We start from the raw sequence: 69,971 nt of genomic DNA on the forward strand, positions 1-69,971 counted from the left end.
CTGGCCAGGGGGCAGGGCACTGAGGGGAAGAGGAGGAGCAGGGGGCAGGGCCACAATTCCCGCACCTGTGGCCTCCCCACACTTCTACACAGGTTCCAGTGCTCCTGCGGGGGCCCTCAAATTGGCCGGGCCCTTGGGCACAGGCCCTATGGGTTGACGCGTCAATCCCCCCACTGCATACGGCACATCTATTAGAACCTGCTCAAATGTAACAACAGCTGTTTTCCAGCCCCTACAGCTCCCTCCACCCCGCAGCTGGCTAAAGGGAGAACCCGGGAGCAGAAACACATGCTGATACTGTACCTCCTGATGGCCATTTGCTTTCTCATGTGGATTGTTCTCCTCTCACTCACAGTTGTGAACGGTGAGTCTGCCCCCAGCAAGCCCTGGGCACCAAGCGGGTGGGAGATCACTTGTGAAAGATTCAGAGAAGACACCAGATTCTATGACCATTCGAGGTCTGGAACACCTGTCTGAGAGTGAGACACCTTCTGTTTAGCTTATCAGAGAGAAAGTTAAGAGGTCACTAGGGATCTATGGGGAGGAGCTTCCACAGCACAGCCAGCTGTAAAGGAGCTACCACAAATTCAATGAGTCAACAATGTGATGCTGTTGTGAAAAAGGCAAATGTCATTCTGGAGTGTTGTATGTGAGACACACAGCAGCTAATTGTTCTGCTGCACCCGGCTCTGGGGAAACCTCAGCTGGAGTCCTGTGTCCAATTGTATGTGCTGCACCTTAAGAAAGATGTAAACAAATTGGAGCGTCCAGAAGAAAGCAACATAATTGATCAGGGATTAGAAAACTTGCCTCTGAGGAGAGGTTGGAAGAATTGCGCATGTTTAGCCTAGAGAAGAGAAGGCTGGTGGGGCTGGAGGGCGGGTGACACACCTGATGACAGTTTATGGATCTGTAGCAGGTTATTGCAATGAGGACAGGAATCAGTTGTTCTCCATGTTTCAGCCTTCAAGGAACTGGTGCAGTTTGCAGCAAGGGAGATTTAGGCTGGATATTAGTTAAGCTCTGGAACAGATGACTTAGAGAGTTGTGGAATCCATGTCATTGGAGGTTTTTAAGAACAGGGTGGACAAACACTTATTGGGATGCTAGGTATATATGCTCCTGTGAATCAGAGAGTGAAATCTGTGAATCAGAGTGTAAAAATCAGGAGGAAAGTACGAGACCCCTTGGGACAGGATTCTGGAGCTACAGAGATGAGATGCAGGTGGCAGTTTTAACACAGATGGTTAGGGTGAGAGGAAAGCCCCTTCCTCCCATATATAGCTCAAAGACCCCTCTCTGCTGAGGCCCTGATCCATGGGATTCTGTCCATTGATATCGTTGGGCTCTGGATTAGGACTGAAGTCTGCCTGCATGTGATCCCAGCAGTTCAACAGAATGTGAGAGTCTTCCGAGATAGAAACATACAGACTATGGGGTTTCCAAAGACCCCAGGTGAGATCAGGGTCCTCTTGTGCCAGGCCCTGCCCCAAAGAGCTTATGATCTAAATAGGCAAAGGATGGGAAACTGAGGCACAGAAAGGGGAAGTGACTTGCCCAAGGTCACCCAGCAAGTCAGTGGCAGAGCCAGGAATAGATCCCAGGTCTCCCGAAGCCAGTGCTCTACCCCCTCAATAGTGCCGCTTCCCCGGCTTTATTGAGGAATAGCCTGTTAAACTATCTGTTCTCCATATTTCTGAAGACATCACAATTCAAAGTACTTTCCAAAATAATGGCTAAAGATATTAATTGATAATACCAGAATCAGACATTCAAACAAACAATCCACAGATCAGTTATGGCTCTTGTATTAAAATGAAACACGTGTCTCTCTGCACTGGATATGACTGGTGTGTTTGTGTTTCTTATGTGGGTTGTGCTAGATAGATTGTGTCCTTGCTTGGAGGTGCTTGGGTTTTGTGAACCGAATGAGAGGTCAGTACATTAATGTCACTTAGTGACCCTTACATGGTATTTTACAGAATTGTTTTCTGTTTTGGAATAGATGAGTACATGCACTGTGATGGCTAAATATATGTTCTAATACCGATGGATAGAAGGAGTTGTGTATGTATGTCGATGGGCGGATAGACAGAAGGATGAGTATTTATGCTGATGAGTGAACAGATACAGGAGAATGTATTCCAATGGATGGAGGATGGATGGATGCATATGAACGCCGATGGATGGATGGATGTGTATGGATGCTGATGGATGGACGTGAATGTATGTTGATAGGTGGATAGATGGAAGGCTGAGTATGTACACGGATGGATGGATGGATAGAGAAGCATATAAACTGATGGACGGAAAGATCATAGAATCATAACAGATTAGGGTTGGAAGAGACCTCAAGAGGTCATCTAGTCTAACCCTCTGCTCAAAGCAGGACCAACCCCACCTAAATCATCCCAGCTAGGGATGTGTATGCAAATGGAAGGATGGAAGTTGGGTGGATGTGTATGTATGCTGAAGGATGGAAGATGTGTTGATGGACGTGTCTTTATGCTGATGGATGAAAGTGTATATATGCCAATGGACGGACGAATAGATGTATGTGGATGCCGATGCATATGTATGCATGCATAGAGAGCCTTCTTACCAGACAATCATCAACTCTCCCCACTCCTCTGTGGCAAATGTCCACACTGATCAAGGAAATTGTAAAGCTGAAATCAAAATGACACCTGTTTAACATTTTGTTGTTGTTGCTTTAAGACCAGAAGATAACTGGGGAATTAAAGAGGATAAACACATCCCTTTCCCACAGGATAAACCAAGGTATGTTTGGTTCCTGTCTTGACTGCAGAACCAGTATTTCTAGGTCAATAGACAGCACAAGAGGCTGGAGCATCATCCCTCTCACACAGCCTCTAAGGAGCAGTTATGGAGTCCAGGGGCTTGCGCATTGACAATAAAGCATCTCAGCGATGGAGTGGGCCCGGGGCACAGCTAATGGGCATTCTCCATAACCTCCAGTGGGGAGAAGGGAGGTTCTGTGAGCACAAGGCCAGGTAGCCCCAGCATGTGGTGTAGTGGGTAGGGCCAGGGGCAAGTTTTCCATCAACACTTTTTTCTAACAGAAAATTGGGCTTTTGACTAAAGTCATTTTTGCAGAATGTGTCTGCCTCCTGCAAAGATTTCTGATTTTTCATTAAAAAAAAAAAAAGCAAAACACTTTTTTGGCCAAAACTGAAGTTTGTTGTACATTTTTGGGTAGTTTTCAGCTGCAACATTTCAGCTGCTGAAAACCAAAAAGTTGTAGATTTTCTGAAAAATTGTGAAAATTTTAGCAGATATGATTTTCCCCTCTCATCATTTTCATTGAAATTTTCCATGGAATGCCCTGCCCCCATTCTGTGGCCAGCGTTCATAGCTGGGGACTGTGGGGCTAGGAATCCTTGCTATTTGAATGACAGTAGTGCCTAGAAGCTCCAGCCATGGACCATGACCTCGCTGTGCTGGGCGCTGTACATTATTAGGTGCATTACGGTAGTGACTCAGACCCCAGGGTTGGCCCAGGACCCCATTACAATGGTTGCTGTACATTATGTATTAAAGTAATGTCTGGGAGTCCCACTCATGACCCAGGACCCTGCTGTGCTAGGCACTGTACAAACCGAATACCAAGAGGGTCCCTGACCCAAAGAGCTGACACTCTAAGTAGATGGAAGTGATTGGGGGCGGGGCTCATACAGAAATCTCCTTGCTGTGCTGGGATCAGATGCCTCTTCCTTGTGTCTTCAGTGTCTAAGGAGGTGAAAGAAGCCCAGGTACAGCTAGGAAAGGCATTGGCAAAACAGAAGGCAGCGGAGGCAGGTAAGAACAGCTAAGGAGGTGTTTCCTGGCTCTCGCCCCTCTCGGCCATTGGGATGCACCTTGGTAGGGGGATCGAATCGGGGGCAGGTGGGTGCTTCCAGGATGGGGGTTGAGGGCCTTTAGGGCCAGGAGTCTTATCCCCTATCCCATCACCCTACAGCTGCAGAACCTGCCCCATCATAACACATCCTCCCCGTGCAAACTGCCTCTTAGGTGCCATTTCCCAGCCACCCAGACTGGACAAGAGTCTGCTCCCCAGCTGGACGTTGAGGGTGGGCGCAGAGCATGGGCAGGGCTAGCAGAGGGTGGTGTAGCCCAGGCAGGCAGCAGGAGATGGGGGGGATGTTTCCAGGGGCTCCTAAGGGCTCCACAAACCTGATGCGGGGCTTGGGCAGATGGCAACAATACCAGAGTTTAGTTCAGCCCCAAAAGACTAATCCTTAGCAAGCAGGGAAACTGAGGCACAGAGCAATTGAATTGATCCTCCCAGGATCAATGGCAGAGGTGGGAATAGGCCCCAGGCATCCTGCCCCACAGCTCCTTCTCCAGTCACTGCCCGGCTGTGCAGGAACATAGCACAATAGTCCCCTGTGAGGAATGGGTGAGATTCGCCATGCTCAGCACTGCTGGCCAAGGTAACTTCGCTTCTCACAGATCCTAAGCACCCGCCTCTGTACAGGGGTGGAGCCCTTCATCTGCCCCCATCCCTGCTCACCAGCTGCTCAGAACCCCTGTCACAGGCCAGGCCCCTCTTGTGGATGAATTCACTGCGATGGGCCCTTCCCAATCCCCCACACGGATGGATCTGGGCCGGTCTAAAGGACAGAAGCACTAGGTGGCGAGAGGAGGGGCGATAAGAGGGCTCAGGTGGAGGGGAGCTTGGTTGCCATGGGAGGGGATGGAGAACTGGCCCCCACTCACTGGGCCTGGCTGAGCAGGGATGTTTTTGTCTCATTTCCAGCCTCGACGACCAAGGCTCCAAGCTCCTGAGGAGCTCTAAGGGGGAGCAGCCTGCCTGAGCGCTGGACTGGGGACCGTGTGCTGTGGGTCCCCCCCTGCTCCATAGCTCACTCAGCCCTTGGCCTCTCTGCCAGATGGTGTTTGTGTGGCTTGCAGGGAGCTAAGCCGAGACCCTCCTGTGCATTCCCACCTAGCAGCCACCGGGTGGGTAACAACCCTTGGCTGTAACAAGCCCACATTAGCTTTGAAGTGGTCACCTGCTGTAGAAACGAAAGGCTCCAGTCCTCTCTCTTGGCATCACTGTCCAATAGAGACACAAAGAGCCACCCACGTTCCGATCTGAGGTGTGAATCTAGCGTGGCTTCACTCGGGATCTACCCTGGGCGGGTTGAGTAGGCGTGCAGCTATCACCAGCGTGCGCGTGGAACAAATTGATGCTCTCAGACAGGTTGGACAGACGGAGCGAGTAGAATTGGCCCCCTGTATATTTTTCTAATACTCGAGGGTGGGATTTTCAAGTGCCTACAGGTAACATTTTCAAAAGCACTTAAGTGACTTAAGAGTAGAGCTGTTGAATAGTGGGTTTCTCAGTTCGCTGCCAATCCCAAAAACCAGGGGAGGGGGGCATAGTTTCAGGTTGAACCCAAAATGGAATTTTCCAGTTTCGTAGGTAATGCAAAAAGTTTTTATAAAATTGTGTTGGGCTCAATTGAAAAATACTTTTTTTGAAAATTTCAGTGAATTGAAAAGTAAAAAAAAAAACCTTATTTCATTTGATTTGTTTTTATTTCAAGCATGTTTTAATATTTTTGATTTTTTTTCACATTAAATTAGAGAGACTTTCAAAGCAAAAACTAGTTTGGAACCAAAATGTCAAATTCTTTCCATTTCTTTTGGAGGCTTTTTTTTCCCAACTGAAACAATTCAGAGAAATCAACATGAATTTGAGGAATGTTTCTGTAGTGCCAAATCCACATTTTTCTCTGAAAAACGATTTTGAATGAAAAATTTCCTCCAGCTCTTCTTAGGAACCCAAGTCTCTGAAAATCAGCAAGCCCCCCTGACTTTCCAAGAGGCTTGGACTCCTAAGGGCCAGATTCTCAGAGGCTCCTAACTCCCAGGGATTCCAACGGGAGTGAGGTACCTAATTCCCTTTGAGGATCTGGGCCCGTAGCTCATGCTCGCGTTCCCATGCCAGCGCTCAGTCAACAAAAGCTCCCTGCTAGCCCAGCTGCTTCCAGGCCTCACCGTGCATTTCACCCCCCAACCGGGACTCATCTATTGCACATCTGCTTTGCTGCATCTCTGCGGAGGTAATGGGAATCCTCAGCAGTGTGGCTGATGAGATCTGCTCCCTTTATAACCTGTCTTCACCAACCCCTCATTTAACTGCTGGCCAACCAGTCATTGGGGAAAAAATCCTCATTAAAGAGAAAAGACTTTCCTTGGGAAATGTGGCTCATTTCATTCCTTGGTGGCTCATACATTTACTTAGATTGGATGATGTCTCGGGAAGGGTCCCTAGACTAGAGTGAAGGCATGGAGCACCTGAACTACAATTCCCAGGAGACATCGTGGTACCTAGTGCAGAGTCTACTCCCCAAATTCCCAGTCTGTGTCTCCACTCCATTCCCCACATCCTGTCCTGGGGCAGCAGTGGAAGGTCGAACCACTCCCCTAGCTCTGCGCAGTTTGTCTCTTGGATCTGGGCTTCATTAGTTGGGCCCATCTCTGGTGGGAACTTTATCAACATTTCCTGGAGTCTCCCTGTTCCTGGTAGCCCCTCCAGACCCCCAACACAACTCCACCTTCCTAACAACCCATTGCAAATCAGTTATCAACGGCCATGACTTCAGCCAGGCTAGATGCAATGGCAATAAAAAAGCCACGTATTTCCTAGCAAAAGTCTTGCCTCCTTAACAGAATCACCAGCCCCAAAACTTGAAAAATTACGAGTCCAGCCCCTGCAAAATCAGGAGATTGGCTGAAAAGTCATAACAAAAAAAAATCATGTGCATTGGATTCTGTTTCTTTACTTTCTGGATTCTGAGCCTTGCCGGGTCACATTTTCCAGCTTTTCTGTGCGAGGGCAGAAACAAGCTTTTTTAAAAAAAGAAGAAAGCCAAGATTGTCCTGTAATCCCATGATTCCTGGAGCTGGTACTTTAATATCAAACAGCACGAGACTTGTGACAAAATTGTAACACTGGGAGTGCTTTGGATCCAGAATTGTGGCTTGGGCTCAACTCCAGTGGAAACAAGTCCTGAGGGTATTCCTTGGCTATTTCCTAGAGACTCCTCTGCTGCTGGACACCCTCCTGAATCCCCACCCTGCCACCTCTCTGACGCTATGCACCATACTCTTCTGAACAGTCAGCTCCAGGACCTGGGCCAATCCAGTCCCATTAGCATTTAGTATTATTTCTTAGGTGTATTACAAAGATGGGCACTACATTAGCCTTTTTCCAGTCATCCGGGACCTGCCTCGATCGCCGTGAATTTTCAAAGATAATGGCCAATGGCTCTGCTATCACATCTGCCAACTGAAGCAACAGGGCAGGAAAGAAAACCACTGCAGATGCGTGGGTGTGGGTAGGGAGTTTCTCTTCAACCCAGGTAGAGAAATGACCCAAGCAAAGGGTGGGAATTTCAAAACATCAGCTGAGGGAAAAGATGGGGTGAGATGGGAAATCGGATCCTCCGGGGCTGTTCGGGTCAGAATCTGTATCTCCATGGCAAACTGGCCCAGTGTGGTCTTGATCGTTTATTAGGTGTATCATGGTAGGACCCCACTGGCAGCTCATTCCAACCCCCTGTTGATGGATGAACCTTGTCTCCTTTCATCCTCCAATGGGGAGGAGCTGGAGAAACTGCCACTGCACCCCCAGGTGCTGGCACAGGCTAGAGGGTGCCAGAGGGGAGGCCTGGCCTGGCTGGTGGGACGAGCCTACAGCAGCTGCTCACACAATGCAGGTGCCAGCGCAGGACCAGGGCCCCAAATGCTGAGGGCCAGTAGCAGCCAGGGTGGTGGGACCCTGGCGCAGCTGTAGGCACAGGAGGATGGAGGAGGTGGGGGTTGGGGCTAAGGCCAGACCTTATAGGGGGAGCAAGGAGGCAGGTGTTCTGTCCCAGATCTAAGTGGGGAGTAGGGTGACTAGATAGCATGTGTAAAAAATTGGGACACTTTGTTTTTTTTGGGGGGGCCGAGGCAGGGAAATAATTGTCTATATAAGACAAAGCCTCTAATATTGGGACCCTTGGTCACCCTGAGCCCAGGGCTCCTTAACACAGCTCAGCTGACTCAAGTCCCACCAACTCTGCACTTAAACAGCAGAGCAGACTCACCCCAAGCGGCCACTGACTCTCCCGGTTGGCTTTATAACCATCCCCACCCCTGCTGCGGGAGATAGTTGGGGGGCACACAGGAAACTGACCCACATCGAGGCACCACAAGCCTCTGCTCTCTGCCGCGGACCCCTCGGTGCCCTCCCCACCTCCAGCCGCTGCAGGCTGCAATCCCCAGCCAAACACCCTCGCTGGCTCACGGCTGCTGGTGGGCAGCAGCCCAGGCGGGCTGGCCATGTGGGGGTGGCATGGCGGGGGCCGGGTTGCTATTTACCCCGCTGGCATGCGCAGCACCCAGTCCTGAACGGAGCCCGTGCACCGCAGGGAGCCATTCGTATGGTGAGTGGGGAGCGGAGCTATGCGGTCTGCGGTGCGGGGCAGTGCTGGGCCCCTCTCCAGCCACCTGGAGCCAGGAGGTGGCGACTCCAACAGTGGTGCTGCACCACCCCTTTGGGGCAGGCTTCTCCCCCAGCTCGCAGCCGCGCCGGCTCACTGTGTTTTCCCAGGATGGCGGGAGCCCGGGACGGCGCTCTCTGGCTTTCTGCATTGTGCATGGGGCCCCGACTGTAAGAGCCAGAGGGACCTGCCAGGGGGCAAGGTGGGGAGTCCCAGAGGTGCTTACCTGGGGCGGTTCCCGGGAAGCATCTTGCAGGTCCCTCTGGCTCCTAGAGTCAGGTCGGGTCCAGTCGGGTGGGGTGGGGGGAGCAGAGGGCTCTCTGCCTGCTGCCAGCACTTGCAAGCCCCACCCCCACAGCTCTGATTGGGCAGGAGGGAACCGGTGCAGCATGCAGAGACCCCCTCTGCCTCTGTGCCTAGGGGCCGCCAGCAGGCCAGGCTCCTGCTGGCAGGCGGGCGCGCCACCGTGAGCTGCCCCAGGAAGCACCCCCACGCCAGCCCCGGTACTTGGCAGTGACTCATGGTGAGCGGTCCCCGATATTGGGACAAAGGGTGTCCCGAGCAATGTGCGGTCAGGACACGGGACAAATGTGTTAAAACTGGGACTGTTCCGATAATATCGGGACATCTGGTCACCCTAGTGGGGAGCAGGGGCTAGTGGTTAGAGCAGGGGATGGGAGTCAGTGGGCTTGGTGGGTACAGTTCCCTGTGGGAGTGAGGTTAGACTCCAGCCTGAGGGCTGGGCCCTGGTGCTCACTCAGTGCCTGCCCCAACCCCACACTTGATGGGGACCCTATAGCTGGCTTGGGGGGACTCCTGGGGCTCCCTCTGGCACACGGACCAGTGAGGCAGAACGAGGGAGTAGGGGCAGTGGGACACGGGGAACTGTGTAGATTCTGGGGCATGGCTGGGTGACCCAGCACTGCACCAGGAGGAGGCAGCCGCAGGCCAGAGCAGAGCTGCCCCCAGGCCCTGTTTCCAACAGTGAAAGGAGCAGCCACTAACCGACCCTCCTTGGGGGGAGGCCAGCGCTGGCTAGGTGACTCAGAGCCAGGATGCCTGGAACCTGCAGCAGGATCTGAGCAGGAAGCTGAGAAGATCCCAGGGCCCCCCAGGCCCTCAGCCATACACTCTGCCCTGTCCCCTCCCTTCCCTCACCTGAGACCTCGGCCAGCCTTTGGCATCACACTTTATTGGCCCAGGCACATGCCCAGCAGGCCAGTAGCCTGGGGGAAGGGCCAGCAGGGAAAATACCCACCCCCTCATACCCTTCTTTACCGCCCTGGGAGATCACTCCTGGTAAATGAGGTCACCACTTTTACCTGGGGTCACTCCTGCCAGCGCTTGCCCCAGCACAGCCCTGCTGGCGGGCAAGAGGAAGGGGACCTCTAGGGCCCGTGGGATGCAGGGGGTGAGGCTTGGCTCAGGGCTTGATCAGAGCCAAGGGGGATGGAGTTGGGTGTCCCAGATGGAGCTGGGGCTCCAGGTGCTCAGGGGGTGGCTTTGATACCCAAGGAAAGGCACGGGGGAGGTGTCTGCCGTTGGGCAGGGGCATTTGATCCAAGCCCAACAGAGCAGCGAGCCCAGACTGCATCTTGCGGGGCTGTAGGTGCAGCCCGGCTCTGCCCCACTGCTGACCAGCACCCTGGATGCGCCTCCTATGCAGTCCTGACACCACCCCCACTTACTGAGGTGTCCACGGTAGCCCCTCTCCAGGTGATGGCCCCAGCTGGCTGCAACTCCTACTATGGCCGCTCCCACCTTCTGGAGACCAGGTCCCCAAGGGGGATGGGGCTGAGAGGCCAGGGTGCCAGGCTGTGGTGGGAGGGTTGCAGGGAGCCAGGGCTGGGTGAAGGGGGATGATATGGGGGCAGAAGGGGGGGTTCTCTTTAACCCTTTGCAGACTGGACAGACATAGCCTGGGGCTCAGCAGCTGGATTACATTCCCCCCAAAGCCAGATGCTGGTAGCAGCCTCTGTGCGCCCCCCCACTGCTCACAGCAGGAGTCCCAGGCAGGGTAGGTAGGAATGGCTGAGGCTGGTAGATAACAGAGCCTGACTCTCTCCCCCTCCCCTGCCCCGAGGGCAGGGTGGCCACAGGGCACAGAGGGTGGCAGCCCTAGGACCCTGTGCCACAGGGAGGGAGCCTGGCCTGCCCCTTGGTCTAACAGCCAAGCAGCCTAGGGGTCCCTTTCCCTCCACCCCCTCAAGAACCAACACTACTGCCAGGAGTACGGAAGGAAGGTGCCTTGTTGAGAAGAGCAGGTGGAGCTGGAGGCAGCGAGCTGTGGGGGGCAGAGTCTCTGGCGGGAGGGGGCTGCTTCTAGGCCTCCACAGGGGCTGCCTGGTCGAGGGCTTGGACGTCATCCAGGAAGCCCTTGGGGGTCAGGATGTGACCGGAACCTGTGGAGGAGAGACCTGTTGGCAGCGGTGGGCACAGTTGGGTGGGCATGAGGCTGGCATCACTATGACCCCCATCCTTGCAGCTGGACCCTGCTCTAGTGTGCGGGGAGAGGGGCTGTCTCCTGCCACCCAACCCCCATGTCCTGGCACCGCATCCCTTGTGCTGCTGTACTCTGCACATCCAGGCAAGAATCCATGCACTGACAGCGTTCCTCACCCTTGGATCTCAGAGAGGTGTGTGCAGGGGGTGAGCCATATCCCTATGGGTGTTATTGGGGGTTTCTGACTGGAAGCCCCCCACACATGGTCCCTGGGCAAGGAGGGGCCTCGGGAGCCAGGGGCCAGGAGATCAGGTGGCTAGATACAGGCCATATGGGGCAAGCACATCTGTTCCCAGGCCCCCGGGTGCGGGAGGACAGGGTGGCATGGGTGCCCTGTGGGTGCTGCGCCCTCCCAGGGGGTCCTGATTGTCCCTGACCTGGGCATTCCAGCTGCCTCTCTCCCCAGGACTCGCCCCACTCACCGATCACCACCTCCCACTTGCCCTCGGTGGCCTGGGTCACTTCGTAGGCGCAGCGCATCTCAGACATGGACACCCCACCCAGCACGTAGATGATGAGGCGCGGGCCTGTCCGGTACTCAGCTGCTGGCTTGTTCTTGTGCCAATGCCCGAAGCGGGCGCTGTGGGGAGAGAAGGGCTATGTGGATACCAGGGGCTCGCTAAGGGACTGCCAGGCAGAGGGGTGGGCACTGCCCAGAGTGGGGGCTGGGGGGAGATACAGGCACTGTTAATACCAGGGGCTCACTGAGGGAATGCCAAGCGGAGGGGTGGGCACTGCCCAAAGTGGGTGCTGGGGGGAGAGAGGGGTAGTGTGGATACCAGGGGCTCGCTGAGGGAATGCCAGGCGGAAGGGTGGGCACTGCCTGAAGCAGGCACTAGGGGAGAGAGGGGCAGTGTGGATCCCAAGGGCTTGTTGAGGGAATGCCAGATGGAAAAGCAGGGCCTGGAGGAGGCTGGGGGGCAGGCCCTGCCCAAGGCAGTGGGACAGGAGCCCCAAAGCAGGCAAGAGGGAGTAGGGGAGGGTGGCACCTGCCTTGGGCTGGGGGTGCTGTCTACAGCCCGGCCAGTCCCTTCCCTCCATCCTGGGCCCTGGTGTGTTGAGGGACTGCTGGGGGGCGGGAGACATGGTGAGAGGGGTCCAGGGCTCCAGGGTCTTAGGCACCCCCTCCCCTGTAGAGGACAGGGCCCTGGTCATGCATTCCCAGGCATAGATGCTCCTACACCCTAGGTGGGGGGGGGGGGTGTCAGGGCTCTGCCCCCCACAGCCCAGCCAGGCTCAGCCTTACCTGACAACAGCCTGGGAGCTGGTGGCAGGGACCGGGTCCGACACGAAGGGCCATAGCTTCTTGTCCAATTTGTCCTCAATGGTGTCCTGGAGGTGGTGGGGAACAGGTCAGCAGGGGCTAAGCAGCAGACACTTCAGACCTGAGGGCCAGGCTGGGCCCCACTGGACAGCTCCTCACTGAATGATTGACAGTCCCTGGGGGGAGCAGCCTGGGGCCCCCTTTCAAGAGGGGGAGCCAGCAAAGAGCACGCTGACCCCTCCCGTGATACCCCCCCATCTCCACCCATCCCCATCAGCTGCTCAGTGGCCTGCTGTGAACTCCCCACTTATCCACTGTTTTGAGGGCAGAGACCTCCTGCAGCTGGATCCAGGGCCCCGCACTTGGGGGGGGAGGGGAGGCAGGGAACTGCCCTCAGTGCCCCCTCCCTGCTGTGGGCAGATCCAGGCCCTGCCTCTTGCCCCATGAGGTGTGTTCCAGCCACGCAGGGGGCCCAGGCTATGATACATCCGAATGCCACATAATAGGGGCTTTTACGTTAATCCGGTGCGTTGACTTGTACAGGGAAGCTTAAGGCCTGCCGAGCTGTGGCTGGCGTAGAAGGGGGGTCCTGATTGGATTAGGCAGGGGATTGAGGCTACCGCAACTGCCTGCCCCAAAATCCCACCGTAGGAACCATCACAGTGCTGGAGCCCCTTGCCTGTGATCTGCCGGGAGGGGGACGTGGGGGCAGGGTGTGTGTCATCCTGGAGGAGCCCCAAGCCAGTAGGTTGAAGGCAACCAAGTTTTCCTTCTTCTTCCCTCCCTCCCGCCACCTCGAGAAGCGCCCCACAGGTTAGGACGATGAGGGGCTCAGGCCCCAGCAAGGTTAGGGGGGAAGAAGTGACCATGTCACCTCTCACAGGCTAAGCAGGTTTGGGCCCATGCAGTGCTTGGATGGGAGACCTCTAAGGAAAAGCCACTGAGCGGGGAGGTGCTAGTGAGTCAGTAGAGGGTGCTCTATGACCCCGGTGTGGCGCTAGGGGGCGCTATACTGCAGGGAGTGGGCAGAGGTGCTCAGCAGGGGGCGCTCTCCTCTGGCAGTCAGTGCTGGCCCCAGTGCAGCGCTAGGGGGCGCTGTACAGCAGAGAGCGGGGAGGCTCTGCAAGGAGCTGTCTCCCTGGTCAGTCAGTGACCAGTACGGTGCAGCAGGAGTTGGTGCAGCAGTTCGTCCTTCAGATGAATGTCACACAGCTGCTCCTCACTGGAGGTTAGGCCAAGGACCTTGTTGGCCATTGGTGACGACCCTGGTGCTCCAGTCAAATTGATACCAGCGATGACAGTGTGCTGCCTAGATCCCCTGCACTTCGAGCCCCACACACTGATCACCACCTGCCCTAGACTCCCGGGCAGTGCTGCTGTGTGGCTGTTAACAGCTGCCTGCCACTTCTCAGGAAGAATTCAGCCCCGGTGAGGGACCCCTGTATAAACTGTCCGTGCCCCACCCCAGAGGTGGCAGCATCTCAGCATTGAGCAAGACAACTCCTCTGCACTCGTGCCTATGATTTAAGACCCCAAAGGATAGCAGCAGGAGAGAACTCTGATAAGTCCCTCTCACGGCTAGAGCCCTCTAAGGATACGAGGATGTGTGATTCGCTAGCCGTCTTTTACCTGTATCCACATCCTCACCCTCAGGTAGGGTGACCAGATGCCCTGATTGTATAAGGACAGTCCCAATTTTTGGGTCTCTCTCTTATATAGGCTCCTATCACCCCCCATCCCCATCTCAATTTTTCACATTTGCTGTCTGGTCACCCTACCCTCAGCAGCAAGCCTTCACAAGGGCTAGCAAGGGTGGGGGGGAAGGGGACTTGCAGGGAAGAGGCAGTGCGACGATGGGGACTGTGGGTAAGGGGCAGCATGAGAGCAGGGTCTCGAGGGGAAGGGGCAGCATGGTGGGGGTTGGGGGAAGGGGTGTCTGATCACGTGCTGCTCCTGGGGGTCATGAGCAGCAACGACACACGGCAGCAGCTGAGCGTGTTGCATCACAGTGGGGTGGAGGGTGGGGCGCTGGGGCCCCGCCCACCCCAATCCCAAATCCTGCTGCCCAGGAGCTGGTGGGGACGCTAGTGCTGCTCAAGCTGCTGGACAGGAAGCAGCGTGGTGAGGCGAGTGGGTGCCGGACAGCCCCGACTCCGACCTGTTGCCCAGCCACTGGCCCTGAGCGTGCTGTGTCCCCCGGGCTGCCTCAGCTGGATGCCACAGGCCAGGCGCTGCTGGGGACTAGAGCCCTGCACGGTTGTATCCACAGCCAATCCACTATCTGCAGAAACAGATTTGCGGGGATCTACACATGGCTGACCCCAAACCAACCCCTACCCCATGGGCCCGGCCTGCCAGGTGTGACCCCCACCCCCAAGGTCAGGAAGCAGACGGCCAGGTACCTCCATGACGTCCTTGAGCCTGGGAGTCCAGCGGGAAAGCTGGTAGGTGGACTCCAGCCGCACCTTCCTCTCGGGTCGCAGCTGCCCGCTCTGGAGGAGGAAGGGAGAGGGGGTGAGAAGCAGCAGGCAGGGAGTGCGGGGTGGAATCGAGGGCAGACAGGGAGAGCGCGGCCTACCTGAGTCGCTCCAGCCGGGCTGGCAGGGGAGAGGCAGAGAAAAGAACAGAATGGATCACTGAGCAAGAAAGAGAGAGAGGAGAAGGGAGAGAGACTGACAGGAGAACAGAGCCACCTCCCTCCCTTCATCACAGACACTCAGGCTGGCCTGGGCCACCCCGTGCAGTGGTCACCAGCTCCAGCCCCCTGGTGATCTGAGGAGCAGAAGAGGTCACCCCAGATGAGGAGTATCTGGGGGGTCACCCCCATATGAGGAGGGTGTCACCACTGTACAGGGGCAGAGGCCACCTCTGTGCTGGGAGTAGGTCACTGCCATAGGGGGCACCCCCAGGATGGCCTGGGCTCCCCTGTGCAGCACAGATCTGCCCCCTGGCATGGGTACAGCTGCTGGCCTCTGGCCCCAGTCCCTTACACCAGGCGTGAGGGAGGTGCCCAGGAGCTGCATGTTGTGGATGATGTTGCTCTGCTGCTGGATGTTGGCGTGTTGGATCAGCTTGGTGAGGTTCTCCTCGCCCACACCTGCATGGGGAGAGACAGGTCAGTGCTAGCACCTCTGGGATGCACCCACAGCCCAGGCACATTCAGTGTGTGGCCCCAGGAGTCCTAGTTCCTCAATCAAATCCTGAGATCCTGCTCTTCCCACCCCTCTCAGAGCTGGGGGTAGAACCCAGGAGTCCTGGCTCCCAGAACCATCCGCTCTAGCCCACTGGATCCCACGTAGTTAATGATCAAATTTAGGTCCTTGCGGCTCCTCCCTCCACAGGTTCTCTCGGGCGCTGGGAGCAGGGGTCTCTCTAGCTCCCCCCGGCAGTGCAGTGGCAGCCCTCCTCCCCCTGGTCTGGGCTCCCCCTCCTGCGGCCAGTCCGGTGCAGTGTCAGAGCCGAGGCCTGACTCTTTAAGGCTGCGAGGACTTGAGCTGGAGGGAGGGCAAACCTGGAAACCATTTACTGCTGCTCAGTGCAGAGGGGGAGGCCTGGCAACTCCACACGCTCCCTGGCCAGGAAACTGGGCAGCCAGAGGAGCCACATGAGGGCACCTGGCCTGGACAATGGGCACAGGGGCAGTACCTGAGCAGGGTTACAGGAAGGGCCCCGGAGTAGGGCCCCACCCCACCAAGCCAGCATGGGGCAGGAACTGATGGGGGAAGAGGGACTGTGCCAAGTGTCAGGGTCAGGGAGGTTCCCCAGGCCCTGGTGAGCTGGGGGAAGGGGCTGGATGCAGCAAGAAGCAGGGAGCTGGTCCAGGGATGGCACAAGGGGTGGGCAGGGAACTGGTCACAGGGGGCTCAGAGGCAGAACACGGTATCTGAACAGCCTGCAGGAAGGGAAGGATGTTCCCTCTCCCTGCAGAGAACGGGCTGGGGGGCTGCTCCGGGTGTGTGTTTCCACCCCCCCCTCCCTGCAGAGAACAGGCCGGGGCACTGCTCGGGGCTTGTGTCTTCTTCCCCCTTCCCTGCAGAGAATGGGCTGCGGGGAGCATGGAGGGCGGACACTGCTGGAAAGGCAACAGCGGGGAGCAAAGGCTGCCAGGTCCGACCCCAGGGGGCAGTGCAGAGTGTGGGCGCGGCACACTGGCTGGCTCACAGGCACCGAGAGGTGGGCAGAGGAGAGACAGGGCTGTAGAGCCTGGCTGGACACAGGCCCCAGGAAGCGGTTGGCTGGGAGGCGCCCTGCATGGCTGGGGGGCTTGTCTGAGCAGTGCTATCCCCCCCCAGCCCCACAGGCCTGGGACCTGCCTCCAGGGGCGCCTCCTGCAGGAGCAGGCCTCTCAGTGCTGCCCCCTGCAGGCCTGTGGCATTACCGTTCTTCAGGAAGATGTAGAGCAGGATGATGCGGATCTTGTCGTAGGCCTGCACGCTGGGGTCCAGCAGGACGGGCACGATGATCTTCATGGGGTCCTTGATCTTCTCCCCGTCCACGTCCGTCCCCATGGCCAGGTCCTGGGGGGTAAGGGGGGCACACACACAAGGCCCAGGTCAGGCCACTCCGCTTCCTCCCGCTCTCGCAGCAGGATGGGAGACGCGATGGCTCCACAACCCACAGCTCGCCTACCCTCTGTGCCAGGGCCCCCTCCTCCCTGGAGTCGGCTCCCCCTAGGGTAAGCAATGGGCCCCCAGGGAGTAACACAAGCCCCATGTCTCCTTTCTGCACCCCCTGTGCTGCATGTGGGGGCGGACCCTGGCTCCAGCGAGCCTGCAGGAGCCAGGCTCTGAGCCTGAGACCACTCTCTCTGGGCTGAGTCCATGAGCCAGACTCTGCCCCCTAGCCAGGCTCTGCCCACAGACCCACCTGCTCCACGCTGCACAGCTTCTCCACCGTCCCTTTGAAGTGCCGCATGCAGTGCTCAGCCAGGTTCAGGTGTGTGGAGTACTGCGGGGAGAGACCAGGGCATGGGGGAGTTTACTGCATCACCAGCTGGTCCAGAGCACCTGCACCCCCAAGGAGGGCACCTCGGCCACAGAGGCAGCCCCAACCGGCTATATAAGGAGAGTATATAGGGATTGCTTTGCCCAGCACTGATGTGCAGCCACCTCTGGGGTGGAGCAGGGCAGCTGGAGGGGAGGATCAAGAGGAGGGAGCAGCTTCCAAACCAGCCCACAGTTTCTCTGTTAGTCACCATGAGGTTGGGGGCTTGGAGATCAGCCAGTGTCGGGATACCTGTGCCAGTGGCCAGGAGCTTTCCGTTGGCACATGGCCCAGTGGCATCAGGAGTGGCTCCAACGGGCTGGTTTGGAAGCCTACCAAGGCCCTCTCCCGAGAGCTGCAGCAGCAAGGTGCGGGCGTTACCCAAGTGCTGCCATTGCTGGGGCTAACGGGGCAGCTCTGGGCACTGATGGGCAGGCTGCTGCCCATGGTGCCACACAGCACCTGGGGGGAAATGGCTCTGCCTGACGGGACAGGTCAGCAGCTCTCATCAGGCAGTAAGGCAGTCCCATCACTGGGGCAGGGCTCCTGCCTAGCCCTGGACAAAGCTCCCCAGTGTGCCCTGCCCCACAGAGAGTCCCTACTGTCCCTCACCAGCCCCAAAGAGCACCCTGCCCCATCAGCCCCACTGAATGCCCTGCCTCCCACCCACTAATAGCCCCAGCCCCGTTACCTTGTTCAGCTCTTTCTGGTACTGGGGCATCTTCTTCAGGATCTGGGAGAGGTCCTTGATGTTGGCCTGAAGGGAGGCAGTGGTGAGATCCTGGCCCCCCGCGAGTGCATGGAGCCCCCTGCAGGGCAGAAGCCTCACCCAGGGACAGGAGCAGCAGCCCAGCCACGTGTGCCAGAGCCAGGGTGGGTCACTCAGGCCATGTGTGGCTGCAGCTTGCATTTGACCTGCTCTTCCCAGGCCAGCTGGAACTAGCTGGCAGCCCCCCAACCCGAGTGCCCCCCAGGGTATAAAGCAGCTGCAGGCCAGGGAGATGCCAGCGTTGGCTCCCTGCGCAGCCCCGATCCTGCTGTCTGATCCCACCCCATGGGCCTCTGCCCTCCCCCACCAATGGGAGCTCCAGAGCTCTGGCTGGGGGGCAGAGGGCTCCACATACACCTCCTAGCCCTTCACAGGCAAATCCTGGGAGCAATGGGACAGCCCCAACCCCCCGCCAACCCCTCCCAGAGTAGCAGGGCAGCCTCCTCTCCCCATCAGTGGCTGTGGGATGGGCCCCCCCACCCCTCTGGGCTGGATTCCCCAATCGCTCCCCCACAGCCCCCGCCGCACCTTGTCCGTGGTCAGCCTCTTGCTCTCACAGAAAGTACGCAGCAGCTCCGTCACCTTCCTGCACGGGGAGAGGGGTCAGGCTGGAGCCAGGCACTGCCTTGGAGGTAGGGGGTGCCCTGTCCTATGTGACGGGACAGAGCCCCTGCCCCACAGGCACCAGGGTTCTCTGCCTTGAGAGCCTCAGACAGGGAGGGTGGGGGTTTCTTCCCAAGTTACCCCAAGGCAGAGAGTTCAGTGCACCCCTGAGGGCTCCTGGCGTCCTGCTGGGGGGGGGGGTCAGGGGCAGCAGCATGCCCAGCAGGAGGTCAATGAGGGACTCACTCAAGGGGGCTGTGAGGTGCATGGGGAGATCCTGGGATCAGGGGAAGCCAGTGTCCAGGGGGATCCCTGAGAGGAGATGCAGACAGTGGTTCTGGAAGGGAGCTCTCAGGGGTCCTTTATGGAGAGGGGCTGGGTTCAGGGGGTCTTAGCACTGACAGAGGAGCATGTCTGAGGGACCGGCCCCAGCACTGGGTGGGAGGGGGATTCCTGGCAGTGAGCAGGAGAGGGGTGTGTTGCGGGGGGGTGTCCCTGCACTGGGTGGGAGAGGAGTCCATCTAAGGGGGCGTGGGGTTCCAGCACTGGGTGGGAAGGGAAGGGAAGGGAAGGGGTGTGTCTGAGGGGGCCCCAGGGTGGGGAGGGGTGTGTGTGAAGGGGAGGACGGGGGAAGTCCTGGCACTGGAAAAGAGGGGGATGGGTGTGTCAACGGAGTGGAGGGTCCTGGCACTGGGTGGGAGAGGTGCGTCCAAGGGGGAAGGGGGGTAGCGGGTCCCGGCACTAGACAGGGCACAGAGTGGTGTGTTGGCGGGGGGAAGGAGGTGGGTTCTAGCCCTGGGTGGGGAATGGAGGGGTGTGTACAGGGGAGTGGGCAGGGCACAGAGGGGCACATTAGGGGGCGGAGCTGAGAGCGCTCACTTGGAGACATCAGCAATGTGCATGTGGCGCAGCTGCACCCAGAGTTCGTCATCTTCATCCAGCAGTGCCACTTTCTCCCGCGAGTCGCTGATGCCCGTCGTCTCGTACCTGCGAGGGTGGGGAGATGGGGTCAGTCTGCGGCACCCCTCCCCCGAGCGTGGGGGCTGCAGAGCAGTGCAGGTGCCTCGGTCCCACCTCCCCTAGCCCGCCTGAGGAGGAGTGCGGGGCGCCCCCTGCTGGCAGCCAGGCCCTACTTGTAGGTGTCGTTCTCGATGCTGAGCAGGTCGTAGGCCATGGCCTGGAAGGTGAGCTCGTGCAGCAGTGGGGACACCAGGTCGAAGCTCCGGTCCACAATCAGCAGCTGAGACCGGGCTTTGTCGGGGCCCTGTGGCAAAGGAGAGAGAGACCCGTCACCCCCTGCTCCGGCGGAGGGGTCCTGGCCTGGCTCACACGGCACAATCCAATGGGCCTTGGTGGCCTGAAACTTCACCACCTGGCCTCTCTGAGCCCAGCCTCCAACCCCAGGGGGAAGCCAAGAGACACTCCTCAAGCTCGCTGGGTTGTGCCCTGGGGTCTCGCCCTAACCGGCAGGGAGAGCTCCCCACCCAGCTGCGCTGCAACGCCCCCTTCAGGGACGGGCCACATACCCCTCGTGCAAACAGCAATGCGCTTCTCCCCCAAGCATGCTCTCTGCTCATGCCTCTTCACCAACTGGAGCATGCCCCTTGCAAGGCAGCCCCCCAACTGCCCCCTGCCCCATATGCTGCGGAGGTGGAGGGAGAAGGGTGTGATACACACTACACCAGAAGACCCTGGCTAGTCTATCGTTAACTAACACCAAAGACTCTTTGATACAAAGTCCCAGAGCGAGACAATGGGACGTTATCCCGATGCCCTACCTTGCATCTGAGCTGCGACCCCATGTGAGGCTCTAGCTCCCCACTCCCAGCCTGGGTGGCCTTCCAGCATCCAGTTGGACAGAGACCACTCAAACGGTCAGCATCTCAGACCCACACCATTGGGGGGTGGGGGGACAACCCTGGCCCAGCGCCCACTCCCTGCCCTCTTTGGGCAGCAGGTGGCGCTATGAGACCAGCCCTGCACTCCCATGGCAGACGGCTCTGAAACCAGCTCCAGCAGCCCCAGTGGAACCCAAGCCCACCCAGGAGCACCTCGGCAAGGGGCTGCGCCTGCGTCTGCTCTTCACTGGGTAGCACAGACAGTTAGGGGAGAGGGGGCGGGGACGTACAGCCCCTGACGCTTCCCTAACTGTCCCACCTCAGTACCTGGCCCGATTTTCAGCCAGAGCAGAAAGTTGGACCAGCCACCACCCACTCGCCTGGCAGGTCTCCACAGCCTCTGGGTAAATGGGCTGAGGCTGACAAGGGAGCACCTCTCCTGGGGGAGTATTTGGCCCCCATAACTGTAGCATCAGGGCACCTCACTATCACTGCTGCATCCTGCCCCCGCCCCCCCACGCATGTAGGGCTGGGCAGCGCTGTCACCCCATTGCAGAGGGGGATGGAGGCCCAGAGAGGCTGAGTGACACCCAAGGCCACACAGGGAGTTTGTGGCAGAGCAGGGACATGAACCCAGGGCTCACAACTCCCAGGCTGGCACCCAACCCCTTGGGCCATCCTTCCTTTCCAGCTCTACCAGCCTGGGTGGGTTGCTATGCCCAGCCCCGCCTCCTCCCCCCCCACAGACTCTGCTCACACCTTTGCCAGAGGACTTTGCTGGAGGGATCCCCAAGTGCATACGGGGGCTGGTGTAACCACCGGGGCACTCCACCTTGCCCAGAGCAGAGGGGTGGTTAGTGCACTGGTGGGTGCCACAGCACTGCTTGGTCCAGCTACCCCTCAGGTCTGGCAGCTGGGAAACATCAAGGCAAGAGGGACTAGTGCAGACAAGGCCCCAGGGCGCTGTCACCAGGGGCTGGGTGGCTTTGGAGACCTGACTGCTAGAGGCCACGCTACAAGAGACTCTGGGGTTCTGCGCCAGCTGGCAAGGCAGGGGCACACTGGACTGGCCTGCCGGGATTGTGCTGCATGGAGCAGGGCCTTGAGTCAGTGCTCCCGGCCTTGTGGTGGGCGTGCTGTCTGGATGCTACTGAAGGCAGCTGGGCAGTCAGGACTCCTGGCTCCTATTCCTGCCTCTGCCACCTACTTCTGGCACGCTGCTCCATGCCTCAGTTTCCCCCAGGTAACATGGGGATAGTGCTTAAACCTGAGACAGGGAGGCTTGGCAAGAGCCTCAGGAATATCCCTGGGGGGGACTCACAGGAGTAACAGCAGCAGGGTGGGCACAGAGCAGGACTTTGCCCTCCCCAGTGCCACTCTCAGCTCCTGAGAATAGCACAGATCAGACGGGGGCTGCAGGCTGGAACCAGCTCTGCTGCAGCAAGTAGCTCCGGTGGTTAACAAGCATGCTGTCACTCCCTTCCCTGTGTAGATGGCTTGGGCAGCCAGGTGTGTGACAGGCTCCCCTCTGGAAGCAGGTCGGTGCTGCCAGCTGTGAGTTACAGAGCATCTGTGCCATGGCAGCCAGCTATCCCAGATGGGGCCCCCTTGCTCGAGACCAGTATCATTATCCCCATTTTACAGATGGGGAAACCGAGGCACAAAAAGTGTAGATAAATCTCTGTATAAATCTTCACATAACTTTCATATGATTTTGTATTATGCCTCTTCGTATAACCCTGTATTAAGCTATTTTCATACAACTTTGTATCAGGTCTTTTGATATAGGAACTTTGTATCAGATCCCTATGTAGAAAAACTTATAGAAAACTTTGTTAAGCCTTGGTATAATGTTATAGCCCCTAAGGATAGTTAAAGCAGAAGAAAAATTTCTTTTTGCTAGTAAAATAAGATCTTCTCTTCTACTCCCTTAATCAATTGCTCTGTTGAATGAACGAGGGGTGAATGAGCAAGGTGTGGAGGGCAGCACCTCCATAGGGCTGCAACCCTTGGAGAGGGGATGGAAGCCAGACCCAAGGACAATAAAACCTGTCAAGTGGGCTCCTTAAAGAAGAGCAGACATATTGATGGCCTTGGGGGTTAGAAGCCAGCACCTTCTTTTGGAAACACCCTCTTTGCAGCATTGAGACAACACCCAGAAGAAAGCAGGACAAAGGACCAAGGGACACAGACATAGGGTATGGCTACACTTGAAATTTCAAAGTGCTGCTGTGGGAGCGCTGCCGCGGCAACGCTTTGAAGTGTGAGTGTGGTCGGAGCGCCAGCGCTGGGAGAGAGCTCTCCCAGTGCTGCACATAAACCACATCCTCTACGGGTGTAACATGCAGCCCTGGGAGCCGCGCTCCCAGCGCTGCGGCACTGATTACACTGAGGCTTTACAGCGCTGTACCTTGTAGAGCTCAGGGGGGTGTTTCTTCACACCCCTGAGCGCAAAAGTTGCAGCGCTGTAAAGTGCCAGTGTAGCCAAGGCCACAGATTTTGAATCTCGTACAGATTTGCATAAGAGGGAAGCTGCTATAAAGGTGAGGTGTCTTGCAGAGGACCCTGGGTCTCCTCTTGCCAACATGGGAGCATCAATCCGGACTGGCAGAAGCCTGGTTCCACCCCCTCCCCCATCTAACTCACCTGGCCAGTGCAGTTAGGGGGAGCAACTAATTGGTAACAACAAGACAGAGTATGTGTGTGTAAGTGTAACAGACAAACAGAGAGCATATGCATATGATCAGTGTTAATTAATACATGTATTGCTAATAAACGTGGCGTTTTACCTTATTCCCCCTGAAAAGATCCTGTACAGTACTTTAAGTACAACAAAAGGGGAGGTGACATGCCCAAGATCACCTGGCTGGGAATAGAACCCAAGTCTCCCGTCGCAGTCCAGGGCTCTATCCACCAGGACACACTGCCTCGGTGGATGGGAAAGGCGTTCACGATCCACAGGGTTGGTGCCAGGCCCCTAGCTGGGGAAGTCTCTGGGAGGAAGCCCTTTGCTGTGCCAGACCCCAACAGGTCTCTCTCTTCCTCCAGGACAGGCCGCATGGCCTCCCCATCTCCTGAGACTGAACTGCTGGGCTTCACCCTATGAGCCCTGCCCAGCGAGTCCAGTTGAGACAGACCCTGGTACAGACCCATCCACTCTGCAGGGACCAATGCCCCTCGGCCCGGGTGACAGGGCCACTCACCCAGTGTTGTCAGAACAGTTGAGTTCCTTAGGCACCTGGACCCCAGCCCCGGCAGCCCAGCCCACTGAAGGTTAAAGCAAGAGGCTGTTCTGGTCAGCCCAGAGCACGGCCGAGCTGCAGCTAAACCTGTTTTCAGACTCCGGCTCTCTCTCACAGGGCCTGTCTACATGTAAACCACTGCAGCTGCGCCGCTTCAGTGATACCGCCTTTCTCACGCCCCCGAGCGACGCAGTTACACCGACCTAATTGCCTCGTGTAGACCAGGCCTCAGTCTGACCTAGGTCAGTTCCCAGGCGAGAGCTCCCAGCTTCCCCTACTTATCCCCCAGCTCGAACCTTCCCAACTCTGTGTTCTTGAGCTGGGGGCCCTGCTCCGATTCCCTGCTGGGAGCATCCAGTCAGGAGCCGTTGGAGCCGGCACAGTCTTTCTGACCCCCAGGCTGATCTGGGTCTGATTCTCTTCATTTCACCAAGACAGGGAGGTGACACTCCTCCCCCTCCCCCACCATGATTACCACCTTCCCTGAGAGTCCTTCCATCCCAGCCCCCTGCCTGAGAAGCCATGAAGCATATAGGGGAAACTGAGGCATGCATCAGCTTCATAAAAGATATCACAAACATTCCCAGTTGGTCACAGGTGCACAGTCTCCCAGCAGCTCGGCAAAGGTTGGAAGCAAGAGCAGAAGGGAGAGATCTGGGAAGGCCTTGGATTTTACATCACTTTGCTTCTCCTAGAGGGACAGGAGCCACTGGGTTTCCTGGGCAAGAATACAGGGCAGGGTGGGTTTGCAGCTCCCCTCTGCTGGGGGTGGGACGGGGACGGCAAAAGCTGGGGGAAGCCCACAGGCCAGGGCTGACTTGTGGCTAAGGCTCGGGAGAGGTGGGTTCTATTACTGCTCTGACAGACTCCCTGCATGTCTTAGGTTCCCCATCTGTAACACAGGCCACCCTGCCTCCCCTGGGAGGCTGAATTCACTAGTGAGGTTCCGATACCATGGGGATGGATGTAGGAGCGCACACAGACAGGAGTGTCCAGGTGTGGAAGAGGCTCTGTGTGCGACGCTTAGTTTTGTGACCCAACTGCGCTGTTTAGAAACCGAGAGAAATTGTGCTGGGCACACACTTCCCTAGTCGGTGCCTCAGTTTCCCCTTCTGTATAGAGGGGAAAAGGACATTGGCTTTTGTAGGGCACTTTGAGATCTGCCCATGGCCAGCGTTAGAGAAGGGCTGAGGCTATTAGTCCCCACACAGGGAATGCTATTGTTCTGCCAACCCCTCAGGATCTCCAAGGAGGTTCTAGATCGCCACCCTGTCTCCCTCGCTAGGAACTCCAAGGGGGTCTAGACCCCATCCCTTCCCCCACCAGGTTCGAAATCACTCCTTCTTCCTTCTACTTCTCATGTGGTCCCCCCTCCCCACCCCAGCTCTGTCCCATGGCGAGGGCGTGGCCGGCACAGCTCACTCACCTCTCCCATGCTCGGGTTGTCTGCCTTGAATGCGTTGAGTTTGGCCAGCACAGCATGCGCCAGGTGGAAGTTATCTTCATGATCCCTGCAGCAAAGATAATCCTGTTGGTCAGAAACAGCTCCTCCCGCAGGGGTACATGCACTTCCTGTAGGTGATGACCAGGTACCCTTCTCTCTTTGGGCACAACACTTCCTGTAGAGGATGGCCAGGTACTTCCCCATGGCACACTCACTTCCTATAGGGGTGGCTGGGTACCCCTGCCCTCGGGCACATTCACTTCCTATAGGGGTGGCTGGGTACCCCTGCCCTCGGGCACACTCACTTCCTATAGGGTTGGCTGGGTACCCCTGCCCTCGGGCACACTCGCTTCCTATAGGGTTGGCTGGGTACCCCTGCCCTCGGGCACACTCGCTTCCTATAGGGGTGGCTGGGTACCCCTGCCCTCAGGCACACTCGCTTCCTATAGGGTTGGCTGGGTACCCCTGCCCTCAGGCACATTCACTTCCTATAGGGTTGGCTGGGTACCCCTGCCCTCGGGCACACTCACTTCCTATAGGGTTGGCTGGGTACCCCTGCCCTCGGGCACACTCACTTCCTATAGGGTTGGCTGGGTACCCCTGCCCTCGGACACACTCACTTCCTATAGGGTTGGCTGGGTACCACTGCCCTCGGGCACACTCACTTCCAGTAGCGGATGGCTGGATACTCCTTCAGGGTTTCACACAATGTGGCAATCTGCTCTGCCAGCATCTCCAGCTGCTTGTTCTTGTCCAAGGAGCGGTAGTGGCTGAAGCAGTTGTGGAAGCTCTGTGGCCTGTCCAGGGAATATACCTGGGGGATGGGGGGGCAGAGATCAGACCCTGGTGCCTCGCGTTCCCCGCATACTCAAGCTAACTTCCCCCTGTAACCTCCAGCCCCTGGGCTGCAAGGGAGGGACCATGGGCAGCGGAAAGCAGTCTTCACTCTTGATATGCTCCTCCTGGCCTGACTGCCCCCGAATGATGGCACAGCTCTGACCCTGCTCCCCATGGTGTTAGCCCTGCCAGGCATGCCATCTCCCATCAGAATTCCCTCTCACTTGCTTAGTGGCCAAGACTGGGTTGGTGCCAACTGCTGGCAACCAGGCCAGCTGTGCTCCATATTGCGCTCCTAAGATGTGCTGTTGGACCAGGCCAGCCAGGCAGAGCTGTAGCAAGCCCCTAGTGAGGGAGAGATCCCTTTGCCAGAGCCACTCCTGTTGTGGTAGAGAGACAGCAGCCCAGAGATTCATGCACCAGCCTGGGACAAAGACTCCCCAGGTTCAGGTCCTTACTTGGCTACAGACTCCCGGGTGCCCTCACGGGTGTGTCTCTGCCCTGGAGAAGTCAATGTTGGGGGAGGGGGCTTGGCCATGCTTCTAGTCTGGTGAAAGCCCCAGTGTAGCCACGGGCAAACTCGGCATCAACACACGCCTGCCGCTGTCGCTTATTTCACTGGCCGAACAGAACGAGCCATTGGGGCAAACGTGCTTGGACACCAATAAAACAATATCGGCGCATGAAGGGTTTGCTGGCGCATCAGGACAGGTGAACCAGCAAAGCCTCCTGAGGGACACTCAGCTTATACCAGCCAGAGCTTCTCTTGGCACAGCTGGCACCGGTACCCCAGACAAAATAAGCCACAGTGGCGAAAGGACTGCTTTGCCAGCATACCGGCATCTACCCAGGGGCTCTGTCACCACAGCAGCATCAGTTACAGGGGGGATTTTTTTCTCTCATGTCCCCGTAACAAACCCATACCAACAAAGCTTTTATGTGTAGACCAGGCTCATGACTCTCTGTGCCTCAGTTTCCCCAATGCATTTGGGGCTGACAACACAGCCCTCCCCTCAGGGGCGTGAGGGGGGGAATCCACTGATGACACAAGGAGGGGATGGGGTAGTTGGGCAAAGGGCAGGCGTGTGGAGTATCGGGCTGTCTTGCAGGCCTGGTATAAACCATCAGTAAGAGCTGGTAAAGTCAGGGAGGCAGGGACCTCCTTGCCCAGACATCTAAGCCAGTGATTCCACTTCTCACAGGGTGTAAGCAGCTGACTAGTCCCTGTTTCCTTGTGCTGGTATCAAACCCAGGGCCTTAGAGGGGAAAAGTTCCCCGAGCCATATGGAACACTAAGGGTGGGATGTCGTACTTCGCTGCCTGACCGCCCCCCAGCCCCATTCCCTCCAAGCCCGGCCACACCTCACCTGGCTCTCATAGGGCAGGAAGGCTACGTTGATCTCCTTGAGGGTTTTGATGGCCTTGGTGATCCGTGACTTGCTCAGCTCGTTGAAAAGAGGCTCAGGACAGGCTGCAAGGCAAAGGCAGTGGGTTGGGGTGACAGGCACAGGGCTCAAGACCCCCAGCGCAGCGCCAGCCCCCACAGACAGGGCCAGGATGGGCACAGCAGGGGAGTAGTGCTGCACACCTGTGGGGAACCTGGGCAAGCCAGCAGGGCCACACAGGAGTCAACGATGAGTCCAGCTGCCCCAAACCAGAGTCACGCTGGGTTCTTGTCTTCTGCAACATCAGCAACGAGGGAGGGGGACACAATTTCTCCTATGCAGTCCCGTCTCACACCGTGTGCTCAGCCCCCCCGCAGGGAGAAGTGACCGGAGTGTACAACTCCAGATGATGCACAAAAAGGAATGAGGACTTGGGCTTCCCCTGCCGCTGTAATGGGGAGAAGCTGATGTGACCCTGACACACTGGGTATTCTGGTGGTGTCCCATTCCCCCACCCCAGTTGGGACTGATGGAGCAATACATGCTGGGATGGTAGCCAGAGGCCGCCTCTCTAGGCGCACGCCGCATGTGTCTGAGAGTCATGCTGGCTGGAAGCAGGTCCGTGGGGGAGAAGGGAAAGGTGGGATCGTTTTGTCTGGCCTGCTGGGGCTGCATCCCCCTGCAGGAGGACAGAGCGTAATCGGGGTGCTGTGCACTGGCCTGTCAGCAGAGAGAGCCCCCCTGCCACCCCCAGGCCCCAGTGTGCCGCTGGCCAGGCTCCCAGCTGGGGGATTCTCCACACCCCGATACTCACTGTCCATGAAGAAGACGTGAGCTGCCTTGTAGGTGAAGGTGGGGGTGCCCCGGAAGTCACTGATCAGAGCCTGCACCGACTGCAAAGTGGGGAGAGGGGGATTGTCAGCACCAGCCGAGGCCCCTCCCTGCAGCCCGAAGGGCCCAGCCCACGCCCAGCCCCTGGGGACTCAGAGCCCAGCATGATGCCATCGGGAGGTGGGCTGGTTTTCACCCACGTGGCTCTGGGCTCCCTCCCCGACTGGAACAAGTGCCCATGTCCAGGACATCCTCAGGGCCCAGTCATGTCTCTTTCTGGCACACAAGTGTCCATGCCCGGCCACAGATGAGGCCTGGCCTAAGCTGTACTAAGTGGGCTCTGAGCAGCGTCCAGGGAACAGCCGTCCCAGGCAGCCGCCATCAGGGTCCGCTCCCTCACCGGGTGCCAGCTATCCAGGCAGGGTGTTCAGAAGCTGTTCAGACTCCATGACAGGCCATTGTGACAGAATCATAGAATATCAGGGTTGGAAGGGACCTCAGGAGGTCATCTAGTCCAACCCCCTGCTCAAAGCAGGACCAATCCCCAACTAAATCATCCCAGCCAGGGCTTTGTCAAGCCTGACCTTAAAAACCTCTAAGGAAGGAGATTCCACCACCTCCCTAGGTAACCCATTCCAGTGCTTCATCACCCTCCTAGTGAAATAGTGTTTCCTAATATCCAACCTAAACCTCCCCCACTGCAACCTGAGATCAATGCTCCTTGTTCTGTCATCTGCCACCACTGAGAACAGTCTAGATCCATCTTCTTTGGAACTCCCTTCCAGGTACTTCAAAGCAGCTGTGAGAACCTGGCTGCCCTGTCCCGAGCCCCAGGTCCTGGCTCGCAGTCCTCTCTTACAGTCCCCTCTCTGCGGGCAGACCACGTGGGCACTGGGCTTCACCCTGCTCCCCTTTGCTCTACCAGTGCCCCCTGCCCCTGGTCTCCCTCCACTTGCCTCTGGGCTGCAAATGCAAGAGCCTCCTCCCCTGCAGCCCCTGCTACCTGAGCCTCTGCCTCAGCGATTCTCCTTCACTTTGAGTCTCAGTTGAGGTTAGGGTGACCAGATGTCCCGATTTTATAGGGATAGTCCCGATATTTGGGTGGTTCTTCTTCTTCTATAGGATCTTATTACCCCGCAACACCTGTCTCGATTTTTCACACTTGCTGTCTGGTCAGCCTAGCTGAGGATGCCTCTCTCTGCCAGTTGCACTTTCCCATCCAATCCCCAGGGGACTGCACTGTGGAGAGGTCTGGGGGACAGTCTGTGCCTCATGTGGCAAAGAACACGAAGCCCAGCTCCAGGGAAGCAGCCTCTTGGGGAGCCCCTACTGGGCCCATTCCCATCCTGACACTGTGCTGCGCATCCCCTCGGACAGTGCCACCTCCAGGCAGCACTAGGAGCTGCCCCAGGGTTTCCCCTGCTCCCCATCCAGCTGCCCCAGGCCCAAGCTCCTACCTTCTCCACAGGGCTAAGCAGGTAGATGGCCTCCAGGCTGGGGATTGGCTCCCGGCGCTTATTAATATCTTCCACGACTAGGAGAGAGCAGACATTGAGCGCGGGTCAATGTGTCCTAGCCACTCGCCCCAGCTGCTCTCCACCAGGATGGGAGGGAGGGAAAGCCAAGGAGCACAGGGAAGTTCGCTGGTAGCAGGCTGGGGGCAGGGCCGGTGCAACCATTAGGCAAACTGGGCGGCCACGTAGGGCGCCAAGATTTGAGGGCGCCAAAAAGCAGTGCCCATAATGTCTGGGATGTTCACCTGGAGCTATGGCTTTGATCAGCTCCGGCCATCCGGGAAGTGATGTCATTCCTCCTCTAGCCGCCGGGGGCGCTGCGCTGCTCCCTGTTGCTCTGGCTCTTCCCCAGGGCCCCCGCCCCTGCTCTGCCCCACCCTGCCCCCACTCCCGAGCTCTGCAGCAGGGCAGGGCCTGCACTCACCGCTGGGGGCAAGTGTAGAGACCCAGCCCAGCTGCGCCGCAGCCAGCCCCGCACCCCCTTCCCTGCCTCCAGCCAGCCCTGCACAATCTGCCCTACCTCCAGCCAGCCCCGCACCCCATGTCTCCAGCCAACCCCTGCCACACCCTCTTGCCCAAAGCCAGCCAGCCCCACACCCTGTCAAGTTATTCATTTATGTTCATTAAATATGTAGACTAAATAATGTAATTAATAAATTTTCAAGTCGAACTTGTATTAATTCTAATGAACAATGCCATATTATGCAGTCTTCATTTTTGAAAGTTTACAATCAATGCTCTGGGGGGAGGTGAGGGATGCAAGGTGGAGGTTTTGCTTAGGGCGCAAGGTATCCTTACATCAGCTCTGGCTGGGGGGGTCAACAGGCTACAATGCAGCAGCTGCTTTGATGTGGGGCCGTGGGCTGCGATGCTGCCACAGTACAGAGCAGGGAGAGAACATCTCTCTGTACTGTGCTGGGGGCATCCCGCTAGAGTCCTGGCTCAGCTCTGTGCCCCTCAACCCAGGGCTCCTCCACCCTGGAGCAGGGAGCCAGCATTCCCCCACCCCAGCCAGGACCCTGCCTGCAGCGTGGGGGAGGAGCAGTGAGGAGTTAACAGGAGTCTGAGAAAAGCGGTGAAGAGGTTCCAGGGGCTGAAAGCGCCGGGCTAAGGGAACTAGACCTGGCTGGGAAGGTACCAATAGCAAGGAGGGCGTCTAGGGGGCTGCAAGGCAGGAAACTAGATGCAAAGGTGAACGTAGACAAGTCAACTCCCCAACTGTGAGGTGTATCTGAGGGGGAGGAGAGCCCTGGCGGGTGGGGGGCAGAGTCCTGGGAGCAGACGGGAGGGAGGGATGCCATCCAAGGCCACTCACTCGTGATGCCTTCGGCCAGGATGTCAGACATCTTGCAGCACGACGAGAGGATGCGCATGCTGGGGTGGTCCATGATCAGCACCTGGGGTAGCAAGAGGGGAAACTAGTCACTGCCCTGAACCCAGCCACCCACCACCATCATCCACGGCACAGCCAAGGGAGCCGAGCGACTGCTAACAGCAGAGCCGACGGCTCCCGGCCCAGCCCTTCCACAGCAGAGTGGCAGGGCTGTTACCAAGCCTGCACCTGGCTGAGCTGACTGTGCTAAGGACTGCGTGAGGAGCTACAGGGAGAGTGGCTCCGAGCAGAGTGGCTGGTAGGAGAAGTAGGAGATGGAGACAAACCTGGGACACCCGGCCATTCAGAATGGTTCTACCCTCCTAGACTGGAGGAGATCAGCCTCTTCGCCCAGGTGACAGGGTGAGCGCAAGAGGCAGGGACAGTACCCAGGAGTCCTAGCTCCCAGTGCCCTGCTCTGACCCACCAGATACCCACTCCTCAGCCCTCAGACAGAACCAGGAGCAGGGCACAGAGAAATGGAACAAGGGAAGTCTCCGTGTTCCCCTGGGAAAGCCCTGTAGGCCATCGGCCCAACATCTCCACCGCCTTCCTGCCATGCCGAATGAACCTATTGCTCTGTGCAGCCCAGCATCCCGCTGCACCAGATCCAGCCACTGGGAAAGCTAGTCCCCTGTGCTGCCTCTGCCGCACCGGCCTATCCCACTTCTCCACACACCCCAGCCCAGTCCATGCCGGGGGCTCAATAACCTGCCTGCCCAATGGTGCATACTGCCCCCATGCTTGGCGCTCTCCTGTTCCTCCTCCGACCCAGGCTGGCTCACTGGGCCCAGTGGTCTGATCCGGTGCGTGCGTGGGGAGATATGGAGCTGGCTGGACAAGCTGGATCTGATCCAGCGCAGCGGGAAGGCAGACATAGCCAAGCCTAGCTGGGGACGGATGATGGGCTAGATAGAGCAGGGATCTGATCCAGCCTGGAAAACCTCAGGTTCCTAATGGATCCCAAGAGAGTGGAGGGGCAGGAGCACAATATAGGGATACAGCATATCCCCAGGGGGACACCAGGGCAGCAGGCCCAGCCTGCTTACCTTCCATTCTCCTTCCTTCTTCACGCTGCGAATGACACCGCTGAGGATCTCTGTGAGGGAAAGAGACAGGGATTAGTGGTGGGGCTTGGACAGGACAGCTGTGCCCTGAGCCAGGACCCACTGGCTGGTCGAAGGACCCCTTGGGGAAGTGGCTCAGAGGCTGCTTTCAGGCCAGCTAGCGATGTGCTCCGAGCAGAGCCCCCAGCCAGCGACTGTGGTGGGCTGGCAGGCTAGATGGGCCACAGGTCTGATCCCTCTTCCTTTCTGCCAGGCTGGATATGAGTGCAGCTGAACTAAGGATCTGGCCCCGTGCAGTAAGAGAACCAATTCTGTCCAGCACCTCTTGCCTGGAGGGGATCCAGGGACCCTCTACTGTGTGTGGGGGACGACAACATGACAAAGACTTTGACTCCTGCACATAGAACCCCTTCAAGGCATGCCCCGCTCAGGGAACTGCCGGCCTGTCTCCTGGGCACCTGACACAGCCAAGTTAAGCAATTAGATAGTCAGCTCTTCGGGCCAAGCACCATCTTTTTGTTGTACCCAGCACAATGGTACCCTGACCCATGACTGGCACTCCTGGGTGCTATCATAATACACCTAATAAATAATGTACAGCACCCAGCACAATGGGGTCCTGGCCCATGACTGGTGCTCCTGTGCACTATTGTAATATAGCCGTTTGTTTTGCCCCTATGAAGCACCGGATTCTGGCTGGTCCCATAGGGCATGGTTCAGGGCGAGTAGTGGTCAGTTGAAAGTAGTGTCACCTGCGACCCTAAGGCTATTCTTTTTGGCAAAACCCCCTTCCTAAGTTCTAACCCGATGTCAAAGCCAAGCTAGACTCCTTTCCAAAGCAGCTGGGGCCATCACACTGACCATCCCCCAGGCAGGCTGAACTGCATTCACCAGCTGGTTCCATCCTTTACTTGGGGTTGAGAGTCTCTCCGCACCTGAATCAAGTGAAGCAAGAAACACAGGCCCGGCTGCAGAATCAGGAGCCGTAACTCCCTGCCTGGGCCTGCTGGAGGACAACATGAGGGATGCCAGACAGACAGACGGGGCTGGGGCAGGAGAATCTGTGGCCGCTCCAAGCATGTGTCAGTTTCGCTAGGCACCTGACAACACAAACCTGTTCCCACAAACCTGTTCCCACCCCTCTCCTTGCCAGGGCATGGGGCAGAGTCTTCTCATCACATGATCAACAAGGCGCGGTGCTATCTGAGTTGCTCTACTTCCAACCACAGCTAGAGCATCCCCAAGATCTGAGACTCTACAAAAGCGCTGGTCTCCTCTGCTCCAGCTCACAGCGAGCAGCCTCTCCAGGCCCTGCTGGGGCCCCTTGGGAGTTCAAAAGCCAAGTCAAAGACACCCTCATGTCTCTCTATTCCCTTCCTAGCAGACACAAGACAAGAGCCTCCTTCCCTGCAGCTGCTGCTGCCTGGATCAGCACCCTGCATCTCATCACTCTCCTCCTGCTTGCTGCTCTTAACTTTCCTGCTGCTATTTTATCTTTGTAGCCATTTAGCTCTGTACAGGAAAGATCCCATCCTACTAGTCAGACCCTTCAGCAGCTCCCTTATCCAGCTTTATAATCCTATCTAGGACCCCAAGTCATGGCCCAGGGCCCCTCTGTGCTTGGTGCTGTACATTATTTGCTAGGGGTGTCATGGTACAGCCTAGGAGCCCCAGTCAGACCAGGCCCCCTTGCGCCAGGCGCTGTACAAATACAGAATACAAAGACCGCCCCAGCTCCAAAGAGCTTCCACATACAAGCCAAGTGGAGGTTCTGCAGCCGCCAGGCTCATTTCCCAGAGGGTCCCAGCGCTGGAAGCACCTTTTTCCTGCAGGATCATGTGCACAGCACACAATGGAGTACAGCAGAGCAGCCAGCGCCAAGTTCGAGGCAGACGAGACATCTCTGGAACAGGAGCTCAGGCTGCCTTTCTGGGGCAGCAGAGGGTTTGAGCAAAAGGCACTTACAATGGCCTAGTTTCAGCAAAGGGCATGTTGGTTCTGCAGACAGCCGCCCATCGGAGAAGGCTGGCCCTGTGGTGAGTGACAAGAGCTCGGGACATGGGAGACCCAGGTTCCATTTCTAGTCTGCCATCGGTCTCTGTGCAATGGGTATAATAGCTTGGCCATGCCTCAGCACACAACCACTGCAGTAACAGGGGCTGTAAAAGTCCCCATGATGAGCTGGCAGGGTGCTGTGCAGACACGGATTGGAGCCAAGCCCTGCCCTGACGGGCTCACAGCCTAGAAACGTGAATGGAGGAGATACAACGTACAGGCAAATCACATCGGGAGTGCCGGAGGAGAGTGGCGCAGAGAACAGGTTTATAGCTCTTCGGTAATTAACACTGCATCCTCGCTTGGACTGGACTATGTCCCTGACTGGACAGGGTGCCAGGACAGTGACCATGTGCTCCTCAGGGGATTTTCAAAGGCTATCTGTACCTTACAACTGAAGCGCTCAGCTGCCCAGTGAGATGGGTGATCCCATTTTCAAGGCAGGTAGACCGAGGCACAGAGTGGTAACAGCTGAGTACCACATCAGCTGATATTGGTGTTACCTGCAGTCCCTAAGGCTGCTGGTTGAGGAGTAGTCAGTATGGCAGTGACAGAGCCTGGGATATGACCCAGGAGTCCTGACTACCAGCCCTCACCTCTGCCCTAACCACATGCATTTCATGGGGCCTCCTCTCTGTGTCTGCATCTGTTCACGCCCCCACCCCACCCCCAAGTACATGTACCACCCCCCACTCTGAAGGCAGAGCAGAGAGCAGCAGCTGCACAGAAATAAGAACAGCAATGTAAAAAAATGATATTCATCAATATCACCTTTCACAGCAGATTTAGCACCCCAACGCCACCCTTACTTCTGCACTGCTGCTGCCATCCTGGGGCTGACAGCTGGAGACCCACCACCTCCCCAGAGAGGGATTGAGACAAGGGGACGGAAAACCCGAGCCTGGGTGGGTGGCTAGCCCCTTTGCTCCTGCCTCCCGGGAGTGCACAGCCCTTGTGCATGAGCCCCTGCCACCGGGGGCAGACAGCCAGTGCTCTTGAAAAGCACACAGCTCACACCTCCCATGACACATTCCTGTGCCTCCGTTGGGAAACCTGCCCCATAGTTTGAGAATTGCTGCACTAGAGAATGCTCCTCTCCCACAGTCTTGATTCCCAGCTCCCCTCCCAGAGGCAAGGGTAGAACCCGGGAGTCCTGACTCTTACACCACACTGCCTCCAAACTGACAAGCTGGTAAACTTTCCCCACAGCCAAACCAAAAGCTCCCCAACGCGACGCAGCCACATGCCACTTAGAACAAGCGTCTTTAGCCAGTGTCATTGAACGAGTCCTTCCAAATCTGGACCTAAAACTGAATTAACTCAATTGCTGGGAATGAAAACAAATAATCCACCTTCCTTCCCTGCCCGCAGCTAATCCAGATTTGTGATGTTAAAAATCCAACAAATGGCACTGAAAAGACAGACCGACCGGTGGGATTGAGTGTAAGGCCAGATGGGACCATCAAATCATCCAGGCCGACGTCCTGTTCCACAGGCCAGAGAACGTCTCCCTGCACTTAGCCAATTACCTGTGTTTGGCTAAAGCCTCTTCCGCAAAGGCTGGCTCTGAAACGCTCAGAGACGGCGAATCCACCCCTTGCCGGGGGGCATCAATCACCCTCCCACTGCAAAATCGGTGCCTTATTTCCAAGCTGATCTGGTCTGGCTTTAACTTCCAGCCAGTGGTTCTTGCTCTGCCTTCCCTGCTACACTGAAGAGCTCATTGGCACCCAGGATTGTTCTCCCCTGGAAAGGACTCAGACACTGAAATCAAGTCTCTTCTCCTCCCTAAGGCGCTATGGAGGCTGAGCTCTAGGCCTCTCCCCGGCTGGCCTTTGCTCCAGCTCTTGGATCAGTTCTGTGGCTCCTCCCTGCACCGTCTCCAAGCTGCCCAAGGTCTCTTTAAAATGTGCACCCCAGAGCTGGACGCAGCGTGCCAGTCTCGCTCTCTGATGTCATATACTGGGGTAAAATCCACCTCCTTGCTCCTCAGCGGGACCGCTCCACAGGCGGGGCTGGCTGTATAGATCACAGCCTTTCACTTGTGCAGAACAGGTTCATTAGGCCAGGTCTACACTACAGCCTTATATTGGGATAACTACGTCCCTCAAGAGTGTGAAAAATCCACACATCCTGCCTCCCCGAGTGACGCAGCTAGACTGACCTAGCCCCTGGTGTAGATAGTGCTACGTTGGCGGGAAGGCTTTTCTCTTCAGTATAGCTACCGCCTCTCATGGATGTGGCTTAACCATGCTGACAGAAGCATCTTCACTACAGTGGTACCGTGGCACAGCTGCCCTGGGTGGAATATGCAGAGAAGCCCATAGATGCTGGGGCTTTAAAGAATTCCTGAATCAGCGTAAACACCACAGTCAGCTCGGCCTCCAGCACACGTGCCCATGTTAGTGGGGGTAGTGAGAAAGCCTCCAAAACCCGGTCTGATCAGTTTGAAAGGCTACGGCCACAGTGCTGGGGGCGCGGCGGAGGCCAGACACTGGAGAAGGGGCAGGCCGGGCTAAGCAACCAGCAGCAGCACGTGCAAATCACATCCCTGGAAGAACGGAGCCAGCTAGTGACATTGGAGCAGCAGGGTGGGGGAAGGGCAGCTCAGAAAGCAGGGGGCACCTCTGCCAACATTCAGGGGACAAAAGCAAGTGAGGATAATTCCACTGGGCTCTTGGCGCATCTAATGCCATGGCATGGAGGTTGCTCTGAGTGGGGCAGGACCAACGTGGCAGTAAGAGCTTGGTGCCCGTCGCACCTACACTGCGCTTCTCCAATTGCTGCCACGCGCGGGAGATCTTCCAGCCTAAGTGCTTCAAACGGGGCTGCAGTAAGTGTCCGTCCACAACACGGCGCATTGCCAAAAAAGCTGAAACATCTGGAGCTCTGGCCGTGTGGCCCAGTGCCCACAGTCCAAGTCATCACGGAGCAGCCAGAAGCTGCAGTGAGGGCCCTATTGCAGGGTCCCGACCCTGGGAGATCAGGCTGCAGACAGAGACCCTGCAGGACATCAGAGGCGAAGGAGCCCCGGAGGAGGACCCCAGCTCCCTCCACGACTGGAGGTGGGGGGCGGGGGAAAGACATAGAGCCCTGGATTTGGTTTGCCATAGCTAAACCACCCTGCAAGCTCCCCATTTGGGGCTGCTCGAGCTGTGACACGGAGGTCATCCCACCCCAGAAGGAGCCGCCCCAATGAAGGAAGGTGTCAGGACATAGGTACAGATGGAGTAACACGGCCAAGGGCTAAGCAAGTGTTAACGGAGTGAGCCTCAGCCCCCCCGGTGGTGAGCATTATCCTGATTGTAGAGTGAGGAAACTGAGGCCTGGGGAGCAAAAGTCCTTTCTCCAAAGTTAGATAGTGAGTTCATGGCAAAGCTGGGAATAGGACCTAATAGCCCCGAGACCCTGACCTGTGCTCTCACTCCTGGTAGCGGGTGTGCATGAGCACACTGCCCAACGCACTATGTTTCCTTGTAACTCAAGCCATATCTCTCCCTCCCCCACCTCTAGCCCATCAAGACTTGGCTGCTCGGCCCTAATGAGGCTGCAAGGGCTATTCTGCACCAGGACGCACTGGCCTCCCTGCTGCTTTCCTGCAGTTCCTTTACACCTGCGGCAAACAGGCGCCTTGCTCACCGGGGCACGTGGGGCTCTAGTGCAAAGTAAGGGGCTGGCAGCACAGTCTGGATCCAGACATGGGGAAGGCAGAGAAGAAACTTGCGTTCTTCACACAATTCTGCTCAGGCATTTCGACCCTGAACTGCAGCTACGGCCCCCCATGCCAGCCCTGGGCTGCCCCCACCAGCTGTGCCTGTGCCCCTCACTACGGACTGGAGCCCCTGCTACTCCAGTCCTGGGCTTCCCCCCCCGCCCACCGCCCCACTCCCAGCTCCGCCAGTGCCCCTCACTCCTGTCCGCAGCCCCCTGCTACTTCAGCCCTGGGCTCCCCCCCATTCCCGGCTCTGCCAGTGCCCCTCACTCCTGTCCGCAGTCTCCTGCTATCCCAGCCCTGGGCTCTTACCCACTCCCGGCTCTGCCAGTGCCCCTCACTCCTGTCCACAGGCCCCTGCTACCTCAGTCCTGGGCTCCCCCCCATTCCCAACTCTGCCAGTGCCCCTCACTCCTGTCCACAGCCCCCTGCTACCCCAGGCCTGGGCTCCTCCCCATTCCCAACTCTGCCAGTGCCCCTCACTCCTGTCCGTAGGCCCCGCTACCCCACCCTGGGCTCCCCCCAACTCCCAGCTCCGCCAGTGCCCCCCACTCCTGACCTGCAGCCCCTGCTATTCCTGTTCAGAGACCCCTCTTGAACCGGGACAGTATGGCCCACTCCAAGTATTCAAAAGTCACGTGTCAGGCCCTCCTAATTGTGCGATTTACTGAGGAGAAGCTAAGAGAAGAGCTAAGGGTTATTAGCACCACCGGCCGCCCTGAGCTGTGGGCCACTTTTGCTCTGTCCCAGTTCTGGTGGCAACCATGGAACATCAGAACTGAATCCACTTTCCAAGGGTCTTTTAAGCCCCAGGTCTGGATTTAGCCCCAGGCCCTGTCCACTGCAGCCTGAGCTGGAGATTCAGCAGTGTCCTGGGCTTCTGAAGTAACGCAGCCCTCACAGCAGGTCAGGGTGTTGTCAGAAGACAAGGACTAACACATGGCAACTAACACCTCAGAGTCCAGCACGCACAAGGCAACGGAGCCCAAGCTGATCAAGAGTAAGCCCCCAAGGAGCAGCAGCCACCCCTGGCCTGGGCTTCCAGCCTGTCCCGCTTGAGGACATGAGCAGACCGGGTTTGCTCTCCTTAATATCCAAGCAGGCACACAGCAGAGGCAGCCTCAGCATTGGAGCCACCAGCGCTCGCAGGGCTGGCCTGGGGGCTGTGGCTATAGAACTGCATCCATCCAGGGAACAAATGATTTTTGCAGCACAACCCACGTTTCTATTGGCAAGTCACTTCCTGCGCAGGGGCGACTTGCGGCTGGGCAGAGCAGACATAAAGGCAGCAGGGCAACTGCCTATGGCCATGGTTTCCAGAGTCATGTGAAGCTAAGATCTAACAAGTTGCTCTCTGGCTCTGCAACCATGCCAGGCCTCTGGGGAAGGGCCCAGGGAGGGGGCAGATGGATCAGCCTTGTAAGCCCAGGCACGTCAGCCTCTTGCCAATCAGCAACTGGTTGCTGTAGCACTGAGGTGATGGGAGAAAGGTCACAGAACAGACCCAGACCAATGGCAGGGGGCAGCACCACTAGGCAGAGGAGTGGGGCCAGCGGTTGCATGCTCCATGGACAGGCTCCTGGATGCTACTGGAGTGTCCCAGAGCTGCAACCTCTCCCTGCCCTTCCCCCCGCCCACCCACACACACACCCAGGATAACAGGGGCCATGCTCAGTGCTCCTATGGGATCCAGATGGACTTCCCAGAACCCTGATGCTACCTAGCAGGAGCCAGAGACCAATGGGGCCCATTCCCTTCCCTGTGTTTTCACCTCAGCCTGAATCCCTCAGCACAAGAGTGGAGAGCAGTGCGGGGGGGTTCGCTCTGAGAATGTCTCACTCAGCCCCTGTGAAGGAGGTACAACCCATTTTTCCAGATAGGGAAACTCAGGCAGGGGACGGGCGAGGACTCACTGAGGTCACACAGCGATGCAGTGTAACCATTCTGGCTATACTCAGGCACCCACTGAGACCATTTGCTGCCCCCCCCTCAACACACCCCATGCTCCCCAAATCTCCAGGGAGCTCCCAAGAGATGGTGCTGTCAGTGGGAAGACAGAACTCACTAATAACTATTAGCCTAGATTGAGTGATTGCTGGCCAGTCCTGCCCCTCCGAGCCAGCCAGGCCCCCACCGCCCACTAAAAGCAGATGTGCTCTCAGACCCTCCTCAAGATGGGCATGGGACTGGCACAATCCTCATCACAGCCCGGAGGGGACACATGAAAACAGGGACTTAACCACGAGCTCTAGGTAATGACCACCCTGCCGGAAGTCGCCACCACAATGCAGAGAGCTCAGCTTCTAATTCCCTTTGGCCCCCATGCTCGTGAGAGAAGCCCTTGAATACACACAATCATTTGCTATTCCCCCACGACCCTGACTATAGCCACTCTAAGATCCCAGAGTGCACTCTCTGCATGGTTAAAATGCGGCCACCTCTGGGGAGAAGAGCAGCCGCCAGCTAGCTGCACAGTATGGCAGTGCAGGAAGGAGAGATTTTGGGACAGCACACTGTTGCTGGTCTCTAGAGTGTCACACTGAGTCTGTCGGCTGAACGGATTCATTCTCGGCGAGGCCCTGGAACACCTGGCACTTGGGGCATGCCAAGTGCTGATGCCAAGGCCAGAACAAACGTCATGCTGCGCAGATGCTGTGTACAGAAGAGTGAAGCTGCTAATGCATTAATGGCCTTGGCACAGGACTGGGCCAGGGGATTAGAAACCAGCCCCACTGCTCCTTCCAGTGGCCCCATCATCTGCCAGGAACACCCTGGCTCACCGGGCTTTGGCTCACCTAGACCTGTGCCTGCTGCCGAGAATCTGGTGCCTCAGCCTCACCAAAGCACGTCCCCATCATCTAGCCTGACCCCCCTGGATCTCTCGCTGACCACTCACAGCTGGAGTGGACGCCCCTGGGCTGTGACATCCAGAGGGAGGCTAAGGGGTGGCCTAGATCCTCTGGCTGGACTCATGGCCAACCTGCCCTTCTCCATACCACGGAGCCAGCACAGTGAATCCACTTTCTGTAGCCTCGATCAGTTGCAGTAGAAGGTCGTGGAGTGCCAGCCCTGGAGGCTGCTATCCACTAAGCAGGTGTAGCATAGCCAATGCCCTCAGCCCACCCAGCTGCGGTACCTCCACCCTCCCTTCGAGGGCCATTCAGGTCAAGAGCAGACCGGATCCCAACTGGGCTGCTAACCAGAGGCTGTTCCTGATGCAGGTGCCTGTCTCAGAGCCATTGAACTGCACCCGCTAATGCATTCCCCCAGGCCAGCCAAGAACCGTGGGCAGGGAAAGCTCCCAGGCACTGACACCCCTGCCTGGGTTCAGACTCCTCTCCACAGCTCTCTGACTCCCGTCCCACTGCCCTGGGCCAGCCGGGCCTCCAGCTCACAGAGAACAGCATGACCAGAAGGGGCACACAGCTTAAAAGCACTTAGTGACCACAGAGCCCAAGTCATTTAGGAGCGTCCATCCATGGGATTTAGGTTCCTAAATCACTTGTGGCATTTTGAAGATTTGTAACCAACATCCTGATTCGCAGTCAAGAACGTCACAGTTATGGACACAGAGTTTCTCGCCACCGACAGCATCTCCTGGATTAGACCCTAATGCCCTGTCCATTCTGCGTGGACACCGGAAGTCCCAGAGTACCATAGGCCCCGTCTCCATTTTGCCCCTCCTCCAATGCCCCACCTCTTCCCACCCTACCCTTCCCCAAGGCCCCTGTCCTCCCTCCGGCCTCTTCCCCAGCCACCAAATAGCTGATTGGCAGTGCTGCTGAGCAGCTGTGGCTGGTGGGTGCCGAGTTCCCACTGTATTTTTTTGCGTGGGTGCTCGAGCCCTGGGGCACCCATGGTATGGGCGCCTATGCAGGAGTACTGGTAGCAAGTTCCCCTCCTTGCACTGCACTGGCTGTTGCTCTCCACCCGAGAGGTGGCTGCATTTCAGCGAGGCTGGGATGCATGGAGGCCCTGATGCACCGTGGCACCCAGAGAGATGGCAGGTGCTGCGGACAGGTGCGATTCACCGAACAACGACCATAACCCTGCCATCTCCTAGCAGAGAGCCATGCGGCAAGCTGCCACGAGCCAGCACTGGAACACCAAGCAGCCGAGAGTGGCACGTCCAGCCCAAGGGGCTCCCGTGGCATGTGGAGAGACTCGTATTGCTAACTCATTCGCCCAGAGCTGGGGGGGAACCATGCTTCCGGTGCCCTGGGCACAAGTGTAGTGTCAACAAGCCAAAGTGCTGCCGCTTCTGGAGAACAGGCGGCTCTTGGAGCTGCCTGGATCCACTGCTGGGTGGCACCGAGTGAGCTGGGTGGCTCTGGGGCTCGGGGGGGGGGGAGGCGTGTCGTGGGCACTAGCGCTGGCGAAAGGGGCTCTGCGGACAGTGCTGAGACCGAGGTCTCTATCTCCCCACAGCACAGATATGACATGGGCAGCGACAAGGGAACACGCGTACGCACATGCACACAGCACCCTGCTGTGGCCCAGCCTGGACCTGGCAGGGGAGCAGAGTTCGCTTTCGTAGACCATTCACTCATGGCCTCTCTGCTGAGAACGCCAGCATAGCAACCAGCTGTGGGGTTAATCGAGTCGAGGTCCTGGGCTCAGTCCTTTTCTCCAAGGCGCTCCATAGCCTCAGCCCAGGATGCCTAACAGAGAGGGACCATGGTCAACAGCTCTGCTTGTCAGGCCCCAGGGCATTTTCTGCCATGAGGGTGAAGCTGTGCAAGAGACAGGGCTTCCCTAGGGGCCAGTTCCAGACAGTGGAACTACCCGTCACATGAGCTAAAGACCATCCCAAACCTCCCCATTTCCTGCTCCAAGTGTCAGGTGCTCTTCTCCAACTGGCTTTCTCTGATATAAACACAGAGCAGTGTGGACAGTTAAACAACAAAGCAAACCTCTCCACAGCACACACAATTCTCCCCAGAGGGAGAGGATGAAAGAATGAACCTCATGAGATAGAGGTTAGTCATGGAGCTTAGTGAACAACTGGGAGGCGCTGAAATACTGCAGGGATGAGAACAGAACATGCCACGTGACCCCCTCTCCACTGTGGGGTGGTCTGAGCCCCAGCAAACTCATCTCCTAGCAGATGGAATGACAGGCTCTGCACAGCCCAGCTCACAGAATGCTCCGGGGCGACAGGAAAATGCTAAGGAGACAAAGCAGCAGGAGGAAATAGCCAATCAGGAAGAGGAACAAGGTTCGCATCAGATCCAGAACTTCCCACTCAGATCCAGCAGGCCGCAAAGCAGCCCCCAGAGGGATGAGCACCAGCCTGGGAGTCCGGACTCCTGGATTCTGTTCTAGTCCCAGCTCTCTCTCTCAGGTGTTTACATGGCCCTCATCGCACTGGGATCAAACACACCGGCTGTCGCTGCCCGAGGCCGAGATGGAAATGGGACCTGCGCCTCGGTTATGGGACCAAGCCCTGCACATGTGCCTAGCGAGCAACCATGTGCTGGCCCTATGGCACCTGCCAGGGACTCTTCTGCTATCCTGTGGCCTTTACAAACGACATGTGTCAGGCGGGGGCGGGAGTGAAGCAGCATCACGCAGCTCATGACGAGGGAATCCTCGTTATCATATCTGACTAGGGTCGTTCTGCACAGGAACCCCTCTGCCCTCACAGCGTCGGCAGGATCAGCTACAGAGCGTCTCCTCCCAGGCAGCTATTAGCAGTTTTACGGTAGCCCCCAAGGCCCCACTTCAATTGGAGGGTCCAGCTGCACTAGGTGCCCTACCCACACACAATGAGACAGCGCCGCCCCAAAGAGTTCACAGTCCCAACAGCCAAAGGGCAGGAGAGGAAACTAAGGTGCCAAGCAAGGAAGGGACTTGCCCAGGGACACAGGGCAGGGTGGTGGCAAAGCCAGAAATAAACCCAGATGTTCTGAGCACCACTTGGCTGGAACACAGGATGGACCCAGCAATTAATGCAGGCAGAGTTATCAAAGGAAAGCGTCTCCCCGTGCTAGCACAGGCTGGCTTCAGTGAGCAGCTCTAATGGGAGGAACAACTTCCCCTTGTCGGGGCTCGAGTTCGAATTGTACCTTCATCATCTCTAAAGTAGCGATCTTCGTCCCTTCATGGGGCCTTCTGGGAAATCAACCGAGCAGTGTGTGCAAGAGGGTCCCCCGCGCCGAGTGAGCAGGCAGGCGACGTGCCCACATCGTCCTTATGGGTCACATCAATAATGGGGGAAAAATAACAGCCTGTTGCTTGAACTCCAGAGAACCGTTCTCTCAGCTCCAGCCTTAATCACCAGGCTGGCCAGGCTCTGCGGGAAGGGAAGCCAAGGCTTGGGTCCCTTAGCAGCACTCAGGAGAGCAGCTGTCCTCTGATCTCAATAGCTTTGCTCCACTCCAGGAAGGCGAGTTAAAGGAGCATAGGCAGCTGGCTCAGCACGCAGCTGGCACATCATTTCTAAATCCAAGAGTTGTTTACGTGAGAGACTTGCTGAACTAACTGAAACATTTTGCACCCCTCTTCCCTGGAGCTATCAGCGTCCCTGAACTGCTGCCCTTCTATAAGCATCCCCCACACCAACCTTGCTAAGGCACGATTGCACTGGAGATGGGACGGGAGCATTAGGTCACAGGGCTCCTGGGAGCTGCGTGATGCAGGCTCTGCCTGCCCTGCTGATCTGAAGGCATCCTAATGGCAGCACTGATAGCGAGAGTTCATGAATGTAGCCAGCAGCTGCATTTCTCCTGCTCAGGGCAGGTCTGTGCAGCACTGTGGTGAAATGTCAGTGGCCAACCTACACTAGCACCCTCTCCAGCGGGACATGTTCAGGAAATTGCCAGTACAGTGTGACCTGGTGGATACAGCACTTGACTAGGACTTGGGAGATCCAGGTTCTAGTCCCAGCTCCTCTGTTGGCCTGGTGGGTGACCTTGTGCATCCCCTCTCTGTGCCTCAGTTTACACCCTTTGTAAAATAGGGATAATGATACTGGTCTCTATTATCACAGTCAGGGCCTGATCAATGCCTAGGGCAGAGCCTGAAACCCCCGTTTCTCCAGCAGGGGAGGGGACAGTTTCCCTAGAAAACCTGGGACCTGAGCCATGAATTTCTGTAGCCTTGCAGGTTGTGCTCTCACAGTGATAAAGACATCCCATTCCAAACACGGATCCTGAGGCAGTGCCATCTTCCTGAGTCTGCAGAGACAGCTCTTAACACCTCCAGCTGCTCAGGGCTTTGCTACACTGCGGGTGGATTCCAGTTTCACTGCTGCTGTTAGGCAGCCTGTGGGAATCAGGGAGACCATCACAGACCCAGTCAGTTTCACACCCCTGCACCCAGGGCTGTTTCCAGGGGAGGTAAGATGAAGCAGAGCCCTCTGAACATTCCCTCTGCCTCCCAGCGGCTGTGGAGCAGGAGACTGGATCCTCAAACGTATCAGCCACTGATCTGCCAGGCTTCCACATAAATCCTAGCATCTTCCCTCTTCCAGGCCAGCAGTGGGGCTGGGCTTCCCTCTAGGGCACTGTCTCTGGGCCTCACCCTCCCACTAATGACGCTATCCGGGGTTCCCATCAAAGCAGGGCCAGGGGAACGGGAGTTTACAAAGGTACCCATCCGAAACACTAGGCCGCTTGGCGGAGTGAAACCCAGAACTGTCCCTTGTTTCTCCCTCCCTCACTAGCAGCTCAGAATGTTGTGCACAAGGGGCTGGTAGGTACTGCAATCCCCTCCCCCCTGCATCCACCTGCGCCACAATAGGTATAATTGAACAATATCCACCTCCAGTAACTAGCCCAATCTAATAGCTCTCTTCCGGCTGCTGGAGCACAGCTGCCTTTGTCCTTTGAGCAGGCCCTTCTCAGCTCTCATTCTGACTGCAAGGTACATAATGATCTCCCCAGCTTTGTCCTAGGGAACGAGCCGGTGAACAGTCAGCAGCATCAGCCCTTAGTGATACCACAGGCCAGCTCCACCTCACGCGCCTTTGTTCTATTCAGGCTCTTATCCCACCCTCATCACCACAGCACCTGCATGAGCTGTGACTAACAACTGTCACGTGTGGTTCGTTCTCTCCCTCCCTCCCCAGGGGAGAACTAGGTGTACCAAGGAGGGGTTTGTTTTGGTAGGGTTCTGCTCTGTTTTTATATTGGAGAAGACCAACTGGAGGATGGTGCCTGGCACTTGGAGCACAAGGTAGGGAGATTTGGGATAGTCCCTAGTTCACGTGGCAGCCAGTTCCCCAGTCTGGGACCAGCCCCTGAGGAAGTTCCATCAGTGTCATTTGGTTAGCTCTCCTCTGGCAGTTTGCCAAGAACCCCCTTGCACCTGGGTCCCAGAAAACTGTCTGTGGCATTCCCAGAGCGTCCACACCAAGGCTAGCTGCAGGCAAGTTCTTTCTTTCTGTCCCCTCTTGCTCTGCAATGTGCTGTCTCTGCACACACAGAACTGGACTCCTGCCACGGCATCATGCTGGTAGCATGTTATCATCATTATGTTCCTATTATGCCTCTGGCATTTAGGGCAGTGACCAAGCTCCTTTACACTCCTGTCTGTTTCTGGCAAGTCTTTCAATGGTTCCCCAGCTGTGCCCCAGGTTTTTCAGCTCAGCTTCCACAGTGCTTTGCCATGTTGTTTTCGGGTGGCCTCGTTTTTGCTTGCCTTCAGGTGTCCATCTTATTGCTACTCTGGTGATGGAATCAGTTTCCATCCGAAGCATATGATCGATCAATCTCCAACACCTCCTGGCAGTGATGGTGCTCAGATCCTCTTGGCTGCACTGTGTCACCAGATCTTGGTTTGAGATTGTTTTGGGACAAAAGATACAGAGGATTTTTCTGAAGCAGGTTGTATGGAATGAACACAGTTTGGACATGTCATACTTCCTCATTCCCCAGCATTTTGAGTAGGGGGGTGGACTAGATGACCTCTTGAGGTCCCTTCCAACTCTGATATTCTATGATTTTGCACTATAAAGTAGTGTTGAAAGTACGCAGCTCTGATAAATCTTGAGTTTCGCGTTGGTGTTGTATTTTGACGATTTCCAGACTGTATTTAAGCTCCTGAAGGTGGTCCTGGCTTTATTGATTTTGTTCATATGTCTTGGCTTGTTCCACCATCCTGGCTGACGGTGCTGCCCAAGTACGTGAATTCTTCTATGACTGGTGAGAATATAATCCTCTATCCATACTGGTGATGGTGAGGCAATATTAAAGGTCAAGATATCTGTCCCATTATGATTGATTTTCAGTCCAATTTGCTGGCTGAACGTGTTGAGTAGAGTTGTTTTTTCTTGTATATAGTGTTGGGTATGTGACAGGAGAGCGACATCATCTGCGAAGTCCAGGTCTTCAAGGGATGAGATGAGCGTCCATTTAATGCCTCTTGGCATGTCTTCTGTTGTACATCGCATTACCCAGTCGATGGCAATGACACACCCCTGACATACTCCTGTTTTGACTTCAAAACTGAGGTCGCTGTGATCAACACTGCACGTAAAGTTGAAATAGAAGCTTTTGATGACAATTATATAGAAAGGAATTCCATATGCCCACAGAATGCGCAATAGGCTGTGTGACATTGCACTCCATGTTTTATGGAAATATGCTCATGAACATGATGTAACTGGAACATGGTTTGTGCAAAAGGTCTCTTCTAAGGTATCATAAAGATTATAACCTACTGAATAGATTGTTCCTATTTGTATGCATGTATCATTCTTGTATCTGAAGCTAAAAATATGAAGTAAAACTCTGAGGTCCTATTCTAATTATGCAAAAAATGTGGATCATTAATGGTGGTTTAGAATCTTGATGGCTCCCATTGACTAGGACAATTGATTGTAAATGGTTTATTTACCAGCAAACCTTCCTGTGTACTCGTGGACCAACCCAGGAAGAATGGAAACTAGGGGTCTTACAGTGACATGTAACCATGTCACATGCTACCGGAATCCATCTTAATCCTTGTACTTTTCCACTGATGAGGTGGGGCTGGGGACAAGCACAGACAAAAGATTCCTGGCTTGTGCCAAAGTAATCAAAAGGGGGTGGAGCAGGACAAAGGGGGTGCCAGTCATGAGAAAACCCCTGCTTACCACCTGAGATGTCTGCTGGATCTAACAAAGATTGTAACAGGGGAAAGGATTGGGCCCAGACTAGGAAGGAGTCTAGTCTGGGAAAGAAGCTTATTGGAACATCTCTGAGGGTGAGATATGACCTGTATTCAGTTTCTTAATGTATTAGGCTGAGTTGTGTGTTTTGTTTTATTTTGCTTTATGACTTACTTAGTTCTGGCTGTTATTACTGAAACCACTTAAATCCTACTTCTTATACTTAATAAAATCACTTTTGTTTATTAATAAACCCAGAGTAAGTGATTAATACTTGGGGGAGCAAACAGCTGTGCATCTCTCTATCAGTGTTACAGAGGGCGAACAATTTACAAATTTACTTTGTATACGCTTTATACAGAGTAAAATGGATTTATTTGGGGTTTGGATCCCACTGAGAGCTGAGTGTCTGGGTGCTGGAGACAGGTAACCTGCTGAGCTGTTTTTAGTTAAAATCTTCAGCTTTGGGGGCGTGGTGCAGACCTGGGTCTGTGTTGCAGCAGGCTAGCGTGTCTGGCTCAACAAGGCAGGGTTCTGGACTCCAAAACTGACAGGGAAAACAGGCTGAAAGGTAATTTCAGCACATCAGGTGACAGTCCCAAAGGGATCTCTGTGACTGAACTCATCACAGGCTGGTCCTGGGAATGCTATCAAAAGTCTTTTTGAAGTCTATGAAATTTATGTAGAGTTGCTGTTGCCATTCTAAGCACTGTTCTATTTTGTTTCATACAGTGAAGATCTGGTCTGTACATCCACACCCTTTCCAAAAACCAGCTTGCTCTTTTCTGAGAACACGATCAACTGCCTCTGATATACACTGGACTATGATCTTATACAACACTTTGCTTGGCACAGATAAAAGTGTGATACCATGACAGTTATTACAAATCACTGAGAGTATGATAAGATAACTGGCTCTGTGGATATGGGGAAAGCGTTAGATGTGATATATCTTGACTTTATCAAAGCTTTTTGTATGGTCACCCACTGTATTCTTGCCAGCAATTTAAAGAAGTATGGATTGGATGGACTATACGATGGACAGAAAGCTGGCTAGATTGTCGGGCTCAACAGGTAGTGATCAACGGCTCAATGTCTAGTTGGCAGCCGGTATCAAGCGGAGTGCGCCAGGGGTCAGTCCTGGGGCCGGTTTTGTTCAACATCTTTATTAATTATCTGGATGATGGGATGAATTGTACCCTCAGCAAGTTCCCAGATGACACTAGGCTGGGGGGAGAGGTAGATATGCTGGAGGGTAGGGATAGGGTCTAGACTGACCTAAACAAATTGGAGGATTGGGGAAAAGAAAAAAAAAATCTGATGAGGTTCAACAAGGACACGTGCATAGTCCTGCACTTAGGAAGAAAAAATCCCATGCACTGCTACAGGCTGGGGACCGACTGGCTAAGCAGCAGTTCTGCAGAAAAGGACCTGGGGATCACAGTGGATGAGAAGCTGGATATGAGTCAACATTATGTCTTTGTTGCCAAGAAGACCAACGGCATATTGGGCTGTATTAGTAGGAGCATTGCCAGCAGATAGAGGGAAGTGATTATTCCCCTCTATTTGGCACTGGTGAAGCCTCATCTGGAGTATTATGTCCAGTTTTGGTCCCCCCACTACAAAAGGGATGTGGACAAATTGGAGAGAATCCAGTGCAGGGCAACAAAAATGATTAGGGGGCTGGGGCACATGACTTATGAGGAGAGGATGAGGGAACTGGGGTTATTTAGTCTGCAGAAGAAAAGAGTGAGGGAAGATTTGATAGCAGCCTTCAACTACCTGAAGGGGGGTTCCAGAGAGGATGGAGCTCAGCTGTTCTCAGTGCTGGCAGATGACAGAACAAGGAGCAATGGTCTCAAGTTGCAGTGGGGGAGGTCTAGGCTGGATATTAGGAAAGACTATTTCACTAGGAGGGTGATGAAGAACTGGAATGGTTTACCTAGGGAGATGGTGGAATCTCCATCCTTAGAGGTTTTTAAGAGCTGGCTTGACAAAGCCCTGGCTGGGATGATTTAGTTGGGGTTGGTCCTGCTTTGAGCAAGGGGTTGGACTAGATGACCTCCTGAGGTCCCTTCCAACCCTGATCTTCTGTGATTCCTTTCTTTGATATCTCCACTATAACCCCATTGGTCGACTCATCTGGCACATTTTCCCTTTCCCAGACGGATGTAAATAGACAGGCCAGGAGAGATGCTACTAATTTAGGATTTACTTTGAACAATTCTGCATTCAAGTTATCCTTGCCAGGAGCTTTCCCATTTTTTTAAGGTTTTGATGGCTTGAACAGCCTCCCAATAGGTGCAATGGGGAGAGAGAACCTAGCTAGCTTGGAGATGGAGCATGATCAGTTTCTGAAGAGGATTGTATGATAGGGCAGCCTGCAATAGCTGGGACTGGACTCATGGAGCCAAGTGGCTCCTGCCTCTCTGATGTTCCTGTGTAATTCGCAAAGGGGGAACCTTTCCGGGGTTCTGCTGAGTTTGCTCACAGTGGCTCTCGCAAAGAGAATGGGAGCTGAGTGACAGTCTGAAGAGCTCTTTCCATCCAGGCTCAGGGCTTGGAGGAGCCGGGTCTGGTCTGTTTGCATTGTGTCATGATGCAGGATGTGATCTAAGCTCAGATGCTGCCGGTCAGGCTCTGTCTCCAGCTCCAACAGCTCCAGGGAAAGGCAGCCTGGGAGTAGCATGCGGTGATTACAGTGCTACAGTCTGGGCTGAGGGAAGTTCAGGTATCTCCGCCTGCCACCCTGCAGAAAGGCAGCAGTATGCTGTGGGGCCATGGCATCTAGTTGCTGGGGGGTTGTGGCACCTGGTGAAGCTGGGGTTGTGCTGCTGCCACCAGATAGCCGGAGTAATGGGCTGCCTCCATGTTAGATGGAGCAGGCTGCAGCCTGGCCTCTCCAGGGCCTGGTGGAAGCTCAGCCGGTTTACTCCTGGCCAGTTTATCCCCATTAGTTCTTGGGCCAACATGGTCCATCAGCTTCACTAGCTCTGCCCGTCCCTGGCATCCATCTCCCCCAGTGTATTTTGAGAGGGAACCCCCTCTGCCTGCACTGTGCAAAGCTAAATAAGCCAGGCTCCTTCAGTCTCCTCTACTCCTTTGAGCGTCCTAGTCACCCGTCTCTGCACCTGCTCCAGCTGGAATTCGTCTCCCTGGAACACAGGCGACTGGAATTGGACACAGTGCTCCAGATGGGGCCTTACCCGTGACTCAGACAAAGGCATTAGTACTTCCCTATTGCAGCGAGGTTTGAGCTGCACAGGATTACTCTCTCCTCTCCCTGAGGCTGCCTTGTACTGAATTCAAAGTCAGTCTAGAACTAGCCTGGCGTCTGACTCGTGCCAATCCTCGAACCTTCCAGCCCACAACAGAACCCAAGCCCCTGGGGTCTCCCAACTCCAGCAGTGGCAAGTGCATCAGGCTGTGCTGTGCCTGGCCAAGGGTGCAATGTTTTACTGTGCGGACAAGGGGAACTCCGGCACCGGTCTGCTGACATCCTGTTAAGTGAAGTCACATCGTCCTCTGTCAGTGTCTGGCTACAAATGTTCTTCCCTGTGCAGATACCCAGCCTGGGCTCCCCACTCCAGTCTCTAGCGCTGCTAGGAATCCCGCAGGCTTGCAGCTTGCCAGCCACAGGAGCATCATTTTTCATTGGTTCTGTATCTACCTGCCGTTCGTGCCTCCTTTATTCTCAGCATAACAAGGTGGATCTGGTACGTCAGTAGGGATCGGACAGCACTGATGCCTTTGATATACTGTGATCTCAGTGCCATTGAATGGAAACAGGCCACACACCTGACCCTGCCCTGGTTGAGGATTTAGTTTTGCAAACCTATCTCCCTCCAGATTCCTCTAACTCATCACCTTGCCACGCTGAGCACTTCCAGTTCTGCAGTCTCGAGCCATGTTTAAGTTCATCCCAAACCATCTTCCATCCCTGGTGCTCTTCTCTGCAGCGGGAAAGGATGAGCCTAGTGTGATAGCACAGTCAGCCAATCCTAGGCCTGGAAGCGCCGATCACACCCTGCATCACAACCCCACACTACTGAAGGACAGGCCGGGCTATGTCGAACCCAACCACAGGACTGGAAGGAACATTCTCTCCAAACTCTCCCTCCATTCCCCTCCTTCCCTTTGCAATCTGGTTCTGATAACAGCTGCTGAAAGCAAACACAGCAGTGTTTGGAAGTTATAAAATTTTCCATAAGGGAACAAAGAACTGAAAAAACAAAAGCTATTTTCCCCCTGCTCTCCAAGAACGGCCGAGCCTTCCCCAACAGAGAGAATGTAAAGTTACAGCCCATTCTTGTTATTCAGGAACCTAAGCTATGTGGACTACCTTGTCTGCTGCTTCCTCATTTTTCTCCAGCTGAATTCAGCTTCTCTTAGCAGCCAACGTCACTGATATATTTAATGTTAATGCTTCTGACTAAGCCCTTCTTTCTTCTACAGTAAAGTAGTTAGCGCACAACCAAGAAGGACATAACAGCTAACTGCAAATAATCCCCTTTCAGGTAGCCTGGATTTTAAGGTTCTATGTACAACAGGTTAACAGAAGTTATAAGCACGTTAGACATGAGTAGCATGTGTTATCAGATGGCTAAGCACCCCAGTGAAAGCTGTTACCCATCTAGTAGACTCTGTAACTGGTTACCCATTCAAATATCTTATTTATAACCCTTTCAAAATGGATTCCTAAAACAAAGTGTGACCCATTTCTCCTTAACTGATTACAAACAAGAAGCAAATTGCACCATGCTTAATTGTTACACTGCACAAGATCAACATTAGGGAGACCTTACAGTTGAAGCCCACATGGCATTCCATCATTTACTCTTTGCTTATTTCAACTGGTGGTGTGGTGGGGGGGGTTCAGTAAATGCTCTGTGCGATATTTCGGGAAGATCAAATTTTAGGCCTGGTTTATCCTTGGGATTCAGCCACTGGTGACTAGCAATGGGTGCAAAGACCAAGTGTAGGCTGTGTGGTCAAGGGGAGAAAGCACAGAATGGGACTCAGGAGACACAGATTCTATTCCTGACTCTGTCACTAGCCTGCTGGGTGACCCTGGCAGGTCACGTCCCCTTTCTGTGACTCAGTTTCCCCATCAATAACAGGCAAATAATGATACTGACCTCCTCTGCAAAGCGCTTTGCACTCTACTTATGAAAAGCACTAGACGAGAGCTAGGGATCATAGGTACCGTAGTGCCTGAGGACCAGCCAAGAACTTTTGTTGTGCTAGGCCCTATACAGACAGAGGAGTAGCCAGTCCCTGCTCCAGAGAGCTGACAGTCTAAGGAGACAAGACAGCTGGTGAAGGGAAAAGGGTGTAACAGACAAAAATAGCCAAGGAAACTTGCGTGGGAGCAAACTGTGCTATACTTGCATCTCAAGCAGTCCAAATTACAGCTTTCCTCCTCATTTGTGGGATTTATATCAGGACCACTACACGGCTCCTGGCTGCTGAACTCAATCCCAAACACAGACAAGGCCTTAGTGACATGACACCTCTCTACATCAATGTACGGCCCATAATCTCAGCTGCTCAGCTATTCCGTCTCTACTGAGAAGCAAGGAGAGGCCACTGGATTTGATGCCAGTGATAAAGCATGCAAGACAGCAATGTTCTGCTTTCAAGCATTGCCCAGATGGCTGTTTAACTGGAGCATCAGGCATTGATCTTACTGGATCTTTACAGAGGAAAGTTTGGAAAGAGGCCTGCACAGCTATGTCAGACTCAGCTCTCCAGAAGAGCTCCCTTGCCTGATATACCTACTATATGCATTGCAGTAGCACCTAGCCCAGGAGCCCCAGAGCTGGCTCAGGCTCCCACTGTGCTAGATGCTGGACATACAGAACAAAAGAGACAGTCCTGGCCTCACACAGCATCCAATATCACACAAATCCTAACGTCACCCGGTGGTTTCTCTGCCTAGCCTACCCAGCCTAGCTCTAATTTCTATCCACCTCCCTCACAGGAGTGTTAGATGAACAAATGAATTGTCCAGGCATCTGTTGTATGATTGACTATGGGATCAGTACTAGCCTATAACTTCTTGCCAGTTTCTCCTCTTTCCCTCCATGTGGTGCTTTAAACAGGATCAAAACCTGCAAAAAGCACCAGATGTCTCCCTCTACCTGTGTCTTGAGCCCTGGGGAGCTTCCCCAGTCCAAACCCAAGCAGGACACAGTTTGCAGGGGAGCGTAAGGAGATGACATAAGGAGGACAGATCCTTATCCCTCCTGTTTCCCATCGATGTAACATCCAGGATACCACACCTGGCTGATCCATCATGGACAGGCACTGGAAAGTGGTGGTGAAAGCAACAACAACCAGCACTTGTAAAGTGTCCTGCATGAGCAAAATGCTACAGACTGAAGCAGCAGGGGATTAAATCTCCACCACCACCTGAAAGGGGAATTGTCACCTCCCCTTCAGTGATGGGGAAACTGGCACAGAGTTTAGTGGCTGCCTGTGTGCAGCCTTGAGCAATGCAAAACTCAGAACCTAGGGCTCGCTTGCCTAATCTCTTGCCTCTTGGCCTGGTGTGACTGAGACTTTAATAATAACTATAAACATAGCTATATTTCTTTATGAACTATGTAAAATGCAGCGACTTCTAGGGCTCAGCACAACGACCTCCACGCAGCACACCAGGACAAAACCTCACAAAGCACAGCAGGACGTTTAACATCCACACAGAGCCGACAGGACTGAGGCAGCTGCAAGAGAAGAAGGATGGCCCAGCGGTGAGGATTTGAGGGTGCAAGCTTCGGATCTGAGACACCATGGATTCAATTCCATGCTCTGCTACAGACTCCCTGTGTGAGCGTGGGCAAGTTGCTGAGTCTCTCAATTGCCCGCTGCACAAAGGAGATAATAGCCGGGGGACGGTGAGGCTAATACACTAAAGAGTGTGAGATGCCCAGATACCACAGCAACGGGGGCCAGCCATCAATCTAAGACATAGAGGCCTGGACCAAAGAACCCAACAGGGCACAGAAGCAGATTTCAGTCCCTGGATCCTGACTAGCTATTGCTGAGATCCCTTCAGCTCAGCGGCTTGACCTGACCTGGGACAGGCCAGAGAGTTTAAGAAGCTGACTTAAAGTGAGCTCTAAACCAGGAAGTGTCCCTCCAGGAGCAAGGACGCAAAGCCTGGGCACTGCTCAAGGCAACTCAGCTTTGCGCTGGGGCGGCTTTCACCCAATACTTGGCTGGATGTCACTGGGGGTTGCCTGATCATCCTTTGGGGTGCAGAGGGGGGGGAACCACAAACGGCCCTGGGGCCCTCACACACACAGGGCATCAGGCAGCATCGGTCACTAGGGAGTGCCCCCCTTCCCTCGGTCAGAGGCTGAGCAGCCAGGCTGGGTGACGGGGCAGAGATGCAGCTGGGGTGCCGGGGAGATGAGAGAACTGGAGTCACCCCGATGGAAACAGCCGCCGCCCCCGCAGCCCAAGGTGCAGCTCCTATGGGAGGGGGCGGCCCTTGGGGGTGGGGCAGACACCCTCCTCCCCCTCCTGGTGTGTGACAGGCAGGTGGGGGGGGCTCTCTGCTCCGACTGACTCCTAACGCCCCCCCAGGAGCGCCCCGCCCCCCAACTGGGCCCCGCCCCCCTGACCCCACATCCGACCGGGCTCGGACCCCCCGGCCCCGCACTCACTCTCGCCCACCACCGCCTTCAGCCCGGACGGGGCCATCTCCGCTTCCTGCTGCCCCGGGACCGCGGCCGCTTCCGGGTCTGAGCGCGGGGCGGGGGCAAGGAGCTCGCCCCGCCCACAGAGTGCGGCGTCACGCCCCTCTGAGCCCCTCCCACCGAGCCCGTGGCCACGCCCCCTCGGGCCCTGTGAGGGGAGGTGGGACTCAGCAGAGCGCGGGGCGGGGCTGGAGTCAGGGTTCGTGGGTTGTGCGCCTGCTCTGCTCCTGCCCTTGTGCGCGCCCTGGCCTCTCCCTGCCGTGCTCTGGGGCGTGTCTGTGACACTGGGCGGTGGCCCCCAGCGACGCTGATGGAGGGGCCCCGCCCCCCCAGTGTCACTGATGGAGGGGCCCCGCTCTCCCATAATGTCATGGATGAGGAGCCCAGCCCCCCCCAGTGTCACTGATGGAGGAGCCCAGCTCCCCCCCGTGACACTGGTGGAGGGGTCTGCTGCCCCCAGTGTCACTGATGGAGGGGCCCCGCTCCCCCATAATGTCACTGATGGAGGAGCCCAGCCCCCCCCAGTGTCACTGATGGAGGGGCCCGCTGCCCCCCCATTGTCACTGGTGGAGGAGCCCAGCCCCCCCATAATGTCACTGATGGAGGGGCCCCGCTCCCCCAAGTGTCACTGATGGAGGAGCCCAGCCCCCCCCGTGACACTGGTGGAGGGGTCTGCTGCCCCCAGTGTCACTGATGGAGGGGCCCCGCTCCCCCATAATGTCACTGATGGAGGAGCCCAGCCCCCCCAGTGTCACTGATGGAGGGGCCCGCTGCCCCCCCATTGTCACTGGTGGAGGAGCCCAGCCCCCCCATAATGTCACTGATGGAGGGGCCCCGCTCCCCCATAATGTCACTGATGGAGGAGCCCAGCCCCCCCAGTGTCACTGATGGAGGGGCCTGCTGCCCCCCCAGTATCACTGATGGAGGAGCCCAGCCCCCCCAGTGTCACTGATGGAGGGGCCCCGCTCTCCCATAATGTCACTGATGAGGAGCCCAGCCCCCCCCCCAGTGTCACTGATGGAGGGGTCTGCTGCCCCCAGGGTCACTGATGGAGGAGCCCAGCTCCTCCAGTGTCACTGAGGGAGGGGTCCGCTGCCCCCCCAGTATCACTGATGGAGGAGCCCAGCCCCCCCGGTGTCACTGATGGAGGGGCCCCACTCCCCCATAATGTCATGGATGAGGAGCCCAGCCCTCCCCAGTGTCACTGATGGAGGAGCCCAGCCCCCCCAATGTCGCTGATGGAGGGGCCCCACTCTCCCATAATGTCACTGATGAGGAGCCCAGCCCCCCCAGTGTCACTGATGGAGGGGCCTGCTGCCCCCCCAGTATCACTGATGGAGGAGCCCAGCCCCCTCAGTGTCACTGCTGGAGGGGCCCCGCTCCCCCATAATGTCACTGATGAGGAGCCCAGCCCCCCCCCCCAGTGTCACTGATGGAGGAGCCCAGCCCCCCCCTTGACACTGCTGGAGGCCCCCCCCCCCCATGTCACTGATGGAGGGGCCCAGCGCCACCAGTGACTGATTTTAGTATAAAGCACCTGGGGTGCTGGCAGGTCAGTGTCTGTGAGGCTGGGGGTGGTTGAATGCTGCAGCCCCCCTGCACTCCTGGTACTGTGAGGGCTGGTCCTGGGTACTACTGGGCAGGCCCCTGGCAACGGGGCAATGCAGGTCCCCACTGAACCCCCACCTGGTCATGCGGGAGGTGGCCTCAGGCAAGGTTAAAGCGAGGACTGGGTTGGGGTAGTGGGGCCTCAGCCCACTCCGGTCAGCCCCCCCCCCCCTCCAATCAGTGTCCTCCCCCTCAGCACAGCAGTATCCCTCGCCCTCCACCTGGCCCCCAGCCCCCGCCCCCCCGTCAGGCCTCTTGCTCACCTCCATCCAGCCTCCCCCTATCAGCCAGGCTCCTCACCCCCCAATCTCCACCCAGCTCTCCCCCTGCCCCACGTAAGGCCCCTTACCCACCTTCATCCAGCCTCTCCCCAACAACCAGGCTTCTCACCCCCAAACCTCCACCCAGCCCCCCGCCCCACCAGTCAGGCCCCTTACCTCCATCCAGCCTCCTCCCATCAGCCAGGCTCCTCACCCCCCACCTCCACCCAGCCCCCTTCAACCAGGCCCCTTGCCTGCCACTTCCACCCAGCTCCCCCTCAGCCAGACCCCTCGCCCCACTCCAACCAGTCTTCTCCCTTCAGCTGGCCCCCTTGCCCCACACTTCCACCCAGCCTCCTCTCCCCCTGCCAGGCCATTTGCCCCGCACCTCCAACCAGCTTCCCCACTCCCTCAGCTGGGCCTCTGGCCCCCCACCTCCAGCCAGCCTCCCCTTGCACCTTCTCTGGGCCCCTTGCCCCCTTCCTGGGCCCCTCGCCCCCATAACTCTAACTAGCAGACCCTACCCAGGTCTCTCCCCCCACCTTTCCAGCCAACCCCCACTGCCACCACCAGGCCCCTCATCCCCAATTCCAACTAGCTCCCTACCCTCGGGCTGCTCACCCTCCAACTCCAGCCCCCAAGCCAGGGCCCTTGCTCCCCTCTCTCTGATCAGAGCTCTGTGGATTCTGCTCAGATCTACTCCCATCAGCCTTTCCCGGTGCTGTGATTTCTGGAGTGGGGGCTCAGGGCCCGGCGGGTGTATGGCCCAGTCTACAGAAAGACACCCTGGGTGCAACCTCCTGTAACGAGGCTCCAGGCACCTGGGCTTCGCCAGCCAGGCCCCTCCAGCCACCCCAGCCCTTCCCCTGGTGGGGGTCTCGTCCTCACCCTTCCCTCCCTCTCCAATAGCCTGGTGAACAGCTGCAATGGGCACTAGCAATGCACTGCCCAGTGCTGGGGCAGGATTTAAAGGGCTCAGAGCTCCCCATGGCTGCGGACAGCCCAGGGTGCTTTAAATCCCGCCCATGGCTCTGGCGGCCAAGCTGAGGCCGGATTTAAAGGGCTCGGGGCTCCCCGCCGCTGCGGGCAGCCCAGAGCCCTTTAAATCCCTCCCACCGGGCCAGGTTTTAAAGGGCTCAGAGCTCCCCGCCGCTGCAGGTAGCCCAGAGCCCTTTAAATCTCGGCCACGGCTTTGGTGGCCGGGCTGGGGCCAGGATTTAAAGGGCTCGGGGCTCCTCGCAGCGGCAGGACCTCTGGGCCCTTTAAATCCTGGCCCCAGCCTGGCAAAGCTTGGGGTTCCCCATGGTGGCTGGAGCCCGGGGCCCTTTAATTTGCCCCTGAGCCCCAGGGGGCTCCCAGCTACCTCTTCAGCTGGGAGCCCCTGGTTGATTTAAAGGCCCTGGGGCTCCCAAGCCACAGCTGGTGCCTCAGGGCCTTTAAATCTTGAGGGGCACCGCCTCTTTTGCTTGAGGCCACGCCTCTTCTGGATGTGGCCACGCCCCCCTCAGGAATCTGGCAGTACTGCTAAGTCCTGTAAGTTACTTTCACCCCTGCTGGGAGCTGGCACTTACATGGCAGCAGTTGATGCAACTCTACGGGGACTGGGGCCAGGGCCAGCTCCAGCTTTTTTGCCGCCCCAAGCAGCAAAGCAAAAAAAAGATAAAGCTGATTAGTAGCACTTCGGTGGCAGCTCAGTCGCACTGCTTCATCCTTTGGCAGCAATTCAGTGGCGGGTCCTTCGCTCCCTCTCTTCCTCTTCGGAGGCACTTAGGTGGCAGCTCAAAGAGGAAGAGAGGGACTGAGGGACCCACCGCCGAATTGCTGCCTGAGGCCCGGACATGCCGCCCCTTTCCATTGGCCACCCCAAGCACCTGCTTCCTTCGCTGGTGCCTGGAGCCAGCCCTGATTGGGGCACATCCTACATGGACTTCTACCCTGGGCTGGCTGAAGTCTGTTCTGGCTTGGTGCATGTGTCCCCCTAGTGGACAATTTAAGGATAACAACCTGCTACTGATTTCCAGCCAAGGGATCTCCTCCTTTGGCTCAAGAGAGAGCGGCCTGGGTCTCTGGTGCTGAAGGGCCTATGTTTGATCCACAGTCTTTAGACTTGCCACTTGCTGCTGCTCATTGGCAGCAGCAGAGGGGATGCTGCTGGAGCTAAGGTCACTCTCAGCTCCATTAACTCCTGGTGACATCTCCCTGCAGGCATCCAATCCCGGTGGCCAGAGTCCACAGCTCACCTTCCTCAGGCACAGGGCGCACCTTTGGGGCTGGCTCTCCAGCTGCCCTAAGCGAGCTCTGCCTGAGTAAGGGCCTTCATCAGCCCTGGATATCACAGCACGGACTGTATGTCTCAGTCCCACTGACCTACCTCCAGCTACCAGAGGGCACCCAATGGCTACAGAATTACTCTGTTAAGGCCTCTTGAGCCAAGCAAAGCTGCACGCTGCACGTCATGTCACTATTATCCACACAACATACAGGGCTGTGAGTCTGGATTCCTGGGTTCTGTCACCAGCTTTAGGAAAGAAGTGGGTCCAGCGGTGTATTACCGCCTAGGCCAGCAAGGCCTAGGCCTAGGGAAGCAAATTTGAAGGGGCAGCAAATTTGAGCACCCACGGAGAAGCTCCCCTGCTCCAGCTCGCCTCCTCTGTGAGTGTGCCGCCGCGTCCTGTTTCTCTCCCCTCCCTCCCAGCGCTTGCACCGCAAAACAGCTGTTTCGTGGGGAAGGGAGGGAGGCGGGAGGCGGGGAACGCGGCGCGCTGGGGGAAGAGGCGGGGACGGGGTGGGGATTTGGGGAAGGAATCCAATAGGGGCAGGGAGGGGATGGAGTTGGGGCGGGACTTTGGGGGAAGGGGTTGGAATAGGGGCGGGGAAAGGCTGGAGTTGGGGCGGGGCCAGGGGTGGGCAGGGCAACAATTATTTCAGGGCCTAGGGGCGACAAAATCATTAATCCGCCACTGAGTGGGTCTAATGGTTAGAGCAGGGGGCTGAGTGTCAGGACTCCTGGGTTCTATCCGGAGCCGTGGGAGCAGTGGGCAGTCTAGTGGGTTAGAGATGTGGCTCTCAAACTTCCAGGCTACTGTGCCCCTTTTAGGAGTCCGATTTGTCTTGCATACCCAAGTGTCATCTCATTTAAAAACTACTTACTTACAAAATACAAAAGTGTCCGAGCACAGTATTACTGACAATTGCTTTCTCTCATTTTAACTATATAATTATAAAATAAATCAATTGGAATATACGTATTGTACTTACATTTCAGTGTATGGTATATAGAGCAGTATAAACAAGTCATTGTATGAAATTTTAGTTTGTACTGACTTTGCTAATGCTTTTTATGTAGCCTGTTGATGTACCCCCTGGAAGACCTCTATGTACCCTCAGGGGCACATGTATCCCTGGTTGAGAACCAGTGGGTTAGAGAAACAGGGTGGAGGGGTCTAGGAATCAGGACTCCTGGGTTCAATCCTGACTGCAAGCGGAGTGGAGTCTAATGGTCAGAGCAGGGAGCTGGCAGTTAGCATTCCTGGGTTCTAGTCCAGGCTATGCAATTCATTCATTTTGTGACATGGTTCATTCTGCCTTCTCTGCATGGGACATGTGGAGCGCAGAGACCTGCCCTAGCCCTTCCCTTCCGGCTGGGTGGTGCAGTAATTAATGACCACAGAGCCTGGGGTCCAAGATCCTGGAGCAAAGCCTCCTGGAGAAGGAATTTGTTCCCCAGGCTTGACTGGCTCCCTGCCCCATCCCTCCCTCCATCAATCAGAGCAAATCCCTCATGGCAGATCTGTTGTCTGGTTACCCGCAGTGCAGTCCCAATCTATTGTATCCTGGCTGCTGTTCAGCTCAGGTTAACAGCATGTTCTGTTTCTGTAAACTTCCCCAGAGCTTTCGAATGGAAGTGAGAGTCTTCTTCACACCCTGCTTAAACTGTGAGTAGTGTCGCTCTGGGGCTGTTCAGCAGCTGCTGCATTCCTACCCCAGAGGTGGCATCATTTCAGTGCTAGGTGAGTGATCCCTGTATAGTGTTGTTAAGTGCTGTTACACATCAGCTGTGCTCCATCCAGAGATGTCTGCATTTCAGTGCTGGGCAGGCAATCTCTGTGCAGTGTTGCTATGTGTTGTTATGCAGCTACTAAGCTCCACCCCAGAAGTGGCTGCAATTCAGTGCAGGGTGAATGAAAGTCCATGTCTCATTTTGCAAAGCATGGGTTCTCCAAGCAAGGGTGCTGTCTGTCCCATGTTCCTCCTCAATAGACTCCGGATTCTTAGCATCAGCGGAGCTACATTTTGAGCAGTGGTGGAACCAGGAGGCTCATTGGTGGTTCCATCTTCAGTTATACCTATTGGCTTGAAAAGGCACCACACCTATACCTAATGGCTGCTGAGAGGGGTGGTTATCCCCAGCCCGCTGTTAGCTCTGCCACTGCTTCTTATTAAATGTTCATTGCACTGCTTCCACCAGCCACTTTATTTAGTTTTGTTTTACAGACCCAAGCAAAACACAACCAACCGCCTCATGCTGGCCTGGCTAGCAGCAGATCCGTGTAATTGAACAGACTCATTCAATTACTGAGCCTTCCCAGAGCTATGTGCTGCCCTCAGGATACATCAAACCTAGGGGACCTGCTAGGCTCCCAGTAGACGCAGGATGCAGCCTAGAGCCAAACACAGGCCAGGCAAGGCGGCCTCACCCATGGAGTTCAGTCCAGGGATTCAGTAGGGAGTAAATGGCCAACACTGGATGCTTCAGGTTTTGGTGCCCACCCAGAGATGGCTGGGGGCTGATTTTCAATTACACACCCATGGCTGGCCCGGGCCAGCTGACTCCAGCTCCCAGTGCTCGGGCTAAGGGGCTGTTTAACTGCGGTGTAGCCTTTGGGCTCAGACTGGAGCTTCGGCACTAGGACCTTGCGAGCTGGGAGGGTCCCACAGCTCAGGCTCCAACCCAAGCCAGAACATCTGCACTGCAAGTAAACAGCTGCTCAGCTCGAGCCCTGTGAGCCGGAGTCAGCTGGCCCAGGCCAGCCGTGGGCACGTAACTGCAGTGTAGACACACTCTAAGTGCCCACGAGCCCCGCTGGGAGCACCTCTGAAATCCAGGCCCAGGTGGACACCCAAAGTTAGGTGCCCTTCGAAATCTTCTTGCCAGTGGTCCTATGGTCATGAGGAGGCAGGGGGCTATGCTGTCCCCTGCTGGCTACAATCAGAATAGCTCAGACTCTGGGTTTTATCCCCTATTGACGCTCCTGAAATCAAGTGGCAGATGGGAAAGCCTACAAGGCCCCAGACTTCGGGGGTGGGGCTCCATCCCAGCATCCATATCACAAACCCGCTGTTGCCTCAGGCTGTATCTGGGCCCCTCGGTGACAGCCCCCGCAGAGCAGCGAGAGGCTGAATGGGCCACAGGGGCTGAGCGCACCTTTTCCCCTAGAGGCAGGGCTGCTGGACTGTTTGTATCGTGGGTAGGGGTGCTGAGAGCCATTGAACCAGACTGTAAACCCCGCATAGAATGAAAACCACTTCAGCCAGGGTGTGCTGCCACACCCCCAGCACCCCTAGCTCCAGCACCTCTGCCTAGAGGACGTCTCTCTAGAGCAGGAGACGAGGCTGCCTTTGCTTGGCAGAGGGCTGTGACTCAAGTACCCTCCCCCCCTACGCCAAAGCCCTGGGGTGGGGTGGAGGTTGAGCAGATTCAGGGGCCCTCATAGCTTGACAGGTGGCTGCTGTCCCTGCTGGGCAGAGGGTCACTCTGTGGGCACCGGGGCTGCCCTGGCTGGAGAAGCCAATGATTTGTCTCTCAACAGCACAAGCTATGCCAGACTCTGCTCAATTAATCCTTGAGCTCCTTCAGCCCCCCTGCTAAGCTGCTGTCAGACCATGCTGCAAAGTTCCAACAACCCTACAATAACAAACCTACGTGCAGCCCCTTGCACTCAGGAGCAACCCTGCAATAACAAACCAGCGTATTCAGCTCTCTGCTCTACTGAGCAACCCTATAATAACAAGCATATGCAGTCCCCAGCACTCCTGTGTGACCCTACAATGACAAACCAGCATACGTAGCCCCACATTGACAGGAACAGAGCAGTATATTCTGTCTTGTACTCTAGGGCAACGTTTCTCAAATGCAGCCACCAGGGACTTTTTGTGCAGCCATGACAGCCTCCTAGGCAGTGATGGGGGTTGGGGGCCAAGCCTTGGACTTGCTTCGTTTTTCCTCTTGTTCCTGGATGTGCTACCCTGCACTGCCTCTGGAGAGAGGTGGGGCACAATGCTGCAGGAGCAAGGTCAGTTCTTAACCCACGATAGGCGGTTGAGGGGGGGGATTGGGTGGCAAACTCCAGTGGCGGAACTTCAGGGACCTGGCAATGGGGCCCCGGACTCCGACTGCGGGGCAGCAGGTACTGAACCCTCCCCCCGGCTCTGGCCATGCAGGCGAACTAGGCAGATGCTTAGGGTGCCAAGTTAAATGTGGCACCAAATTCAAGGGAAAAAATCAAATTAAAAAAAAATAAAAGGAAAAAAAGGAAAATATGAAAAAAATACAAATAAAATAACAGCAATGTTATTATTTCAATTCCTGTGCGCTTATGGAGGGAATATGAATTATAATTCATTTCTCTTCATTTCTGAGAATTTATTAATATGTCAAATATTTTATTTACTGCAAAAATAATATTTTAGTGATTTTTTTCAATTTGCGACATAGGGTCAAGATGACCCACTCCGCAATTTTCATAAGCAATAACTCAGCCACAATGAACACGTCCACCAGCAGCAAGAGCTGCAATGCTAGTGACATCTAACCTGAATATACATCAAGGTCACATAGCCAGAAATTCATGTAGAGCAGAGATATCGCGAGTTGATACATGTCAAATGGTCGTTTTAACACACGTTGCAGGTAGATGGTTAAGAATTGAGTGACTACTGTAGAAAATTGTGTTTCTTGGTGCCAAAGAATAAAGAATAACATTTTTCAGCATTATAAATCCAAAATGTGAGACACCTCTACCTCGATATAACGCTGTCCTCAGGAGCCAAAAAATCTTATCACATTATAGGTGAAACCGAGTTATATCAAATTTGCTTTGATGCACTGGAATGTGCAGCCCCACCCCCCCACTCCCCCTGAGCACTGCTTTACTGCGTTATATCTGAATGCATGTTATATAGGGTCGTGTTATATCGGGGTAGAGGTGTATCTTTAAGCGTTACTAAACCTTAGTGTTATTATCGGGCTGTATAATTATGAACTTTTCTTTGTTATAACTGGTTCACGTGTAATAATAAGGTCCATAAAAGAAAAGTAACAGCGTTAATGCTTAATAGACTACAAAAGTGATGATATCACACTCCAAGCGGGTAACCATGAGAAAGGGGATTACTTTCCAAACAACCGTTGTCGGGTTATAACATTGAAAAAGGTCATTTTGTTTCCATGTAAATGCTGTAACTAACTGTTTTAATAGGCAAGTGAGTGTATTTTACTAATCATTGAACCTTTAAGCAATGAAAAGACGTGTTGGGATGGCTGCAATGTGGTTTAAATCACCAACCATGTGGTGGGTGTGCCAGCCATCCTTAATGCTGTAATGCTTGCAGTCGGGAGCTCAGTACATAACAATATTCAAATACCCCATGGCAGAAAGAGGAAAAAGAAAACCCTCAGGCACTGAGTATCGTAAATGAAAGGCTGAGAAGGAAAAGGACCAAGCAAAACAGCAGAGATCCTTCCTGAAATATCTTCTCTTTAATCCAAATAAAGATGGAAGCAGTTCACAGCATCCAGATGAAGGACTTTTACTTGGAGAGGAGGTTAGCTCACATCCGCATGGAAGCAGTTTGGAACATCAAGATGAAGGTATATTACTTCAAGATGAGGGCATAGGCGCCGACTTCCCCTTTGCCCGATGGGTGCTCCATCCTGCCCCCGGCCCCGCCCCTTCCCTGCTTCTTCCCCCCCCTTCCCACCCTTGCCCTGCCCCCATTCCACCCCCTTCCCCAAAGTCCCCGCCCCCATTCTAGCCCAGTCCCCCGGGTCCCCACCACTTCGCCTCCTCCCCTGAATGTGCTGCGTCCCCGCTTCTCCCCCACCCTCCCAGAAAGTCCAAAGCACTGCCAAACAGCTGTTAGGTGGTGGGGCGGTGGGCAGCGCTGGGAGGTAGGCGGAGACGCGGCATGCTCGGAGGGGGGAGGAGAAGGAGGTGGGACTAGGGGGCAGGAGCTTGGCTGCTGGTGGGTGCAGAGCACCCGCTAATTTTTCCCTGTAGGTGCTCCTTTGCAGCCAGGCCACTACCCAAGCGAGGGAGGTCAGTGAGACGTCCCTGGGGTCTGGCCCAGGGTCCCACACTGGTCCCAGCTCACAGCATCCAGTGCGCCCAGGGACTCAGGAGTGGTGTGAATGCCATTGCTTCACCTTCAGAGAAACACGCAGAAATTGAAGTAAATGAAGTAGAAAGAAGAAAGGATGAGGACGTTACAAACAAGTTACAGTATGGGGACCCTGCTTCATAGCCCAGATGTGCTGATAGTGTGCGGCAAATTCTCATGGAATATGGACCTGAACAAGTTCATGAATTTCCCTTCCCTAAGGATGGAAATAAAAGAAAATTCTCTGCTCAGCATTACAAGAGGAAACTCCTTTCATGTGAAGAGAGAATTGAAGATACGGTTTTCCAGTACTTTGAACCATTTTCTGTAAGTGATGTACCAATTGCTTGAGTTCTAAACAACCTGCAGCAAAAGCAAAACACGAAGTCCTTCAGCACTGAATGTTGTAACCAGTTTTGATGAATTTCTTCCCCGTTAATAAGTATAGAACATTTGGAATGCTTTCAAAATTGGAAAGAACTTGAATTACAATTGAAAAAAGGAAAAACTATCAAAGAAAATTTACGTGTGATCAAGGAAAAAGAAGAATATTGGCAACAAATATTAGAGCATCTGATTGCTCTAGTGAGAGTTCTCAGTGGGCAAAATTTAGCATTCTGTGGCCACGGTAGAAATGAAAAATTATACAGTCCAGGTAATGGAAACTTTTTAAAATAAAGTTTGTTTATTTGTTTGATCCAGTCATGAAGGAGCATTTACGTAAAATAACTAATCATGAAACACAGGTTCATTACTTAGGAAAACATATGCAGGATTAACTGATTCAAATCCTAGCAAATGCCATTAAAAAGAAATTTGTAGAAGCTGCCCTTTCCACAAAACACTTTTCAATAATACTGGACTGTACACCAGATGTGAGTCATGTTGAACAAATGACGATAATCATTTGTTTTGTGGATATGGAAAAATCTGCAGATGAAGATAACGTTGAAGTGCTCATAAAGGAACATTTTTTGGTTTTCATACCACTGAAGGAGACGACTGGAGCATTTATGACTGAAACTATTCTACAAGAGCTTGAAACAATGTCATTATCTGTTGAAAACTTACGTGGCCAAGGCTGTGATAATGGGAGTAGTATGAAGGGTAAAGACAATGGTATGCAAAGGAGAATGATGGAAATCAATCCTAGGGCCTTATTCATTCCTTGCAGTGAGCACTCTCTGAATTTGGTTGTCAATGATGCTGCTAGATGCTGTTTGGAGGCAAGCAGTTTTTTTGACCTGGTGCAACAGTGTTTAGGTGTTTTTCTCAGGCTCAACACACTGTTGGGAGATTCTGACTCGACATGTGAATTCTCTAACTGTGAAACCACTTAGTCAGACAAGATGAGCGAGTCGCATTGATGCTTTGAAGCCTCTTTGATGCCCTGATTGAAATTTCTGATGATACTATCTTTACTGGATCGTCTGGCAATACGGCACATTCAGATGCAGAAGCTCTTGCAAATGGCCATTCCAAGTTCAAATTTGTGACTTCACTCTTTTGTGGTATAATATCCTTTTCGAGATTAGCCTCATTAGTAAGCAGCTTCAGGAAAAGAACTTGAACGTACATTCTGCTATTCAAAAACTGCAGAAAACTAAAAATATTCTGGAGGAATTCAGAAATGATGAAGGGTTCGAAAGAACACTGGTAGATTCTCTCGAGCTTGCTGAAGAAATAGACTTTCCGACAGAATTTGAACCAGAGCCAGTTCGTATTAAGCAAAAGAAACAGCAGTTTTCATATGAAGGACGAGACACATCCATTCAGAACCCAAAACAAAAGTTCAAAGCGAATTTCTACTTTGCAGTCCTTGATACCGCTATTCACTCAGTTAATGAAAGATTTCAACTGATGCAGCAGCTAGAGTCAGTATTTGGCTTTCTATATGACATCCACAGCTTGCAAAAGAAAACAGCAAAACAGATAAGAGAATTTTGTATAAAACTGGAGTCAGCATTGACTCGTAAAAATTCAAAAGATATTGATGCTACAGATTTGTGTAGTGAGCTTCAGGATTTTTCAAGACAATTTAAGAAACATTCTGCTCCTGAAAAAGTACTGAAGTTTGTTTGTGAAAATAAACTCACAGACAGTTTTCGAAACATTTTTATAGCTGTACGCATTCTTTTAACTTTGCCAGTTTCCTTAGCTTGTGAGGAATGTAGCTTCTCAAAGTTAAAAATGATAAAAACATATCTGAGTTCAACAATGGTGCAAGAGAGACTCGTTGGACTTGCCACAATGTCAATAGAGCATAAAATAGCTGGAAAACAGGATCTAAAAGAACTAGTGACTGAGTTTTCGAAACTTAAAGCAAGAAAAGTCATGTTTTAAGAGCACAGAGTATTTTTTATTCTGAGTGTTTTGTAAATACAGGTTAAAGTTCATTGAAGAGTTTCCTTATTTCTTTCTATATTGGATGTGGTGGAAATGGCAGTTAAAGCCGGACTGCGTAATGGATGATTTTGGATTTTTAATAATAAACATTATAATTAACATTTTAAATGCATTTTATTTGAAATCAGACTGAAATATCATCTAGCTCTTGTGTACAAATCTATTCTGAAAATTTTGTATCTCTATTTTATCTGATCTCAGAAACATTGGTTGGACAGACGGACAAACCGAATAATTAAGTTCTGTCTAAAAAAAAAAAACGCTTAAAAAACACTGAAAGGAAAAAGGGGCAAAATGTTTCCCAGTTTACCAAAAACCTCAACCTAGATCTACCCTTGGGGTTTGGGGTTGGGGGCACCGATTGCATGGTTCTCCTAGGGCGCCGATTGCTGGCAGCTGGTCTAGGGCCACCTCTGCCTCCAGCCTTAGCCGCACAGCAGCGGGCTCCAAGCACGGGGCTTTGGCACCAACCCCTTGCTCTGGCCACAGGGCAGCAGGTGCTGAACCCCAGCTCCGGCCGCCGAGCTTCAGTCAGCCTCTGGCCCCCAGTTTTAGCCCTGCGGTGGCAGGCACTGGCCCCTGGCTGCAGCCACTCAGCCCCAGCCCCTGGTGCTGATCCCCTGCCCCAGCTGCATGGCAGCAGACGCCAACCCACGGCTCTGTTCCCAGGCTCTGACTAGGCAGTGGTGGGAGCTGGATCCGGATGCTGACACCTGATCCTGGCTGTATAGCAGCAAGTGCTAGCTCCAACCACGCAGAGGCAGGTGCTGACTCCTGACTCCAGTCACACACTCCTGGGCTCCAGCATCCAGCTCCGGGCTCTGGCCATGCAGTTCCTGTCCCCAGCTCCAGGTTCTGGATGTGAGCACTGAGACACCCCCCCCCCCCCGGTCCTGGCCACATGGCAGCAGATACCAGGCCTTGGCTCTGGCCATGAGACAGTGGAGTTTATTACCCACCCCCACCGCCCCTGATCCTTGCTGCCTCCCACAGCCCCGCATCTAACCCCTCCATTGCCCTGGGTCCCCACAGGGAAGGGCACTGCCAAAGGCACCGCAGGGGTGGGTGGTTAATTATTAGTTGTAGACATACTTTGTATGGGGCAAATTGTGAGAGAGCCAAGACCCTCCATGGTCCACAGAGCAGGGGAGGGGGAGGAGGAGGAGTGCATGTATCAAGATGATTTGTGGTTGCTGAGTTTCCTGGTTGGGAGCTCTGTGCCTGGTCCCCTTAATGAAGTTTTCAGAGTTTTTCACATTGATTCAGTGCTGTGGGTGAGGAACATTTGCTGCCTAGGGAGGCCCAGGGGAAGTGTTCAGTTTCACAGGTTTGGGGGTGGGGGGCTGGCATGTGTCAGTTTCAAAAGGGTTCCCTGGCTGGTTGACCCCAGGCCCTTGGCAGAAATGGTGCCACGTCTACACCAAGCAGTCTGTGGCTGCTCTGATGTGGGTGAAGTCTGTTTGCTGAGGGAGCGGGGCTGGGTGAGCGGCTGCCCTGGGGCTGGCATCAATGGAAGGATTGTGCAATGCTGAGGGGCTGGGCGTGTTCAGCCTCCGCGCACCCAGCAGGACCCCAGTCAGT

The 69,971-nt window shown here is 55.3% G+C and overlaps 1 protein-coding gene across 1 annotated transcript; it reads right to left on the minus strand.

Annotated features, from left to right (window-relative positions):
- Nucleotides 1-10,750: 10,750 nt before the first annotated feature.
- Nucleotides 10,751-55,808, minus strand: STXBP2 (syntaxin binding protein 2). The gene is made up of 19 exons (XM_050925880.1): nt 55,705-55,808; nt 32,154-32,203; nt 31,048-31,129; nt 29,676-29,752; nt 28,202-28,280; nt 27,370-27,473; nt 25,831-25,979; nt 25,148-25,232; nt 19,775-19,905; nt 19,521-19,628; nt 18,567-18,624; nt 17,961-18,026; nt 17,153-17,233; nt 16,665-16,803; nt 15,277-15,383; nt 14,689-14,778; nt 12,269-12,354; nt 11,445-11,602; nt 10,751-10,921 (listed from the first exon to the last, which is right to left on the minus strand). The coding sequence occupies exons 1-19, from the start codon at nt 55,739-55,741 to the stop codon at nt 10,842-10,844; spliced, it is 1,767 nt and encodes a 588-aa protein (XP_050781837.1). The 5' UTR covers nt 55,742-55,808; the 3' UTR covers nt 10,751-10,841.
- Between the last annotated feature and the right edge of the window lie 14,163 nt (nt 55,809-69,971).

The sequence above is a fragment of the Gopherus flavomarginatus genome, chromosome 16 (assembly GCF_025201925.1).
Source record: "Gopherus flavomarginatus isolate rGopFla2 chromosome 16, rGopFla2.mat.asm, whole genome shotgun sequence".
NCBI lineage: Eukaryota > Metazoa > Chordata > Testudines > Testudinidae > Gopherus > Gopherus flavomarginatus.

What these genes read in the sequence shown, in the direction of transcription:
- STXBP2 (XM_050925880.1), bottom strand. Translation starts at nt 55,741, where the DNA reads ATGGCCCCGTCCGGGCTGAAGGCGGTGGTGGGCGAGA. An exon ending in GAAGGCGGTGGTGGGCGAGA is followed by an intron (nt 32,204 to 55,704) that starts GTGAGTGCGGGG and finishes TTTCCCTCACAG; the next exon opens with AGATCCTCAGCGGTGTCATT. An exon ending in CTACATCTTCCTGAAGAACG is followed by an intron (nt 15,384 to 16,664) that starts GTAATGCCACAG and finishes CTCCCCATGCAG; the next exon opens with GTGTGGGCGAGGAGAACCTC.